The sequence below is a fragment of the Aedes aegypti genome, chromosome 2, assembly GCF_002204515.2.
Source record: "Aedes aegypti strain LVP_AGWG chromosome 2, AaegL5.0 Primary Assembly, whole genome shotgun sequence".
In the NCBI taxonomy this organism is placed as follows: Eukaryota; Metazoa; Arthropoda; class Insecta; order Diptera; family Culicidae; genus Aedes; species Aedes aegypti.
The window spans coordinates 85,894,285-85,966,373 of NC_035108.1; the positions used below are offsets into that span (position 1 = coordinate 85,894,285).

At 38.1% G+C, this 72,089-nt stretch overlaps 1 protein-coding gene across 1 annotated transcript in view; it reads right to left on the reverse strand.

Annotated features, from left to right (window-relative positions):
* Window positions 1–71,762: 71,762 nt before the first annotated feature.
* Window positions 71,763–72,089, reverse strand: part of LOC5571812 (cuticle protein) — an 810-nt gene continuing 483 nt past the window's right edge. The window contains exon 1 of the mRNA XM_001659894.2: window positions 71,763–72,089. This exon is cut by the window's right edge and continues 483 nt beyond it. Within this exon, the coding sequence (XP_001659944.1) occupies window positions 71,903–72,089 (187 nt within the window). The 3' untranslated portion in view covers window positions 71,763–71,902.

Sequence of the window (72,089 nt, forward strand, 5' to 3'; positions counted from 1 at the left end):
GACTTTCTGAGCAACTTTTCCGAAGATTCGAACCTTCTATCTCATATGAATCACGAGATAGAACATTTTGAAACCGCTCAATTTTAAATGCTCACTAGCGCCACCGAACGGCTAAATTTTGAACCAACATGTTTGCCTTCTGGGTGTCCTTGATCCGCTGAACATCCGCTGAGGATCATTTCTTTGCAAATCATAAATATCTCGAGATATATCAATGTAAATTTACCTGTTTCAAGATGAAGCTAAACATTTTCGGGGGTGATTTAATATTCAACTGAGTGTTGTAATACTTATTTTAGTGAGTCCGTATTTATGACGGGTAATGAACTTAAGAAATTCTTCCAGGGATCACTACGGGAATGCTTCAAGGAACAACTCCGGTGATTTATCTAGGAATTTCTTTAAGAATTTCTCCAGAGATGACTTAAAATATTGCTCTGATATTTCTTCCAAGACTTCCTCTAATATAGGATTCTTTTTTCAAAAACTCCTTCGAGTATTCTCTCAATAATTTCTGTATCTGGATCAATTGGGATTTTTTTTTAATATTCTCGAGCAACAGTTTTGGAGTTCCTACTGAAATATCCCACGATTTTTTCTGTGCATTTCTTTAGAAACTAGCCTGAGAATTCCTTAAGCATTTTCTTCAGATTTTTACTCCAAGAGGTCTTCATGACTTGAATATTTTTTGAATTTGTGAAAAAGTAGAGGATATTTTGCATGAAATTCTTCAGGGAACTGTAGATATGTTGTACGACGACCATTGCTCATAATTTGGAGCCACCAGACAAAAAAGCCATTATTTCTAATCCTTGAAAAGATGTAATAAACATTGAAACGTCGGATCTTGAAGCAATAAGGGCTTTTGAATCGTTATTGTACTGCATCGCCGAAAACAGCACTCCACAAACTTTTCCAGTCAAGAAAATTCAACCAAAAATCTTCAGGAAGAATTTTAAGGGTAACTTCTGGAGGATATTCTGGAGTAAATCCTGGAAAAACTTGCGGTGGAGCTCTTAAGAAAACTTTCAGAAGTACCTTCAGAGGAATTTTAGAAGAAATATTAAATAAACTTTCGGATGAATTACATGATGAGTATCGACAGTTCATACTTCTGCAGAAACTTCCAAAGCAACTCTTACGTGAACTTCTAGATCAATTCGCTGTGGAACTCAAAGGCATTTCCGAAGGAACTTCTATAAAAACTCCTGGATGGTTTCCTAACTCTTAAAGGAGTTTGTGGAGGAGCTTTTGAAGAAATTTCTATAGAAGCTTTAAGAGGAACTTTCACAAGAAACATAGAGGAATCTCCGGAAGAACTATTAAAAAACTTTCCGAGAGACCTTCAAGAGGAACTTCCGGAAGATTCCGGAAGATTCCGAAGATAAACTTTTGGGATCAAATTTATTGGAACTTCAAGAAGAACTCTGCGGAAAAAACTCCTAGTGGATCTTCCAGAAAAATTCTGGATGATCTTTCGGAAGAGCTCCTAGGGAAACCTAAAGATGAATTGCTATATGAACTTCTAAGGGAACTGTTGCAGTTACCTCCGGAAGAACTACTAGAAGGAACCCCTAAAAAAACTGACGGAGGAACTCCAACAGAAAATTCTGGAGGAACTCATACGGGAAATTACTGAAGAACTCATTTCTGGAGGAAGTCATACAGGAAATCCTGGTAAAGTTTCCAAATGAACTTCTGTAATTCCGGAGGAAATATCAGTTAAATTCTCTCAGGTACTTCAAGAAAAATTTAAACGAGAATTTCCAGAAGAGCTCATACTGGAACTTTTGTAAAATCTACAACAGGAACTTCCCAAAGAACTCCTACATGAAATTTCGGAGGAAGTCCTATGGAACTACCAGAGGAACTCCTATGAAAACATCCGGAAGATCTACTAGAGAATATTTCGGAGGAACTCCTACAGAAACTTCCGGAGAATCTCCAAAAAGAACTTCTGGAGTAACTCATACAGGTACTTACTGAGGAACTCTTTTAGAAACTTTCGAAGGAACTCCCATTCAAATTTCTGGAGGAAGTTATACAGTAAATTCTGGTTGAAATTCAGGAGGAACTCTCAAGAATCTCTTGGAACTTCCAGAGGAACTACTTCAACTACTTTCGGAGAAATATCTACAGGAACTCGAATAAGAATTTCCAGAGGATCTTCTACAGGAACTTTCAGAGGAACTTTAACAAAAACTTCCATTTGAAGTCTTACAGGAACTTCCGGAGGAACTTCTACATGAACTTCCGACGGAACTCCTACAGGAACTTACAGACAATCGCCTACAAGAATTTCCGAAGGAACTCCTACATGATCTTCCAAAGGAACTATGTACATCAGGAATTTCATGAGCAACTCCTACAGGCACTTCCAAAGAAGTCCCTGTATAAACTTCCAGAGGAACTCCTACAAGAACTTTCAGAGGAACTCCTACAGGAACTTCCAGTTGAACTTCCTGAAGAACTCCTTCATGAAATTTCAAAGGAACTCGTACAAGAAATTCCATGAGAACTACGTACAACAGGAGTTTAATTAGGAACTCCTAAAAGAAGTTCCGGAGAAACTACTACAAGAACTTCCAGAGGAACTCCTACAGGAACTTACAAACAATCTCCTGCAAGAATTCCCGAAGGATCTTCCGAAGGAACTATGTACATCAGGAATTTCATAAGGAACTCCTACAGGAACTTCCAAAGGACATTCCATAGGAAATTCCAGAGGAACTCTTACAGGAACTTCAAATAGAACTCCTACAGGAACTTCATGAGGAACTTCTACATCAGGAATTTCCAAAGCTTCCAAAGAAACTCCTACAGGAACTTCCAGAGGAACTCTAACAGGAACTTCCAGATGAACACCTGCAGGAACAACCAGAGGAACTCCTACATGAACTTCCGAAAGAGCTTCTACAGGAACTTACAGACAATCTCCTACAAGAATTTCCGAAGGAACTCCTACAGAATCTTCCAAAGGAACTATGTACATCAGGAATTTCGTAAGTAACTCCTACAGGAACTTCCGAAGAAACTCCTTTAGAAACTTCCAGAGGAACTCTTACAGTAACTTCCAGTTGAATTCCTACAGGAACTTTTTGAATAAATCCTACTTGAACTTCCGAAGGTACTTGTACAGGAAATTCCATAGGAACTATGTACAACAGGAGGAACTCCTACAAGAAGTTCCGGAGAAACTCTTACATAAACTTCCAGAGGAGCTGCTACAGGAGCTTCCGGAAGAACTCCTACATAAACTTACAGACAATCTCCTACAAGAATTTCTGAAGGAACTCCTACATGATCTTCCGTAGGAACAATGTACATCAGGAATTTCATAAGGAACTCCTGTAGGAGCTTCCGGAGAAACTCCAATAGAAACTTCCAGAGGAACTCCTACAAGAACATTGAGAGGAACTCCTACAGGAACTTCTAGTGGAATTCTTACAGGAACTTCCAGTTGACCTCCTACAGGAACTTCCTGAGGAACTCCTACTTGAACTTCCGAAGGAACTCGTACAGAAAATTCCATAGGAACTATGTACAACAGGCATTTCATGAGGAACTCCTACAAGAAGAAACTTCTATTGAAATTTTCAGAGGAGCTCCTAAGGAAACTTTCAGAGAAACTCTTACAGGAACTTACAGATGGACTCCTTCAGGAACTTCCAAAGGAAATATGTACATCAGGAATTTCACGAGGAACTGCTACAGAAACATCCGAAGGAATATCTACAAGAACTTCCAGAGGCACTCCTACATCAGGAATTCTTACAGGAACTTCCGGATGAACTTCAACAGGAACTTCCGAAGTAACTCCTAGAGGAATTTCCATGTTACCTTACGAATAAAATTCCAATGACAATCCCAGAGGTGCCTACGGAAGTACTCATACGAGAACTTCTAGTGGAACTACTAAAGGAACTTCTGAAGTTATTCTAATTAGATTTTTTAGAGTAGCTTCTACGGAAATATTCAGATGGACACCTACGGAAACTTTAGAATGAACTGCTACAGGAACTTTCGTAGAAATTTATATACAAGCTTCCGGATGATTTACTAAAGGAGCTTCTGGACAAACTCCTTAGGCAGCTTTTGGATGAAATTCTATAGGATCTGTCGAAAAACTTCCTCAAGCAAGAAACTTACGAAAGAGCTACCAGAGGAACTTCCGGAGCAATTCGTGAAGCAACGTCCAGATAAATTAAATTCAACTTAACGAAGCGAAAGAAACTGCTTAAAAAATACATTCCACGGAATTTAATTTTTTGTGGTACATATGCGGAATAATTCGAAATATCGCATACCCTTAACCACCAACCACCAGCACCAGGTCGGTCACGCTGCAAGTCGCGCCATTGTCGTTTAACCGGTTCGTTTCTTGTGCTATCGACCGGGTTTGTTTTGGTTTGCAGAAACATGGTTGAGTTTTGCGTTGGCCGCTCAGTGCTGCACATGGGCTCGAAGATCGAGTACTACCAAGATATCTTACTATGGAAAGTAGGAGTAATATGCGCCCCTAAGGGAAAACTGAATTTTATCAGTGAATTTCGTCTAAAATTTTTTTCTTATTGGGTTTACAAAAAAGTCGCATAAACAAGCTCGCAATTATTTAACACAATTTTGAGGCATACATGCAGAATAACAAAAAAAATGAAAGAAAACCATAGTTATGATTTTTTTTTAATATTTTTGATATGGAAATTGGGATATGATTTTCCTTGAGATGTGTTAAAATTGATAGAGATGTCGTATGAAGCTATCGAATTAAACTAAAATACCTTTCATCTTGAAGGTGTTCGGTGGCGTTTTTACCCCGAAGGCGCACTTTACACCTTGTATCCCTACATGCACAAAGAATAGGTCTGCGCGGGGGTTTCCCCGGCAAAGTTGTGACGTGTACACGTTATGTAACCGCTTCTTGATGGGGTTCATTCATCATTGGCTCTCATGCAGCTCGGTTTCTTGACGTCGAGAACTAAAATCTCAGCTGAGAAACAAACCAGACAGCTCATGAGTCACCACCAGCTCATCGCTATGCTTTCTTGGAACACTGCTCAACCGCGGCTATGGCGAAACGTTTGGAGGTCAATCACTCGTATTTTACGCGTTGGTACCATTATTATTCGGACGGTAGATCCGTGTTCGATCGTTTGGGTAAGTTGTCTATGCACGGTTAATATGCGGAGTGCGCTGTGAATTTCCCGAAGGACATCGGTGAAGAATAGATCGAGAAGAAATTCAGAGAAGTTCTTCCTTGAGCGATTGGGGTTTTCCAAGCGGAATTGGTACCATGGTCTTGGTGAATCCGGTCCATATGCTTCCTCTAGTGGTATATTAGATCTGTGTGAAACATCATGTTGGGGCATGAAAGACATGGTATACGAATCTATCTCTATTTGGAGTAGTAGCTTTTAAATAATTTGTTACCTTAATTACAGTTACCGATGAAACTTTTACTTCACTAATGATGTGACACAATATTTTAAAATGATACATGCACTTATTGAAGGCCTTCCTTAGCCATGTGGTTAGAGTCCTCGGCTGAAAAGCAAAGCCATGTTGAAGGTGTCTGTGTTCGATTCCCGGTCGGTCCAGGATCTTATTGTAATGGTAATTTCCTTGACTTCCCTGGGCATAGAGTATCATCGTACCTGCCACACGATATACAAATGCGAACATGGCAACTTTGACAAAGAAAGCTCTCAGAACTGTAGAAGTGCTAATAAGAACACTTAGCTGAGAAGCAGGCTCTGTCCCAGTGAGGACGTAATTCCAAAAAGAAGAAGTGTATCTAGCAGAATACCTCATCATAAGTAATGAATGTAACCATTGAAATGATATTTAGGACGGAATTAATAAATTAATAATACATTGATGATAAACTTGCTTTCTTTATACGACAAGACGTGATACGTAGACGGCCGATCGACTGTATTGCAAATCCTTCAAACATGTCTTGAATATGAGGTCCAAATGTCTTGAACATTTGGTGCTTTAGTATAAATGTCTTGAATACAAGTTCTTTTCCATCGTTTTCAATACCACTAGCGCATGACGGCTCACCATAGTAGCATGTCCGAAAGAACTTGACACTATTGAGAACCAGAGCTACAGGTCCAAAGCCTTGATAAAGGTGGATGGTTGTGATGGCTATGACCGTGGTCATCATGTAAAGAACAAACGGACATTGATGTATCGTGTCAGCACCGAGGAGGCAGCCCCTCTAACACGATATAGGTAGTGCAACCATGGTTAGGTAGCCTATCGAAGACTCTTCACCAACCAGGAAAGCAAAAAGTAGAGCAAACGGATTGATTTTACGACAACAGATCCTGCAACGAATAAAGGACTACGATTGGAAAGCTGGATCTTGACACGTGAGAACTTTGAATGAATCCACGCATGTTGGGCTCCTGGCTTGTGAACTGCGGAATGTCGGCGTGAACGTGGCAGCTATCCAGGGAATACGCTGGTCGAGAACTGAAGAACGCGAATTCCGAGCGGTGGACCCCATCGCCAACACTTCATTCAAGTACCACATCTATTACATTGGTGGCGACATAACGTGGAGTTGGCTTCATAGTGATTGGGAAGCAGATGAAGCGAATTATTCGGTGGAAACCGGTAAGCGACCGAATCTGTGTGTTGAGAATGAAGGGCAAGTTCTTCAACTACAGCCTGATCAGCATATATGCGCCAATGAACGATAAGCCCGATGACTCGAAGGATGAGTTCTATGAGAGCCTGGATAAGGCCTACGGAGAGTGCCCAAAACAAGACGTCAAGATAGTCATCGGCGATGCAAATGCGCAGATCGGAAAAGAAGATTTCTTCCGACCCGTCATTGGAACGGAAAGCCTTCATTCCGTTACCAATGATTATGGCCTGCGGCTAGTAACCTTCGCTGCTGCTAGAGGGATGGCAATCAGTACCTACTTCGCACGCAAGAATATCCGCAAACACACCAGGCGACACCCGAGTGGCGATGCCTGCTCCCAAATAGACCACGTGATGGTTGATGGGCGACATTTCTAAGATGTCATGGATGTCAGGACCTTCCGAGGCCCTAATATCGACTCCCCAGTGAACCATGTATCGTATAAGAATGTGCATCCAAAATCACATATTCATGCGTCCAAAATCAGAATTGCACAAGATGCCATATTAAGCGTTATCAATGTCAATACAAGTTGTATATAAATCCCCAATACGATTCATAAACAACAATCTGTGTTGACAACAAAACATGTCGTAAACAGTGCAACATAGAATCACGTTATGTTATATAAACTGACAGATCAAATATCAATCCAGTAAGCATCGTATGAAATCGCAATAACTTAGCAAAAATTGCCACCCAAACTTTGTATGTCTGCTGACAATGGGCCTCAAAGAACAACAAAGTATGTGTCGCTGTACATGAAACATGTATTAACATTCAATCAACTTCGGACAAGTAACCCTTGGTGGTACAGTGTTAAGGTGCACGATTGCTGATCCAGAGGTCCCGTGTTTCGAGACTCGCTGGAAACTTTTTTTTTATTTTCATCCAAATTTTGTGGCATCGTATATCTGATAGCAGAAAGTCCGAAAAAGTCGTGCCAAGTACGCATATAGCCTCCAATTTGGTAGGTATATAGCCTTTTCGTGCATTCTATACGATTGAATTGATTCGTATAGAATGATGTATAGCAAAAGTTATACCAACCAAAATGTTGACTGGGTCGGATCATTATCTCGTTGAAGCGAAACTTTGAACGCCATGAGTCCACAACAGACAGAACGCTGCGCTTCAATATACAACGCTTGTCAACTGATGGGGTAGCTGCACAGTACCCTCAGCAACTAGACGAGCAGTTGGGAAGAATCAACGTTGCTGGAGACGTTGACAGCCTGTGGGACCCTGTCCACGAAGCTGTCACAACAACGGCGCGGGAAGTGATTGGCACTGGTCAACGACGAAGACGAAACGACTGGTTCGATGAAGAGTGCCAGAGAGTGACAGACATGAAGAATGTCGCCAGAAGCCGTATGCTTGTGGCCGGTACCCCACAGAACAGAGAGCGGTACATGGCAGAGAGAGCCAAAGAAAAGCGAATCCACCGCAGAAAGAAAAGGCAGCACGAAGAAAGTGTGGTTGCTGAAGCTCAAGAAAGCATGAACCGGAATGATATGCGGAGATTCTATGCAACGGTCAATGGTGCGCGGCACAATACCGTACCAGTGCCCGCCATGTGCAATGATCGAGAAGGGAATTTGCTGACCGATAAAATGGCGGTGGCGGCCAAATGGAAGGAGCACTTTCAGCAATTGTTGAACGGTGGAAATGGAAATATAGCGAGGAACAGGATGCACATTGATGATGACGATCAAGCTGTGGAATGCAAGGCTGCTGCAAAGGATGAGATCCCGGTCGAGCTTCTCAAGCACGAAAGTGAGCAGCTTTATCAGTCGATCCACCGAATACTTCTGAAGGTATGGAAAAACGAAGAATTGCTCACCTCATACGCCTAATCTACAAGAAAGGGCCCAGACTGGAGTGTGCCAATTACAGAGGAATTACCCTGCTGAATTCGGCGTACAAAATTCTGTCGCGCATCCTGTTTAATAGACTGAGACCGCTCGAGGAGTCCTTCGTCGGCGAATACTAAGCTAGTTTTCGTGAGGGCCGTTCAACAACGGACCAGATGTTTAACTTGCGAATGATCCTAGATAAATTCCGGGCAGACTCAACATCTGTTTATTTATTTCAAGGCGGCGTACGACTCAGTAGAAAGAAATGGGCTTTGGCAGATAATGTCTGAACATGGTTTTCCGGCGAAACTAATTAGGCTGATTCTGTAGGGTACGCTGGATGGTTCAAAATCAAGTGTTCGGATCGCAGACGAGGTGTCAACCTCGTCCGTGACGTTAGACGGATTGGAGCAGGGAGACGCACTTTCGAATTTATTTCAACATTGCACTCGAGGGTGCTTTTAGGAGATCTGGCGTGCAGAGAAATGGCACTATTACCACAAGGTGGCACATGCTCCTTGGCTTTGCGGACGATATAGACCTAATTGGAATCGATCGCAGGTCAGTGGAAGAGGCATTCGTGCCTCTGAAGAGGGAGACAGCGAGGATAGGCCTGACCATTAAATCTACCAAAACGAAGTACATGGTAGCAGGTAGAGATAGAGTCAGGCATGGTGGTGAAGGTGCTGAGGTAGTGTTCGATGGGGATGTTTTTTAAGTTGTTGAAGAATTAGTTTACCTTGGAACACTTGTGATATGTGACAACGATGTTTCAGGCGAAGTGAAAAGACGTATTGCGGCTGCGAATAGGGTCTTTTATGGACTACGTAACCAGCTTAGGTCCCGCAACTTGCAAACGGAAACAAAATTCGCCATTGATTCTTCCGTTGGCTCTCTACGGGTACGAAGCGTCAACTTTGAAAGAGTCAGACCGGAAAGCTCTCGGTGTTTTCGAGCGTAAAGTGCTGCGGATAATACTCGGTGGGAAATTCGAAAACGGTATGTGGTGCAGACGCATGAGTCACGAGTTGTATCAAGTGTACAAAGATGAGAATATTATCAAGCGTGTAAAATACGGCAGACTTCAGTGGGCTGGTCACTTAGTGCGAATGTCGGAAGAAAGAATTACGAAAATAATATTCAGCAGGGAACCTGGTAGAGATCGGTGGCTTCGGGGAAGACCACGAATACGCTGGCTGTACGCAGTGGAAGAGGACCTGGTGACCCTAAACGTTCGGGGCAAGTTTCGCCCAAGATCGACGAAGATGGAGCTCTACAATACGTCCATCGTTTTCAAAATGGCGTAGGGTAGATGTACCAATAGTGGAGATACTAAGCACTATTGAACTTCATTTAACCGCCTAAATTCAAGAAGCGCAATTAATGTACATTTTTATGTTGTAACGGGAAGTAACGACCATTGACTTAATGAGAAAAATGATTTCATCGCAGTACCGTGATGCATCAATACCCGGACGCTTAAGACGACATGAATGTTCAAACGCCGATTTATGTATCTTCAGAGCAAATTTTCTCAAAGTGTTATTATTTAACACATTCTTATACTTCAGATCTTTATGAAAGTGATAGAATTTTCAATATTTTTAATGCTTATTACAAGTAAATCAAAGAAATAGTAGAGTCTATCTTGTCTTTAAATCCGGACACCTTATACAAATGATGTTTTTAAATCCGGACACTTTTGGATCGAAATGCGGACACCTATAATATAATGTGTAATATTTTTATTTATTTCAAGGAAAACTTCACAAACTCGTTCAAATATGGTTCTTGTATCAATTCGATGTACGTCTTCTTCCTATAATTCCACAACTAAAAAATAACTTCACTGTTATAAGTGTGATTAAACCTGAACTGAAGTGCGTGTAGTTCGAGATCATTTACGTGCGGCTTGGTTCTGATCACGAAAGATTTACACAATTTATCTCACATTGACCCTTCTTCTGATGAATCTCATCGCTGTTCATGCATATTTTACAAGTTTGCTCTTATTTTATCTTAGAAAAAATCATTTACACTAGTAGGTTTTACATATGCTGTCCGGATTTGAAATCACTGGCTCGTAATTCCGGACAGTCACTTTTTACATAATTAAATACACATTTGCATCATTTTTCGCACCAGAAATGTCATCGAACATTATCAGTATCTCTCTGGATCTAATTTGTTTCAACATAATACACAAAAAACACATCACACTCTTTTAATTCCACTAAACGTTATTCGTGCCTTGGCTTATGCGTTCAAACACCGTTAAACTTGAATCAAAATGGACCGCGAAGGAATGACGTCCATCGGAAACAACTAACTTATTTTTATTTTTAGTTATTTTTTGGCAATGCCAACTAGATTAAAAGTGCTAGTATGTAATCTTCAATTTTTAAATTAAAGAGTATGAATAAAATCAAAACATATTAACATTCAAATTAGCTAAAATAATTGAATATTATCGGAGTGTCCGGATATTGGTACCGTCCGGATTTTGATTCACCACGGTAATCCACGGCATGTCAGTGAAAAATAACCCAATTGGTACACTGTTCCTTAGTTGCGGTATATTTTCATCAGTTTCAAAGCAATTTGAACGCTCTTTTCAACTATTCCGTGTATCAACAAGCCAAGACATTGATTGCTAGTGTCGGTTCTATGGCTAATGTAATAAAATCAGTGAAAACGGCACTACCCCAACTATAGGAACACTCACAACTAAGGGAACTCTTACCCTACCACAGATCCGACTGCGTGGAAGCTATGGATAATTATGGAAGAGAACAATTTTCTCAAGGAGCTCACGAGGTTGATAAGAGCGACGATAAAAAGTGTTGAAAACTGTGAAGATGATGTGTGAAGATTTCTGGCGAACATTCGTTTGAAGCCAACTGAGGATTACGAAAAAGCTTTTATCTGTTATTTAATATTGCGCTAGACGGTTTTATGCGGAGAACAGTTGAAGTACGAAGATCCAGTCATTTGTTTGCTTTGCCGATGAAAGGGTCAACCGATGCAGATATAATAAATAAAGCCTTTCCACATATAAGCTATGCGAAACAATAATTTAGTTGTACGTTTGTTCTGCTTGTTTTGGAACTTACAGCACTCTTTTACCGAAGCAGCCGTGAACTACGAGCATCCTATCTTACCTATAACACTGCGGAACACGTTTTTGTCTCCAGCACCAAAATACCGCTATTCACTCAATTAAGGGTTGGTGAATCCATTGCCGTTTTCAAAAATATCATAGCACGTCCAGTTTTTGGGATATTGGCTGTTGAAAATGCAAAAAATGACTATTTTAGCCAACTTGCATGCATTAATTTGCCACTGAACTCAAAATTTATGTGTATAAGTATTGTTATCGGCAAAGTTTATAATACTTTCGATGCGGAAATTATTTTTTTTTAATGGTTTAAAAAAGTATTGTATTTCTCCATATAAGAGAAACGAAGAATTTTTTTATGGAGACAGCAGGCATGTCAAAAAAATCGGTTCAATCTTAATTTTATTGCGCAAATTCATCCAAATTCAATCCAAAATGAAAGTTTAAGTGCAAAATAGCGTGCTTAGTGGATTAGATCACAAGAAAGTTTGATAAATTATGCTTTAAATTTTATGTAAACATCAATAAAATCAGTGTTTTATACAACTTTGGTGACCTGTAGCTTAAAATTGTGACGTGCTGGAACATTTCTGAAGTTACATCAAATTCAGCAACCACAAATCTTTTCGAGACACATAATTTGATCCTTCAGACACGCAAAAATGTCATTTTTGTTACGCTGTGTAATTGAATGCTAATACATTTTCTTATGACAAACAATCAACGTAAAGGATACGGAACACCCATTGTTAAAAAAAATGGAATTTAGTTCTTCGCGCTGGTAACATGGAAATTAATTCAATTAATATTATTAAACATTTAACATTACGGTGTGCTTGATTCGAGAAAATTAGATATACCTGCACTAACAGAGAAGATCAAGCAAACTGGGTGGAAAACTTGAGTAAGAAAAGGCCCTACACAGCATACGGCACATGTTGCATATTGATGAGATAACTGCTATTCATCGTTTTGGAAGTGTGCCCACTTCGATATGGTGAGGAAGAGCGGGCCTACAGTCCAGTTAGTCGGTTAGTTGGTCATCGATTAAATAATCAATTCGATGAATTTCGTATGTTTACATTTTCTCGCGATGGGTGCTCCAGTTGCTTAACGAAGGTACTGAACTCTGAATGACGAATTGATTCATGTGGAAAAACTTTGTTGTAAGTTATAAAATCACAATACGTTAAAAGTTTCAATAATAACATACGTTGATTTTGTTTCAAATAGATAAAATCTCTAACAGCGTTAACTTGGTAGATATCATTTTTCTTGTATTGGCTTATTAGTAATAACTAAACATAGCATTGGCCCTTTTCAAATGTCGGTCGAGAATTTTTTTTAGAAAAATGTGTTTTTTAATATCTTAAACCATATAAAAATTAAAACTACAAAATTCTATTATAATCTTTTTGTTTAAACAAGTTAAAGTGGCATATATCGTGTGATTTCTATCATATAAACTTCAAAAGGGCGTAACTCAAAATTCTGACAAAGGATTTTTTTTTAAATCGGCCCAGAGGTGCAGAACAACGTCAGGAATCAACTGCTGACTGCCGTTTGAATGGTATATTTTATTTGATAATAACGGTAATTGGAGCACCGTGGATAAAGCTTGATTCTTAATTGAGTGCTCTAAGTGAACTTTCAAAATTAGCTAAGGCTTCCATAGCAAAAGTTGCCCTTTCAATAAATGTGTTACAGGCATTACGTTGCTTTATTGCCTATACCAAGGAAAAGGTCCCTTATTTGTCATGAAAACATAATAAATAACAAATATGACCAATCGCAAATATTCACTACGTGACTGCGTTCACCATCTGTTATATTTTTACTGTCATTGCGACAACTCATTTTCAAAGGTCATTCTCACAAAGCATCAACCTAAAAAATTAACAGCATGTATCAATCATCGGAGTCGGTCCTCCTACTTCGCAAGAAAGCAAAAAGCTGGCTTTAGACGCCGGACTTGATCGTGTATAACAGCCTTCAAGCATAAAAAGAACATCTTGAACATGAATTAATCATTCAGTACAGACAAAACTTGCATCAAGTTTAAGTTAAAATCAGAATAATTCATATTCTTGATAAATTTCATATCTATACACAGCATAAAATTAAGTCGCAGCCCATTCAAGGTCGTCGTCCTGCTCGCGTCCAAGTCTTGGTCGTCGTCATATTCGCTGTCTGTGCTCACACTCCAGCAAAGAGTCACGCCCCGTTCAAGGTCTTATGGGTGTCCAACTTTATTTGCATTCCATGGTTCGTGGCTTCGAACCGTTCGATCCTATGATTTGTTTTTCGGTGACCGTCAAGCCGGTCCGTGCCAAGCCGACACTAATCGATGACCAAATTTGGAATACAGAGCTCATCGTCGATGAAGCGCTGAGTCATCAGATGATTAACCACTCCCGCAGCATGACACTTGCATTTTTTTAACGGACGCTCAAAGACGAGTAACGGAAAGTGAGAATAGCAGCTCTGAACTATCTATCCAATCTTGGTTTGTTGATCTTGACTATTGACTGTTCTAGGAACCGGTTTTGCGTTGGCTTCGCTTTTAAAAAGCCTTATGGGGGGCAAAGACCGCGGAAAAAGTCATTATGTTCATATTTGATTAATCTCAGTAAGATAGAACCGTTAATAAAGGGTGTTTATAGCTTCTAGGCCATTCGCTTCATCAGAATCATTTGTAATTGATTCAAAATTTAAATTTTGTAGCATTTAAAACATCGTGAAATCATCATACACCATCCTGAGTCAAGTAGTTTGACTGTTGGCGACAAAAGTGTACATTTAAAAACTCAGGTCTTCTTAGCAAATCGAAACATGATTTTTTTGATAAGGTACCGCGGGGCAAGTGGGAACGAAAAAAACGATAGTTCAAACAAATTGTTCAATCAAATTTTCAAATGTCAATATTTTTCAAATCCAACAACACAATCACGTTTTTGCAACATATTTGCTGGTGTTTGCATGAAACTAATCGAATAATTTCGAAATTGTGAAAACCTTGGAAGAAAGTTTTAGAATGAGCCAATGGACGCAGTTACCTCGCTAAGCGGGGCAAGTGGGACACATCCAGTTTCATGCGTCAATCCACATCATTAAGTCAATCATTACAATAATAGGATTGATAAGTCATAGATTTTTAATTTTAAGTACATATTTGATGTACATAAGGGATCAACCATAAAATACGTTACGTTTTAGGAAGAAACCCTTTATTTAGTAGTATGTCACCTCACATTTAATATTAACTGAAAATTCCTCAATAAAAGCGTAAAGAGGAATTAAACATGTTCAAAATATATCATTTATAAGTTGTTAATTAAAATGTACCACATAAACAATCAATAATTGACGAAATTATAAATATGTTTTGTTATTATTTATATGCATGGCAGAAAACCACCTTATGGGGTGGAGTTGTTTTCCATCTCTACTTAATTTGATAGAAATAACAAATAAAGTTCAAATAAAATAGAAAAGTAATCGTTCTCATGATGCATTTCAAATTTCAGCTGTGTGTTTGTTCAATTTTGAAGTCGTATTTCAAAAATAAAAAATAAATTTAAAAATAAAGAATAATAACACTTTTTTCTCCCTCCTATGCAATTACGTAATTTGAGGTTGATCTTTTTTGATAAAAATCATTTGTTTGAATGTTTTAGTGCTACTCTTTAAGAGAATGTATGAAACGTGTACGAAAACTTTTGATTCTGGTTTTTGTTTTGATAGGTCCCACTTACCCCAGGTACAAATATATTCTGGGTAAGATAGACCATCGAAAATTTCATATGAAATGAAAACAAAATACTGGTTTATCGTTAGCAGCTTGTAATAATACTCAAAATTATAGCATACTGATGGAAATTCGATTTAAAACACATTTATTTTTTGCGAGTCAATGCAAGACGTGGAACGTGTCACAATTTGTCATGCAAGTTGAAAATGGCGCTGAACTGACAACTGTTACATGAACCACATGGTAATAAAAATAACAATATGTTTAGTACTAAATACATTCGTTGTCATTGTATCTTCAACTTTCTAGAAGAATACCCCCATGAAAAACTTTTCCTAGTTGAGCTATGACGAAACGCCCCACTTACCCCGTATTCTCACTTGCCCCGCGGTACCTTAATAAATCTTCGAGCTATTTAGTAGACTTCCTATGAGTAGATGAAAAAACCGAATTTAGTACTATACCATTTAATTCCACTAGAGTTTGTACCCTTTGACAGATACGCGTAGTTCGACCTCAACTGTAAGTCGAGCCTAGTACAGACACTGAAGACGGCCTTACAGTTGAGGTCGAAATACGCGTATCTGTCAAAGGATACAAACTCGAGTGGAACTAAATGGTATAGTACTAAATTCGGTTTTTTCATCTACTTATGATTTTTTTTGATTCTTGTCATTTACACGCTTTTACCACCAAAATGTTCACTTATATCATTTTACCACCAAACACATGGACGATATGAATAAAATGTAGTAAAGTAAGGTTTCTATAGTAAACGCTGTATGTGGAACAAGTTCTGGATTTTACTTAATCACTTTGGAAAAAAATGGAATTTTTATGTGAGTTGAAGATTCTGAAAAGTCCTGTGTGATTCTTATAGATAATTCTCGGTTTTCGGGGAGAATGCAAAAATTTCCATAGTTCCATGAAATTTTCGTAAAAATTTTGACATTACATAAAATATTTTGTGATTTTTTTTAACTCTTACATATCGTAAGAAATATTGAGATTTTTTTTGTAATTCCCTATTAGAATTATGGGATTCCGATTTCCATTATTAAATTTCCGTTGCGTTCTTGGGCAAATCAGTGATTCTTCTTAGATTATTGTTGGAATTTAAAAACTGGTAAAATTACTGCGATTTTGAGGAATTTTTTTGGGCTCCCGGTTATGAATCATTTGTAATTCTTGATGGTATTTGAAGCTACGATTTTGTTTTGTACTTAATTAAAAACCTTCTTGTTTCCAAGGGATCTCTATCATCTGTTGTGAATCTATGTAATTTCTATGAAAATCTTGTTATGTAGGAAATAATCTATTTAATTTCAATATATTAGGAGGGAAATTAGAGATTTAGGTAAAAGCTTTTAGAATATCGACAGGAGTCTTCGAGATTTCGATGGGAATTTTTGGTATATCAGTAAGAATATTTAGCGTTTCAGTAGGAATTTTTTTAATTTTTTTTTTTTGATTTCTTTATTAGTATCATTCCTAACATTACATTCATTTCTTATATCTAGGTGTTCTGTGTTATTAACCAACACTATCATCCTAATTTGGTAAAACATATTTAAGATTTAATTAACATTTTGTAAACAACATATAACATTTCATTTGCCGTAGCAGTTCAGATTTTTTACAGGTGAGTTGATTTCACCTGCTTATAGGAAAAAATAAACGCTTTAAATATACTTAACCTAACTTAACCTAAACATATAACGCATTAATCGTGGCAATAGAAGATTGTAACGATTTTTGCCTGAAATTATTTATTATTTTATTTGACATTTGTTCCAATGTTTCAATATTGGATATTCTATGTAACTCATTGGTACTATACCAGGGAGGAAGCCTCAGAATCATTTTCAAAATTTTATTTGGAATTCTCTGCAGAGCTTTCTTCCTGGTATTACAACAGCTAGTCCATATTGGTACAGCATACAACATGGCTGGCCTGAAAATTTGTTTGAATATCAAAAGCTTGTTCTTAAGACAAAGTTTTGATTTTATATTAATAAGGGGATAGAGACATTTTACATATTTGTTACATTTGGCTTGAATGCCCTCAATGTGATTTTTGAAAGTTAAATTCTTATCAAGCATGAGCCCTAGATACTTAACTTCATCTGACCAATTTATTGGAACCCCTCTCATCGTGACAACATGTCTATTTGAAGATGTCAAATAAAGAGCTTTTGGTTTATGTGGGAATATTATTAGTTGAGTTTTGGAAGCATTAGGAGAAATCTTCCATTTTTGCAAGTATGAAGAAAAAATATCCAAACTTTTTTGCAATCGACTACAGATGACACACAGGCTTCGACCTTTGGCGGAGACGCCTGTGTCATCCGCAAACAAAGATTTTTGACATCCCTGAGGTAACTCAGGTAAGTCAGATGTGAAAATATTGTATAATATTGGTCCCAAAATGCTGCCTTGGGGAACACCAGCTCTTACAGGAAGTCTTTCAGATCTGGAGTTCTGATAATTAACCTGAAGTGTACGATTTGACAGATAACTTTGAATTATTCTAACAATGTATGTTGGAAAATTAAAGTTTTTTAATTTTACAATCAAACCTTCATGCCAAACACTGTCGAATGCGCTTTCTATGTCTAGAAGAGCAAGACCAGTAGAATAGCCTTCAGATTTGTTGGAACGGATCAAATTTGATACACGTAAAAGTTGATGAGTGGTCGAATGTCCATGGCGGAATCCGAACTGTTCATTGGCAAAAATTGAATTTTCGTTGATGTGGGCCATCATTCTATTCAAAATAACCTTTTCAAAAAGTTTACTGATGGAGGAAAGCAAACTGATTGGACGATAGCTAGAAGCTTCTGCAGGATTTTTGTCTGGTTTTAAAATTGGAACAACCTTAGCATTTTTCCATTTGTCAGGAAAATATGCTAATTGAAAACATTTGTTAAATATATCAACTAGAAATGATAAGCTACTTTCTGGAAGTTTCTTGATGAGGATGTAGAAAATTCCATCATCGCCATGAGCTTTCATATTTTTGATTTTTTTAATAATAGTTCTCACTTCTTCCAAATCAGTCTCCCAGGCATTTTCGAAAACGTTCTCTTGATTGAGAATATTTTCGAACTCATGAGTAACTTCATTTTCAATTGGACTAGTAAGTCCTAAATTGAAATTGTGCGTACTTTCAAACTGCATAGCAAGTTTTTGAGCTTTTTCGCAATTAGTTAGTAATAATTTGTTTTCTTCTTTCAATGCCGGTATTGGCTTCTGAGCCAGGGTCCAATTGAGAAATTTTATTTTCAAAATTTTTGTTTCTTAAATCTGCAAAACGTTTCTTGATTTCTTTCTGCAAATCCTGCCATATAATTTTCATAGCAGGATCGCGAGTGCGTTGAAATTGCCTTCTCCTCACGTTTTTAAGACGGATCAAGAGTTTAAGATCATCGTCTATAATCACGGATTCAAATTTTACTTCACATTTTGGAATTGCAATGCTCCGGGCTTCAATAATGGAATTTGTAAAAGTTTCAAGAGCATTGTCAATATCAAGTTAAGTTTGTAAAGAAATGTTAACATCAAGATTAGAGTCAACATACGTTTCATATATATTCCAGTCGGCTCGTAAATAATTGAAAGTGGAGCTGATAGGATTGAGAATCGCTTCTTGGGATATTTGAAATGTAACAGGGACATGATCAGAATCAAAATCAGCATGAGTAATCAGTTGGCTACAAAGATGACTAGAGTCGGTTAAGACCAAATCAATCGTAGATGGATTTCTAGAAGAGGAAAAACATGTGGGGCTATCAGGGTATTGAATTGAGAAATATCCTGAAGAGCACTCATCAAATAAAATTCTGCCGTTGGAATTACTTTGAGAATTATTCCATGACCGATGTTTGGCATTAAAGTCACCAATGACAAAAAATTTTGACTTATTGCGAGTCAATTTACGCAAGTCAGTTTGGAGCAAATTAACTTGCTGCCCAGAGCATTGAAAAGGCAAATAGGCAGCTATGAAAGTATATTTACCAAACTGTGTTTCAACAGAAACACCTAAAGTTTCAAAAACTTTAGTTTCAAATGATGAAAACAGTTGATGTTTTATACGCCTATGAATGATGATTGCAACTCCCCCACATGCCCCATCAAGTCGATCATTACGATAAACAAAAAAGTTAGGATCTCTCTTGAGTTTAGATCTTCTTCTTCTGGCGTTACGTCCCCACTGGGACAGAGCCTGCTTCTCAGCTTAGTGTTCTTATGAGCACTTCCACAGTTATTAACTGAGAGCTTACTATGCCAATAACCATTTTTGCATGTGTATATCGTGTGGCAGATACGAAGATACTCTATGCCCTGGGAAGTCGAGAAAATTTCCAACCCGGAAAGATCCTCGACCGGTGGGATTCGAACCCACGACCCTCAGCTTGGTCATGCTGAATAGCTGCGCGTTTACCGCTACGGCTATCTGGGCCCCAGTTTAGATCCAGGCTTGAGTTTAGATCCAGGTTTTAAATACGTTTCGGTAATAACTGCTATATGCACGTTATTAACCGTAAGAAAATTAAACAGTTCGTCCTCTTTACCATTCAGAGAACGAGCATTCCAATTTAAAATATTTAAATTATTATTTGGATCCATTAGAAAAACGTAATCCAATAACAATTTGATTTGTAAATTTTACACCTACTTGGACTGCTTCAGTCTTAGTGGTGGCTTTGAACATTGCATCAATCATTAGATTCAATTGTTCAGTTAGAAAATTAAAATCAGAGGCAGACATGTCATGTGATTTCCCATTGGAATTTCCGGTAGACGAAGAAGCGGAGTTACCTGTGGCAGTAGGGTTTTTTTCCATTTGATTTGAAACAAGCAGAATGGGTACCCATGGATCGAACAGGGGAGGAGTTCGAATTTCCTGCTACGATATCGGCAAAGGATTTACCGTGGGTAGATACATTTGAAATTGAAAGATTCGAACGGCTACCCGACGGATTAAAATTAGTTTGTGAATGAGCATGATTATGATCTTCCTGATGGGTATGATTCATGATCAAGCGATCGTTAACTGAAAAATGAGCATTGTTCGATACTCTACCAGGCAAATTCCGGAAACGACCGTTATCGTAACGGATATTATCTTTCATCTGCTTGGCACGAGCCTCAATGACCCTTTTGCGTGAAGGACAATTCCAAAAATTGGACTTATGGTTAGCCCCGCAATTACAGCATATGAATTTGGTGGTATCTTCCTTCACTGGACAGACGTCTTTGGCGTGAACCTCCGCAAATCATGCATTTAGCATCCATGCGACAATTTTTTGTACCATGACCCCACTTTTGGCACTGACGGCACTGAGTGGGGTTCTGGTAATTTCCTCCAGGTTTCTGGAAATGTTCCCATGTCACACGGACATCAAACAAAAGTTTTGCTTTTTCTAAAGCTTTAATATTATTTAGTTCTTTTTTGTTAAAGTGAATTAAATAAAATTCTTGAGAAAGCCCTTTCCGAACAATGCCAGATTGGGTTCTCTTTTTCATAATGATTACTTGGACTGGGGAAAATCCAAGTATATCATTTATTCCATTTTTGATCTCTTCAGGTGATTTATAGTCACTTGAGAGACCTTTCAAGACAACTTTGAACAAACGTTCAGTTTTGTCGTCATAAGTAAAAAATGCGTGCTTCTTCTCTTCAAGATATTTGAGAAGAAGTTCGCGATCTTTAAGAGTTTCCGGCAAAACGCGACAGTCTCCTTTCTTTGCGATTTGGAAGGAAACCTTGATTCCCCTAATGGAGTTCAAGATCTCCTGCCTAAATCCCCCAAATTCGGAACAACTGACCACGATAGGCGGCACTCTTTGCTTCCTCACTTGAATCAAAGAGCCTGGGCTAGAGGCTGCTTCGATTTGGTGGTGGAAAATTCGTCTAGAGCATCGAACTGATTGCTCATTTCGATACAATTATTCATTTCACCCTTGGAAGAAAGTTCGCATTCCGGGGAAACGTCCTTTCTTCCATTCTTGCCACGTGTAGTGACAGTTTTAAAACCCACTTTTTTGGAAGGAAGTAGTGAATTCAGAGATTCACCCTTCCTTTTGTTAGTTGTTGATACCATGTTTAGTTAATAAACGAAAGAAGACGTGACTTTCGAGAGGTTTTTTCCCAAGACGGTGTCCAAGAAGGATTACCACCGCTAGCTTTCGCCAACGGGTCCAACGAAAAATCGAAGGCACGGGTCCAAACAAGGATCGTAAAGGGATCAATAGTAGAAAAAATAGTACTGAAAAGTACTGTTTTAGTAGCACTGAAAAGTACCGTTTTTAATTTTAGCACTGAAAAGTACTGTTTTTGTAGCACTGAAAAGTACTGTTTTATTGCTTTATGTAGTTTTTAAGAAGAATTTGTGTACGCACAGCACGAAGGAACGATGCGCACTGAACCAACATATTTCATTTTTTCAAACACTTGATCTCTTTTCGAGATATGCTAGAAAAAAAACATTTTTTCAATCACAAATTTTCCCTTCTAGTCGGTGTTTTTGATGTACACTTCCAAAATTAAAATTTATATGGAGTCGTTGAAAAGTTTCGCCACAAATATTTCCTTTTTAAAATGTGTTTTTCATTTGAGGCGAAAAATAATGTGCTTTCATTAAAAGGCTATTTTTGCATTATGCCGCATCAATAGATCATTGGATTAGAGCTTTTAATATTTTCCAAATAAATTTTCCCTTCTTTTATGAAGTAATTTTCATCAAGTAAGTAAACTGGGACAGAGCTGGATCTGCAGTAAAATATTCTGTGTACGTTCCCTTTATTTATATCTGCGAACATTCTTTGCCAATTTACTATTTTCAAATATGTATTGTATATCGCAACAAGCTCAAAGATGTAGAGATGTAGAGAAAATTATTTTTTCCGAAAAGATCTTCCACCAGACCCATCACAAGTAATCATTATGCCAAACGGCCATTATGCCAAATGACTATTATGCCAAACGACTTTATGCCAAACAGCTTTATGCCAAACAGCTTTATGCCAAACGAACTTATGCCAAATGACTTTATGCCAAACGGGGTATAATCAAGCCGAGCAGCGATAACACGTGAAACAATTGATGAATACATGGCTAATCTAAAGGTATCGCTCGACGGATTCCTGCTTCCAATATTTGCAACTACGATGAGACAAATCTGTCTGATGACCCCAGAAAGAAGTTAGCTATTTGCAAGCGCGGATTACAATACTTTGAAAACGTGAGGAACTTCAGTAAACCCGCAACTTCCGTAATGTACTGTGGAAGTACCACCGGACAGTTGTTGCCACCATACGTGGTGTTTAAGGCAGAACACTTAGGGGTCATGCACAAATTATGTCACGCTCTAAGGGGGGGAGTTCGCCGATCCAAGCGTGACAAGCCTTACAAAATTTTCGGAGCGCTCGTTCACGTTGAATATATGAACGAATTAAAAAAATCCATCCACTCTTACAGGAGTTATGATTTCTCAAAGTTTGAAAATTCAAAATAAGTGTCTTAAGAAGCCCCCCTTGAAGGTACTTAAAAAGTTGTTGAACAAAGGAAGGAACCAATCAAACCTTAATTCGGCAATTGTTTGTTCAGACCAGAGCATATGATTATCATCTGCAAAAACCAGGGCACAGTCAACTGGCTGACGGCTAAAATCTCCAATGTCAAACCATAGGAAAATGCAAGCCTTATTGCAGTTTAAGAAAAAGACATACCCGGGCTTAAATAGTGGTAGGGTTATTTCCAAAAAGAGAACAGGATTCTTACGAAGAAATTCAAGCTATTGTAGAAACTCATAATGAAGGATTAAAAGTCGATGCTTGGAGGATTCTTAAGAGATATACGGCGAAACAGCATGACGGGAACTCTTACACTGTTGATGCCATTTCCATTAAGTCTCTGAAAAACTACAAGTTTGTAATAAAGTACAAATTCGGAGTGGCCTATATAAGGAAAAGAAATACGAACGCAGAAGTTATTGAAGATAACGATGCAAAAGCTAGTAGACGAATTCCATGCCAAATCAGTCAATCACAGAACTCGACCATCTTCGATTTGCAGTAAATTTTGCACATGTTTTTGGAATTGTATAATACGTGTTTTCCATAGAAAAGACGATCATTTTGTCTCAAGAATAACTTTTTAAAATGGTCTATAAATGTTTGCATGCAACTTATTGAAAAATTTAAATTCCGAAACAGTTGATTTTAGATAAAAATGTTCTATGCAGAAGTTGTAGTGAACCGTTTGGGCTACAAGAAAAAAATGTACACTGAAAAAATATTTTGTGTTTTCGTGAAAAATGTGTGGGACAAATTTTCATGATGTTGAAATTTTCCATACAAAAGTTTTTCTAAGAACAACTTTTGGCCGATTTTGTTTTTTTTTGTCAAAATAAATACGTTTCGATGATACAATAATAATCTTGAAATGATTCTAAACCATTATGGTTATCTGGATGACTCCTCTAGAAGTAGCCATTTTCAAATCATATCAAGTTTAATGCAAAACAATATTGTTTAAATATTAAAATAGGCCATTTTCATTAGTTATTCGCGATTCTCTATCAATAATAATACGTTTTAAAGAATTATGACCATATTTCTTTCCACTTACTTATTTTCCACGATGAAAAATCGCGAATTACTAATCAAAATTACCTATTTTATTATTAAATTTATTTTTTTTGTATTAAATTTTAAATAGTTCGGAAATGGCTTCTTCTAGAGAAGTGATCAAGATATTATGGTTCATAATAATTTCAAGATTCCTATTGTATCATCAAAATGTTTTTATTTCGACGAAAAATCAAAGTTTTGAAAATCAGCCTAAAGTAGTTTTCAGAATAACTTTTTTATTAAAAATTTCCCCGTCATGAAACTCTGTCCCATTCATTTGTCTACATTCAAGATACTATGATGAAAATTAAAAAAAATGGGGTTTTTGTGTAAATTAAAATTTAAATTTTATTTTTGAATTTTTTATGAAAACACATAATGTATTTTTTCAGCGTTTATTTTTTTATTGTCCAAACGATTCACTACAACTTCTTTATAGAACATTTTTCTCTAAATTCAACAGTTTCGGAGTTCGACTTTTTCATATAAGTTGCATGGAAAAAATTATAGGCCATTTTCAAAAGTTATTCTGGAGTCAAAATGATCAATTTTTCTATGATAACACTTATTCTACCATACCAACTTGTTCTGGATGGAATTTGTCAGTAAGGATGAAAGGCCTTCCTTAGCCGAGCGGTTAGAGTCCGCGGCTACAAAGCAAAGCCATGCTGAAGGTGTCCGGGTTCAATTCCCGGTCGGTCCAGGATCTTTTCGTAAAGGAAATTTCCTTGACTTCCCTGGGCATAGAGTATAATCGTACCTGCCACACGATATACGAATGCGAAAATGGCAACTTTGGCAAAGAAAGCTCTCAGTTAATAACTGTGGAAGTGCTCATAAAGAACACTACGCTGAGAAGCAGGCTTTGTCCCAGTGAGGACGTTAATGCCAAGAAGAAGAAGAAGATGAAACAGAAAAATCCAGACAAAATTTCGAGACAATGCTTCCAACTATGTATGAGTACTAAGATGACTATCGTCTATCGATGGTCTCCACATTCCAAGGAGAAAAAGAGTGATAGAAGCACTGTGTTGCCCTCTATTTCTCATACATAGAAAAGGAACTCGTTCCTAGAGCTGCAGTTCTACTTAAAACTGTAACGTGATATTCATATCAATATCAGAATTCATCGAAAGAGAAATTGCTGCTATTTCCCTAGAGATGCCAACCGCAAAAGGAAAAACGATTGTAAATGTCACATCCGATTATTTTCCTGGAGATGTTGATGAAATACCTCCTCCGGAAGTTGCAGCTATTGTGTCTCACTGCAGAAAAAAATAAAGCATTCATCGTCAGATGAGACACAAATGTACATCACACTATATGAAGCAGTACAGGAATTAACAGTATAGGTTGTTATTGTTATACGAGAAGAAGTGATGGATTATTGGTTAACTCTCTGTAGCTCAACATTTTTTCAGATAATATAAATAATTGGCAGGTATCTGACGAAATATCAGGCCATAAGCTAATTTTATTTGTATTCTGAGCAAAAGATATACTAAGAAAAACTTTCAGAAACCCTCGGAAAACTAGCTGGGAGTTATTTTGTTCTCGGCTAAAAGATCAAAAGGAATCCATATCTGTCACGATAAATTCATCTTTGGAACTAGGAAAGGCTGCTGACCGCTTAACGTAGCATTTTAATCGTCAATCAAAGTAGACGTGTTTTTTATTCGCTGAAACCCGCGCGCGACTCGATTTTGTTTTAATTATTCTATTTTTTGCGTACGTCATGAACTGCGAAATTTGTGCTTTGGACGCTTCTGCCGACTCGGTATTGTGGACATGTGCGGGGTGTCCACGTAAATTCCACGCCGCGTGTATCGGTGTTACTGTGCAGCGGAGTTCATTGAGGAGGAAAGATAGAAAATTGATTGACTTCACCTCATATGTTTTGCCTTGCTGTGAGTCTTGCCAAGAACTCGTACAAGCAAAATTGGACATAAAAAAGCTGAATGAAGAGCATAAACTTCTAACAGAGCAGCTCCATGCTAATACAGAAGTGTTGCATCGCTTCAATTTAAGTAATGAAAAACCAAGCATCATCAACGAAGCTTTTGAAGGATTTGAGATTCTGATGTCTTCAATAAAAAATGAGCTGGCTATTATTAACAAGTCAAGTAGCTTGGCTGGAAGCGTTGCAACTATAAAAAAATCACATAACGACGGTTCTTGACATAGTTGCCCAGAAAAACAATGATTATTTGACAAATACGTAAAAATTTCCGATGTATCCACTGAGCTGCGGAACATAAATGACGATCTATGTCAAATAAATCAGCTGCAATTGGACATGGCCGCCACAACGTCTGCAAGTATGAACCCAAATTTATTTGTGGATATTGTCGACGAGCTGAAAGCATGGTCAGCAAACATATTGTCTACAAAAAGCATTGAACCGTTGACACATGAGGCGTATCCTAGTTTAGAAGTTGAAATGGAAAAATCCGAAGATACTTCAGGATGGCGTTTATTAGGTGACAAAAAAATATGGAAGGCCGATTGGACTTCATATGATGCGCGAAAAATGCATCGCGAGCGGCAGCAAAAACTGGCTGAAAAGGCCAAGCAAAAACGTAAAAGGCGAAACAGATTGCCACAAAACACACAACAACCCACAAGGAGTAAATATATGAATAAAAGTCACCCGCGTCCAACCACCGTTAATGAAAGAAATTACAATGAGCCGAGCTACAACAGATGTTCCATCATCCATCAGAAAAATACCAGTAGGAACTGTTACAACCGTAGCAATACTAATGCCGCAGGAGATATTGACTTCAGAACAGATACTCCTCTTCTAGACAGAGAATTACTAGCAGCAGCGAAGGAAAGATTTTCGAGACCACCTCCCACTTCGTATCGTCCAACCATAGCATTCCAGAGAGGAGAAGTGCTGAACCCGTACCCTAGCGACAGACAACCGAATACGCCACACCGAACAAATGCCGCACCAGCACGTTTGAATGGAAGGTGCTCCTGCCAGTGTTTTTGCCAGAATTGAGGCACCTCACAGAGGAAAGTAATATTAGTATCTTAACACGCAATGAATGTATTGCTAATAATTTAGGCTATGACGAAGGCTCAAATGACTGCGGCAACCATTCGAGTTGTGATAGGAATTGTATAAATTTAAATGATGAACACTTAAATGAATCTGATAATGCAAGGCATGATGTAGACCTTCCAAAAGCTTCCGAGGCTCTTGTTTATTGTCAGAATTTCAATCGTATGAGAGGATCTTCAAAAATCAAGCAAATCCATAAAAACATATTAGCGTCATCTTTTTCGATCATATTAGGCACAGAAACAAGTTGGGACGAATCTATAAAAAGCGAAGAAGTTTCCGGATGTGATTATAATGTTTTTAGAGACGATCGTGATTTTCTTATGTCACAAAGAAAATCAGGAGGAGGGGTCCTCATTGCAGTCTCTTCAAAATTTAATTCTGAAATTATTTGTTCTTCGAAATTTAAAGAGTTTGAACATGTTTGGGTGAAAGTAAATATAGAAAACAAAAAACATGTATTTGCATCAGTGTACTTTCCACCTGATCATGCCAACAAACATGCTTACGACTCCTTTTTCAAAAATGCTGAAGATATCATATCTGGCCTTCCCCCTGAGGTGAAAGTACACATATATGGTGACTTCCACCAACGCAATGCTGACTTCATCCCTGATTTTGAAAATGAGGGCATCATGCTTCCAGTGGTCGGGGAAAATGAAACGTTACAATTAATTTTCGACAAAATTGCAATTTTGGGCTTGAACCAAATTAATCATGTAAAAAATCGGCAAAATTGTTACCTTGACTTTCTATTGACAAACATCCAAGAAGATTTCTACGTTAATGAAAGTATTGCACCCTTGTGGAAAAATGAAGCATTTCATACAGCACTGAAATACTCATTATTTATTCATAATAACTGCAGACCCACAGTGTGCGAATATGAGGATATCTATGAATACGATAATGCAAATTATGAAAACATAAAAAATAGAATAAACTTAATTAACTGGCAATCACTGATCAGAGAAGAAAATAATAGCATAGCATAGCATAGCATAGACTGACTGTACATGTCAATGGTTGCTACTCCGTGATTGATCGGAACTGGTAATAATTGCACTGCGATCCAAATGAATAAGGGATGGGAGTTTCCGCTTACTCTCGGAGTGCAATTTTAGCAGATCTAATATTATTGATCAATAACGGCGCCGGCCAAGTCCTTACAGTCAGTTGGGATAGGGAAGGAATGTTAGGGTGTAATGATTGTTGCTTCTAGAGACCGAGAATGCCTCTGCATCTCCACAATCACCACGGGAAGGGTGTTTATTAGTGGAGAAGGAAAAGATCTGGGAGTCACCTTTGGTCGGTGATGCGATCCATGGATAAGGAGGAAAAATACGATTTATACTTTAAGCTAGTTTTTAGTTTTGTCTCAAAAAGTTTTTGGTAGAAGATTTAAAATAAACGTCAACATCTATAATATCGAACCATTCAAAAGAAGTTTTTATTCATGGCGAAAAGAGAAAAATATATGCGTTTATTTTAAATTACATGAAACAGGAATAATGCCGACACTTGTAGTGACGAACCATACATAGTTTGTTTGAAAATTACATAAAAGTATTATTGAACATTTATGCCTCAAGAAGAAAAGTCTTTGGTAGAAGCTTTAAAATAAACGTCGACATTCATAATGTCGAACAATTCAAAAAATATTTTAAGTAATGTCAAACATTTTATTTGTTTATTAGAATCGTATAAAACAGGCATAATGCCGACGCTCGTAGTGACGAATCATATAAAGTTTAATTGAATATTACAAAAAAAGTAACGCTTTCATGAAACATGTGTTATCATAAGCATGAAACGAGCTCACCAGTTGGTAATCCATCCTCGACTGAACACGAATATCTTTTCGCACTCACACAGCGCGGACAGCAAAACTTCTCGGCGCCCCGAAAACAAACCGTCTTGCTTGGGCTTTCCAAAACACTGCCCAGCAAAACCCGCGAAACGAAAACCAAACTCCCGGCGTCCCGAAAACGAAGCGTCTTGTTTGGGCTTTCCAAAACACTGCCCAGCAAAACCCGCGAAACGAAAACCAAACTCCCGGCGTCCCGAAAACGAAGCGTCTTGTTTGGGCTTTCCAAAACACTGCCCAGCAAAACCCGCGAAACGAAAACCAAACTCCCGGCGTCCCGAAAACGAAGCGTCTTGTTTGGGCTTTCCAAAACACTGCCCAGCAAAACCAGCGAAACGAAAACCAAACTCCCGGCGTCCCGAAAACGAAGCGTCTTGTTCGGGCTTTCCAAAACACTGCCCAGCAAAACCCGCGAAACGAAAACCAAACTCCTGGCGTCCCGAAAACGAAGCGTCTTGTTTGGGCTTTCCAAAACACTGCCCAGCAAAACCCGCGAAACGAAAACCAAACTCCCGGCGTCCCGAAAACGAAGCGTCTTGTTTGGGCTTTCCAAAACACTGCCCAGCAAAACCCGCGAAACGAAAACCAAACTCTGGCAATCACTGATCAGAGAAGAAAATAATGTCGAAAAAGCTGTTGATATATTTTTTTTGGTAATTCAAAAAATCCCATCTGGCTCAATAGAAATATCAGGAATTTAAAAAATCGAAAGCAAAAGGCTCACAAAATTTATAAAAACATGGAAGTGATGATAATATGCAGAAATACCTGGACTTATGTGAACAGTTGAACATTGCTATAAATTCTGCACTTGAAGAGTATGATAGAAAAATTGAGAGCGATATAAAGTCATGCCCAAGAAGTTTCTTTAATTATACTAAAACAAAATTAAAATCATACAATTTACCATCAAAAATGCAACTTGACGATAAAGACGCTAACAACCCGGAAGAAATTTGCCACCTCTTTTCAACGTTTTTCCAAGAAATCTATACGACATTTTCAGAAGAGGATCGGGACCTAAATTATTTTTCATTCTTCCCTGCCCCCTCAAATGACATTAGTGTGCACCAGATAAGTGTACAAGACATCTTATCAGGCTTGAAAGGATTGGATGCCACAAAAAGTGCAGGACCTGATGAAATCCCTCCAGTATTTATGAAGAAGCTTGCTGTTGAATTAACATCTCCTTTGTTTTGGCTGTTCAATATGTCACTAAAATCCGGCAAATATCCTAAAATCTGGAAGAAATCATTCTTAGTACCTATTTACAAATCAGGGAAGAAAACTGATATTCGTAATTATCGTGGAATTGCTATAATTTCCTGTATTCCGAAGCTCTTTGAATCCATTGATAATAGAAAATTGTTTGGGCAATTAAGGAACATAATTACAAATGCACAACATGGATTTTTTAAAGGCCGTTCCACTTCTACAAATTTACTAAAATTCACCAATTATACTTTGAATGCTATGGACAATGGTAACTATGTAGAGGCTCAGTATACTGATTTCAGCAAAGCATTTGACCGCATTGACATCTCTATGTTACTCTTCAAGTTAGAAAAAAATAGGATTTGATAAACCATCTTTGAACTGGATACAATCATATTTAACAAATCGGCAACAAATAGTGAGATATAATGGTAAAAAATCGAATCCTATCCATGTTACATCAGGAGTTCCTCAAGGCTCACATCTAGGACCTCTTCTTTTCATATTATATGTAAATGATATTTCCTACATTCTTAAGCATATAAATATTCTTATCTATGCCGATGATATGAAGTTATTTATGGAAATCAAGTATGCTAACGACATTGACATCTATCTGAGTGAAATATCTATTTTCGATGAATGGTGTAGTAAAAGCCTACTTCAGTTAAATGTTAAAAAATGTTATTTAATTACTTTTAGCAGAAAGCGAAACACAGAAGAAACAACTGTAGTTTTAGGAAATCAAATCGTTGAAAAATGCGATAGGGTCAGAGATTTAGGCGGACACCATTATACATAAAGCAACAAATATGCTCGGTTTTATCAAACGCTTTGGTTCTAACTTTAATGATCCATACACTATTAAAACTTTGTACGTCGCTTACGTGAGGTCTATATTAGAGTATTGTAGTATTGTATGGTCTCCTTTTATGAAGACGCATGAAGAACGTCTTGAATCAGTTCAAAAGCAATTTCTGTTATATGCTCTTCGTAAATTGGGCTGGACATCCTTCCCTCTTCCATCTTATGAATCAAGATGCATGCTCATTGATATTCAGACATTGAAAAAGCGCCGCGATTTCGCTATGGTTTCATTCGTGAACGATGTTGTTTCGCATCGTATTGATTCTCCTAACCTATTAAACAGTTTAAATTTTTATACTCCTTCCCGGCAATTGAGGAATCGTAACTTGTTTTTGATTAATCACCGTCGTACTAATTATGCAAAATTTTCTCCTCTAAACCGAATGATGAGTTTATAAAATCAACATTGCGAGACAATAGACTTAACAATGCCGCGTAGTAGCCTAAGAACATACTTTAACTCTGTAAGATATAGCAGTATATAGCAGTACACTCCAACCTCTTTTTACGACCGTTTTATTTACCGATGGTTCTTTTTACGACCGAAATTCAGATTAACGACCGTTTTTATAAATGATCATTATCTTAAAAAGTATTCAAAATAGAGGATCATGATCTTCAGCAAAATTGTTCAGTAGTTCAAGGGCTAACATATGATCGTCATTCAATTGCGGAATTCTGCCAATAGGCGGCGCTAGTGAGCATAGAACTTTTGTTTTGCGGATAGCTCACGATCCTGACCACTTTGAGAGATGGCGTCTTCGACAAAGTTTGTTCAGTAGCTCAAGGGCTATCATTATAAACGCTATAAAGTTCAAAATGTTGCCACCAGGCGGCGCTAGTGAGTATGAAACTTTTGTTTTGCGGATATATCAGGATCCTGGCCACATAGAAAGATGGCGCCTTCGGCAAAGTTTTTCAGTAGCTCAAGGGCTATCATTATAAGAGTTATGAGATTCGAAATTTTGCCACCAGGCGGCGCTAGTGAGCATATAATTTTTGTTTTGCGGATATCTCAGGATCCTGGCCACCTAAAAATATGGCGTCTTCGGCAAAGTTGTTTAGTAGCTCAAGGACTATCATTATTCTAGCCAAGAGATTCAAGATTTTGCCACCAGGCGGCGCTAGTGAGCATAGAATTTTTGTTTTCCCGATAGCTCAGGATCCTGACCACTTAGAGAGATGGTGTCTTCGGCAAAGTTGTTCAGTAACTCAAAGACTATCATTATTCTAGCCAAGAGATTAAAAATTTTGCCACCAGACGGCGCTAGTGAGCATGAAACTTTTGTTTTGCGGATAGCTCAGGATCCTGGCCACTTAGAAAGATGGCGCCTTCGACAAAGTTGTTCAGTAGCTCAAGGACTATCATTATTCTAGCCAAGAGATTCGAGATTTTGCCACCAGGCGGCGCTAGTGAGCATAGAATTTTTGTTTTCCGGATAACTCAGGATCCTGGCCACTTAGAAAGATGGCGTCTTCGGCAAAGTTGTTCAGTCGCTCAAGGATTATCATTATAAAAGTTATGAAATTCAAAATTCTGCCACCAGGCAGTGAGAGTGAGCATGAAACATTTTTTTTTGTTATCTTAGGATCCTAGCCACTTAGAAAGATGTCGCCTTCGGCAGAGTTATTCAGTAGCTCAAGGACTATCATTATAAAAGCTATGAGATTGGAAGTTCCGCCATCAGGCGGCGCTAGTGAGCATATAACTTTTGTTTTGCGGATAGCTCTGGATTGTGACTATTCAGAGAGATGGCGTCTTCGGCAAAGTTGTTCATCAGCTCAAGGACTACCATTTTAAAAGCTATGAGATTCAAAATTTTGCCACCAGGCGGCGTTAGTGAGCATAACACTTTTATTTTGCGGATATATCAGAATCCTGACTACATAGACATGGCATCTTGAGCAAAGTTGAGCTACTCAACAAGTTTACCGAAGACTCCACCTTTTTTAGTGGTCAGGATCCTGAGATATCCGCAAAACAAAAATTTCATACTCATTAGCGCCACCTGATGGCAATATTTTGAATCTCATAGCTCTTATAATGATAGTCCTTGAGCTACTGAGCAACTTTGCCGAAGACGCCATCTTTCTAAGTGGCCAGGATCCTGAGCTATCCGCAAAACAAAAGTTTCATGCTCACTAGCGCCGCCTGGTGGCAAAATTTTGAACTTTATAGCGTTTATAATGATAGTCCTTGTGCTACTGAACAACTTTGCCGAAGGCGCCATCTCTCTAAGTGGTCAGGGTCCTGAGCTATCCGAAAAAAAAATCTATGCTTACTAGCGCTGCCTGGTGGCAAAATCTCGAATCTCTTGGCTAGAATAATGATAGTCCTTGAGCTACTGAACAACTTTGCCGAAGACGCCATCTTTCTAAGTGGTCAGGATCCTGATATATACGCAAAACAATAGTTGCATGCACACTTGTACTGCCTGGTGGCACAATTTCACTTAAGCAGTGTTGCCAGCTACGAAAAAAATTGACCCTTTCTGTAAAACTGGATTACAGTTGAAGAGTATTGCTATGTTGCTAAGCATTATATTTTTCTGTTCCGCTCAAGTTTGATGGTTTTGATTTTTACTTTATTCTCCTTGAACAGTGTTGCCAGCCACATGAACATTTGTGATTCGGCCAACTGTATGGCACGCAACACTTCCTTCAACTTTGGTGAATATTCGGTATCGTTATCTTTAAATTTTTTTTTGGTATTTGCATATCACACCCCCATAAAATTGGCTCTCTTGATAACAATCGAGCAGTGTTGCCATCTATTACCAAAATATGGAAACTTGAACGGCCATTTTGGAAAGTTATCAACCCATGCTTCAACTTTGCCGAATATGTCGAATCAGTATTTCCGCATCTAGACGTTGCATTTTTCAAAAACATAATTATAACCCTGATTTATTTTACGACCGATTTTTTTTACGACCCCCCGATAACGGTCGTAAAAAGAGGTTGGGGTGTATATAGATTTAAGTGTTAACATGTAGTCTACTTTGATTGACGATAATAAATAAATAAATAAATAAATAACTGCTTCCATCATTAATGCTTACAATGAAAGCTGTTTAGCAAATGAGCGATCTACTTTCAGAGATGTCTCTTGATGGAACCACAGGTTAGGAAAACTTAGAAAAAAATGCTCGAAAACATTTCAATCGGGCGAAATTGACACGTGATTGGTCTCTGTTCAAAGAGGCTTTAAACAATTATAATAGAGAAATCAAAACGCAAAATTAGAGATGGATGTGCGAAGGCATAGAGAGTTCTCATGAAGCTGCAAGACTTCGGAAAGTTCTCTCTAAGGATCATCATAATGATCTAGGTACGTTAAAAAAGGACGATGTAGATACACAAGACAGATTGGAATTAATGGTGAAAGCTTATTTTCCAGGACCCCTCCCCATAACAAATGACGATCAAGAAAGCAAGATATCAGTAATTCTTTAAATAGATCTGATAGATCGGGCTTTCCTAAGCCGAGTGGTTTAGAGTCCGCGGCTACAAAGCAAAGCCATGCTGAAAGCGTCTGGGTTCGATTCCCGGTCGGTCCAGGATGTTTTCGTAAAGAAAATTTCCTTGAATTCCCTAGGCGTACCTGTCACACGATATACGAATGTGAAAATGGAAACTTTGGCATAGAAAGCTCTCAGTTAACAACTGTGGAAGTGCTCATAAAAACACTAAGCTGAAAAGCAGGCTCTGGCCCATTGAGGACGTCAATGCCAAGAAGAAGAAGAAAAATGTGGACTACGATTTTGAGTAGATTTATAGTGAAGTTATCTGTTTCTATCCAAACCATCCATTAGAATTGGGCATCAATATTTCACTATATTTTAAAATTATATTATATATAATTTTATTATTATATTTTTATATTAATTATAAGAATCATCATTTTAAACATTTTATCTAAAAGGGGTCATGCACAAATTACGTCACGCTCCAAGGGGTAGGGGGGTAGGGGGTCAAGCCAAGCGTGACAAGCCTTACAAAATTTTCGAAGGACTCATACAAAAAACGTGACAAAGGGGGGGGGGATCCAAAAAGTCGAAATTTAGCGTGACATAATTTGTGTACCATCCCAAAGCTCGATAAAGAATTTTATCATATCGTAATCAATAGAAGGAAAACCGTTTGGAATCTTGCAATAACACCGTTCATTACGAAGTGATTTGAGAATTTCCACAATTATTCAGATTATCCTGCATTAGTGTTGTAACATTGATCAGGTATCGGACTAAAATTTTAAGGGTCATATCTAAGTAAAGGTATTCGAAAGCAGTTTACTGTTTTTTCATAAGCATTATCTAACTCAATGACGAGCTAGTGAGATATAGAGGAAAACGTACATCATCATGATAATTTGATCATTGCTATTTTAAAATAGCAAGCAAATTCGATGTTTGATCGTGATATATTCAACTCGATTTTCGATTTTAAATCAATACACCACTTCACTTCTAATCGCCTCAATTATCTCTAAACATTAAGCCAATCGACATTTCCCAGCGAGAGCCACCCTTAAAATCGAAACTTGGAAAACCCCAAAACCATTCAAGCGATCTTAGTTCTATCCTACCGCAACCGATCACGCCGCCGGATTCAATGCAAGCGAAAACTGGAAAACCCCATCGCCAACCGACAGTCGTCGATTCGCACTGATCTAGGTCAAAGAACTGCCAGACAGTTGCTCGGCGGCTATCTTCTAGCACGAGAGAACCGCGAGCAGCACGTGAGGTGTGCGAATGTAAACAAAAGCTGCTTACTTAATATAGTAAGGTGGGGAAGAAGTTCGATCTTAGGGGAATAATTGATGTTTTCAGAAAATTGATAACAGTTGCAACGAAATAACTTTATAAACCAAACATTGTTTTCAAACATTTATGCAAAAACTAATACACCCCAAAGCACCCTTAATCTGAGCGTAACTACGCCTTTATTAAATAAAAAATCGAATAAGATTTTTTCATGTGTGCTATGCATTGTTAATTAGACTTAAATTAACATTTTTTGCGTCTCAAAATAACAAATAGCAATTACTTTTCCAAATGTCAATAGATTCATTTATCGATAGGAAAGTAAAAGTATCTTACTTGAATAGCTTTTGAACCGCCATGACAAAAATAACATTCGTTTTGAATTTAGCTGGAAATCTTAAAAAGAAAATTTTGCCCCAATTTACTCTATCCTCTCGTCGTCGACAACGAAACCGCCCCCACATCAGCCACTCAGTGTAGTATCTGAATTCTTGATGGTTCTGATTACGGTAGACAAGCTTATACCGTGTCAGCAAACAACACTGAATGCCGGCAGCAAATAAGTAATTGCACATCGAAAGTGAAGGCGAACTCATATCGGAGGGAATTCCCAACTGTGAAACGTTGCTGTGATTAATAGATTCACAGTTTGTCAATATCAGTGTGAATATTTGGCAATGTACGAGCCTAATGTGATTTCCTAGATGCGTGATAATGGAACATTCATCGTGAAAATTATATGATTCTTTTTCTTTTTTCTTATGCTACGGGCCAACTGGGATAGAGCCTGCTTCTCAGCTTAGTGCTCAATTAGTAGTTCCACAGTTATTAACTGAGAGCTTTTATTGCCAAAGTTGCCATTTTCGCATTCGTATATCGTGTGGCAAGTAGGATGATACTCTATGCACAGGGAAGTCAAGGATATTTCCATTACGAAAAGATCCGGGAATCGAACCCAAACACCTTCAGTATGACTGCTTTGTAGCCGCCAACTTCACGCACTCGGTCAAGGAAGGCACCGCAATATTCGAATGCAAAAATGGCAACTTTGACTAATTTAATAACTGTGGAAGTGTTAATAAGAACACTAAGCTGAGAAGCAGACTATGTCCCACTGGGGACGTAATATCAAAGTTGTGGTGTGGCAATGCCGCTATGGGTCACTGCACAAAAATCTTCCCCTCTCTTCCACTCTTACATGAAATATGTAATCAATAAGGCCAGTAAACGTCAAAATCCCATACAGAATCAAAACAGTGCAGAGCCCTATTGCCTTTAAACAGATTCGCTGGTCTGCAACAACTACGGCATTCACCCTAACTTTTCTTAGCTTATTGTACGAAGTCAGAGTTTTCGACACTTGAATGCTTTGTAGCTTGTGTTCAATAGTGTTGCTAGTGCAGTTTCCAATGATCGAGCGAAAAGCTCGATTCAACTTGATTGAAATGCGAAAAGCAGACATTGAGGAGCCATAGCGAAACGATATTTTCGTTGAGTCACTTTCGGGATAAATGTGAGCTTATAAAGCTTTTTGTAGCTGTGTGAATGACTGCGAGCTTTTAAGTGGTTAAATATAAACAATTTTGCAGTAATGAACTTTTCGAATATTTTTATTTAAATATTGACAATTTGAGTTGAGAATTATTGAAAAATATTTAACAGTTTTCCTAGAAAATGTTATATATTTTTATTTTCAACTTCTGTTTGAAATTAAGAATTGAAGATGATTATAATGTATTAGAGTAGTGCTATCTTTCAGTGAACTTTCTTGTAACTGCTGAATAAGTGCTTAATTATTTCATACAATATTAAAAATAAAATAAAATTATCGCTGATAGCACGACACTAAAATCGTCAATAAGTTAAGTCTTCAACATTTACATTTTTTCCATCAGGTTATCAACAATTAAGAGTAATGACGTACTTAATGTGACGAATTCCATCCAGAATGAGTCGGAATAAAATAAAAATCGTGCTCGATAGTCTTCGAATTAGATTAAATTTTGCACATGTTTTTGGTATGGTAGAATACGTGTTTTCCATAGAAAAATTGATCATTTTGACTCAATTATAACTTTTGAAAATGGCCTATAAATTTTTATATGCAACTTATTTGAAAAATTCAAAACTTTGAAACTGTTTATTTCAGAGAAAAATGTTCTATGAAAAAGTTGTATTGAGTCGTTTGAACTATAAGAAGAAAATATACAATTCAATTGATGGTGCCATTACAGAGCACTTTCGATCAAAACGCAAGCAAATCGGATAAAAGTAAAAAACAAAACATCACAAAACCTCTTCAGATATAATCTCCGATAAAAAAACACATCTATCACTTCGAAAAACATGTTTCCACAGAATATTGGCACGTGCACCGCCGAATCTAATTTTCGTGGAATTGAAAAAAAAAGAACGCGGACGAGGTAAACGCGACACAAAATTCTTCATGAAAAAATCAAAAATAAACATAAATTTTTAAAAACACAGAAACCCCATTTTTTATATTTTTCAAATTTTTACCATAGAATCTTGATAGTAAACAGATGTTTGGAACAAAGTTTCATGATGGAGAAATTTTTATTATTTTTTTTACCTAAGAACAATTTTTGGCCGATTTTCAAAATTTTGATTTTTTCTTAAAATAAATACGTTTTGATGATACAATAACAATCTTGAAATAATTATGAAGCATAATGATTATATGAATAATTTCTCCAGAAGTAGCATTTTTTTTTAATTATATAGAGTTTAATGCAAAAATATTATTTAAATATTAAAGAAAACCATTTTCATTAGTTATTCGTGTTTTTACATCAAGGAAAATGAGTTAGTGTTAAGAAATATGGTATTTACACTCAAAAACGTATAAACATTGATGGAGAAACACTAATAACTAATGAAAATGGCCTATTTTATTATTGAAATAATATTTTTTGGATTAAACTCGATATTATTCGAAAATGGCTACTTGTAGAGAAATTATTCATATAATCATTATGATTCATAATTATTTCAAGATTGTTATTGTATTATCAGAACGTATTTATTTTGAGAAAAAAATCAATATTTTGAAATTTGGCCAAAAGTTGTACTTAGGATTTTTTTTTTAATTTCTCCATCATGAAATATTGTTCCAAGCATCTGTTTACCATCAAAATTCTCTTGTAAAGATTTAAATAATATTAAAAATGGGATTTTTGTGTAAATTTAAATTGAGGATTTTTTTTGAATTTTTCATGAAAAAACATAAAATATTTTTTCAGTGTGTATTTTATCTTGTAGGCCAAAAGTTTCACTACAACCTCTTCATAGAATATTTTATTCTAACAAACCAACAGTTTCGGAGTTAGAATTTTTCTAATAAGTTGCATGCAAACATAAATATGCCATTTCAAAAGTTATTCTCGAGTCAAAATGATGGATTTTTCAATGGAAAACACTTATTGTATCATACCAAAAACATTTGCAAAATTTGCTGGAAATTGAAGATGGTCGAGTTCTGTGACTGACCGATTTGACATGGAATTCGTTATGCGTTTTCTTCGTCAAATGAGCAAATTATTCCTTCTCAGCTTCTCAAATATAGTTAGTTAGTTAGTTAGTTATTTGGCTTTACATCAATTATCTTGATAAAGCCTCGCCAACAATATTTCGCCAATTCCCTCGGTTCATGGCCGCTTCTCTCCATCCTCGACTGTGACCCACGCTCTCCAGGTCCTGGTGTACCTGGTCAATCCACCTAGCTCGCTGCGCCCCACGCCTTCTTGTTCCGACCGGATTCGTGGCGAACACCATCTTTACAGGGTTGTTGTCCGGCATTCTTGCAACATGCCCTGCCCAGCGTATCCTTCCAGCTTTAGCTACCTTCACGATACTGGGTTCGCCGTAGAGTTGAGCGAGCTCGTGGTTCATCCTTCGCCGCCACACGCCGTTCTCCTGCACGCCGCCGAAGATCGTCCTTAGCACTCGGCGTTCGAAAACCCCAAGAGCTTGCAAGTCCTCCTCGAGCATAGTCCACGCCTCATGCCCATAGAGGACTACCGGTCTTATGAGCGTTTTGTACATCGTGCATTTGGTGCGGGGGTGAATCTTTCTTGACCGCAGTTTCTTCTGGAGCCCATAGTAGGCACGACTTCCGCTGATGATGCGCCTTCGTATTTCCCGACTAACATTGTTGTCAGCCGTCAACAAGGATCCGAGGTAGACGAACTCGTCCACCACCTCGAAGGTATCCCCGTCTATCGTAACACTGCTTCCTAGGCGGGCCCTGTCGCGCTCAGTTCCGCCAACCAGCATGTACTTTGTTTTCGACGCATTCACCATTAGCCCGACTCTTGTTGCTTCGCGTTTCAGGCGGGTGAACAAATCTGCCACCGTTTCAAATTTTCTCCCAATAATATCCATGTCGTCCGCGAAGCAAACAAATTGTCCGGATCTCGTGAAAATCGTGCCTCGACTGTTAAGTCCGGCTCTCCGCATGACACCTTCAAGCGCAATATTGAACAACAGGCACGAAAGTCCGTCGCCCTGTCGTAGTCCCCGCCGAGACTCGAACGAACTGGAGTGTTCGCCAGAGATCTTCACGCAGTTTTGCACACCGTCCATCGTTGCTCTGATCAATCTTGTGAGCTTCCCGGGGAAGCTGTTCTCGTCCATGATTTTCCATAGCTCTATGCGGTCGATACTATCGTATGCCGCCTTGAAATCGATGAACAAATGGTGCGTAGGGACCTGGTACTCACGGCATTTCTGGAGGATTTGCCGCACGGAAAAGATCTGGTCCGTTGTCGAGCGGCCGTCGATGAAACCTGCTTGATAACTTCCCACGAACTCGTTTGCTATAGGTGATAGACGACGGAAGAGAATCTGGGATAGCACTTTATAGGCGGCGTTTAGGATGGTGATTGCACGATAATTTTCACACTCCAATTTGTCGCCCTTTTTGTAAATAGGGCATATAACGCCTTGCTTCCACTCCTCCGGTAGCTGTTCCGTTTCCCAGATTCTGACTATCAGCCGATGCAGACAAGCGGCCAACCTGTCCGGGCCCATCTTGATGAGTTCGGCTCCGATACCATCCTTGCCAGCGGCTTTGTTGTTCTTGAGCTGTTGAATGGCATCCTTAACATCCCCCATCGTGGGAGCTGGTTGATTTCCGCTGTCCGCTGTGCTGACGTAGCCATCGCCATCGCTGTCCTGACCTTCTGTGCCTGTGTTCTCTGCGCCATTCAGGTGTTCATCGTAGTGCTGCTTCCACCTTTCGATCACCTCGCGTCCGTCCGTCAAGATGCTCCCATCCTTATCCCGGCACATCTCAGCTCGCGGCACGAAGCCTTTGCGGGATGTGTGGAGCTTCTGATAGAACTTCCGCGTTTCTTGAGAACGGTACAACAACTCCATCTCTTGGCATTCCACCTCTTCCAGGCGGCGCTTTTTGTCCCGGAATAGGCAGGTTTGCTGTTCCGCTTCAGTCTGTATCGTTCCACGTTTTGCCGCGTACCATGCTGCAGCACTGCAGCCCGCGCTGCATTCTTCTCCTCTAAAACCTCCTGGCACTCCTCGTCGAACCAATCGTTTCTTGAGCTCCGTTCCACATATCCGACAACGATTTCGGCAGCGTCGTTAATGGCTGCTTTGACTGTCCTCCAGCAGTCCTCAAGAGGGGCCCTATCGAGCTCGCCCTCATCCGGCAACGCTGCCTCAAGATGCTGCGCGTACGCATTGGCGACATCCGGTTGTTTCAGCCGCTCGAGATTGTACCGGGGCGGGCGTCGGTACCGTACATTGTTGATGACGGATAGTTTTGGGCGCAGTTTCACCATCACCAGGTAGTGGTCGGAGTCAATGTTGGCGCCACGATAGGTTCTGACGTCGGTTATGTCGGAGGAGTGCCGTCCATCGATCAAAACGTGGTCGATTTGCGATTCTGTCTGCTGAGGTGATCTCCAGGTGTACCGATACGGGAGGCTGTGCTGGAAATAGGTGCTACGAATGGCCATGTTCTTGGAGGCGGCAAAATCTATCAGTCGTAGGCCGTTCTCGTTCGTCAGCCGGTGGGCGCTGAACTTTCCAATCGTCGGTCTGAACTCCTCCTCCTGGCCAACCTGAGCGTTCAAATCTCCTATGATGATCTTGACGTCGTGGCTTGGGCAGCGGTCGTACTCGCGTTCGAGCTGCGCGTAAAATGCATCCTTGTCATCATCAGTGCTTCCGGAGTGTGGGCTATGCACGTTGATTATGCTGAAGTTAAAGAATCGGCCTTTGATTCTTAACTTGCACATTCGTTCATTGATCGGCCACCACCCGATCACGCGCCTTTGCATATCACCCATCACTATGAAAGCTGTTCCCAGCTCGCGTGTGTTGCCGCAGCTCTGGTAGATGGTATGATTACCTCTAAACGTTCGCACCAATGCTCCTGTCCAGCACACCTCCTGCAGCGCTACGATGTCGAAACCGCGGGTCTTCAGTACATCGGAGAGTATGCGAGTACTTCCAATGAAGTTGAGAGATTTGCAGTTCCACGTACCGAGTTTCCAATCGCTAGTCCATTTTCGTCGCTGTGGTCTTTGCCGATTGTTCCGGTCCGTATTCTCTCGTTGACGTTCCTGTGCTGATGTGTTTTTACGGTTGGCTTGCAGGGCCTGACACCAACCCCCTAGATTTCCGGAGGACCATTCCCCCTAAATGTTCGGAGGGCCATAGTGCGCAGTTTAGCTTAGAGTCCTTCTCTGGCACTCGGACGATGATCAGCCGCCCCTGACATGGGGAACAGACGCTGTTGTGAGCCGCTCCTAACGTGGAGTACAGACGCTCCAGGTTTGCAGAAGCAAAAGCAAACCCCCCCTTCCCTGTCAGCATACGACCAAAGTTCCCACCGGGGGTTGGTTACCCGATCTTCCCCAAGGTTACTCGTACCCCGGCCAGTACCACGAGGAGGTAGGGATAGGAGTTGCTGGGCAAGAGGCTAAGGACCGCACAAAGGGGTCTATTTTATTCCTGCAGGTACGCGAGGTACCAATGGTACGCCATGCCCAGCCATTTACCGCGCCAGCTTCTCAAATATATGTTGTGTGAATTACAATAAAGCAGTCTAGACAATTACTGACATATATGTTTTGGAAAAAATCTTCGACAAAATTGTAGTTGATTCTCATGTGGAATGCTGAATCGTGCGCGAATTATTTATCCCACAAGTTCGTACAACCAAATCTCATAATTAAACTCCTTTCGGAGCATTGACGTCTCCTCGTCATTCCCATGTGATCAGTAATCAAAATTCCTCGGCAAAATCCGGGCACGGAATTCGCACATTTGCCATTTCCGGGCTCCCATCTGAACCGGCCGGTTCAAGAAATTGGCATAACCAATGTTGAACATCTTAATCCGTTTTAAATTCCTACCTATGCATAGCTATAGCAAATCGCTTATTCACCATTAGGGACCCGATCGAAATCCAATCAATCAGTGGCTTGCAAGAGTAGATCGGTAGCTCGGTAGCAGTAAACTAATGGTTATTATTAACTCAGCGCATTTCATCACGGATATCCAGTAAGTATCATTTTGTTATGTTCCTTTTAAGGTATGCTGGTATGATGACATTGATTATTTAAAAACACAAGCGTTTGAGATATACGCTAGTATGTGTATTCTAAATTGAAAGTATAAAATAAAAAAATAATGGTTTTAAACTTTGATTTAAGAGTTTCAAGTATTGGAATAATAATATTCGCGAAAATAATCTGATTTGGCTTTGAACATGTTTGTTTCTTCAGACATGTTCAATCTTTAACATATGAATATATGTAACTGGGCTTCGTGGCCGTGCGGTTAGTGTTACCAAGCAATTAGTCGCATCGAGTCAAGAGGTGTGGGTTCGATTCCCGCTTCAGTCCGGAAATCTTTTCGTCAGGAAGGTTTTTCGACTGTGCCACTGGGCGTTGCCTGCTAGTCCGTTGTCTAGTGTGGTGCTTCCTTCAAAGGGCAAATTGTCCACTGGAAGCATTTACGTGTCGGTGTCTTAAAAAAACTCCAGAGAGCCTTAGAATATATGTAAGTGAATGAAAACCGTTTTATTATTATAACATTTAATTCCGCTAGAGTTTGTATCCTTTTACAAGTACGCGTTTTTCAACAATAACGAAACATTATTTTGGAATTAATAATGTTGGTTTCATTTGACGTCATGCACGTCAGCGTAAAAGCCGTGAATCAGGCTAGACTAATTCAAATCTGGGTTGATCTGTTAAATTATCAAAACAACAGATTTATATGGCATTCAATGATCAAACAAACCATCATGTTGCCCAACTGCTTAATTGTGATCTACTGCGTGTCAGTTGTGATAGATTTATCCCCAGAGCGATGGATTAACGTCGGCCATCGACCACAACCGCAGTGTTATGTCATACTAAAATCATCTCGCAAATCAACACTCGACTACTCGAGTGACATATGTAGCAGCCCTATATCGCTGAGGAGCAGTGACGATGAACCGAGTAGAACGGGCGTTACTTTTACTTTCAACCCAGACCGCAGACCGCCGACGTATACTTGCACTTGAACTTTAAGGCTTAAGTCACACTTAGTGGCATCGGACCGACGACACGAACGGGCAAAGGCAGCCAGCAGCCGCTGCCAACAGCCAAGTGATGGAGATGTGATTAATATGGTTGCTACACATGGCAGCAACCGGAGCACGTCATACCCACTGTTTCACACATAGTTTGCAAAAGGTTTTTGCGACTATGAGAAAATGAAAATGTTTCATAAAAAATCGAAAACAGCTCCTTGATAAATGAAGCTATATAATATTTTAACCATATTCTATAAATAAATGATACAGCTCCTTAAATTACATAAGTTTCATCGAAAACACCACAAAAAGAGAAGTTGTAGTGACTGGAAAAATTCATAATTTTATTATGAAAAATCCCGAAATAAAAAAAAAAAATTTACACAAAACTCTAATTTTTCTAGCTTTCATAATAGAATTATAATAGAAAACAAACAATTTTTGGTCAATTTTCAAAGTTTTTGGTTTTTGTTTAAATAGATACATTTTGGTGATAAAATAAGAATCTTAAAAATTTTCTGAACCTTAGTGATACAGTCGACTCTCTACATCTCTATATCAAAGAGGCCATCGAGACAGGGAGAAATCGAGACATTGGATGATGTGCTAGTATCCATCGTATTGCAGTGAATGATGAGGCTTATACAAACCGAGGCCAAAAAATTCTTTATCAAAACTTGATCTCTTTTTGGAAATAATGCAAAGAAAATGCATCTTGCCGTATTCTCAATCCATCGTATCGTTTTCATTTCTGTTGCAATCAGTTTCCAGATTCGTCTCACAACTTACGGCTCATTGTGATATCGTGAGTGGTCAAAACACAACGTATCAACGCTATAATAAAATGTTTTACAAGAATATATAGATCTACGGGCATCTCCCCCCATTCCATCAGCATGATGGAATATACTAATTTTCTTTAAAACTCATTGATCGCCATCAAAATTCAGCCCAAACGTTTGAACACAACTTCTTTTGACCGTACAATTGTGGCAATTGCTCACGGTGCAGCGAAAACAACACAATCAAAGGAACCGTATTTTAACGTCGAGCATCGCGCACACATTGGTGCGCACAAGCTTTTTTTTTCTCAGTGAGCGGTTCCACGCGAAATCGTCCATAGCATGCTGAAATCTGACATGTACCATTCCGATTTGGATGAAACTGCGAAGATGTATTAAGTATATGAGACGAAAATTATCTCATATAATTGGGGATCGTTTAGAATCGAGAGTAACTTCTGATAAGGGCGTATGTATTTTTGGCACCACCATTTAAAAAAAAATTGTACCTCGGACACCGTTTGTTATAAAGAAAACAGTGTCTGAGGAGGGATGGTAGATCAAGTAGGCTTTATAAAAAAAATATACACTGAAAAAAATACTTTTATTTTAATGAAAAAATCGAAATTAAACCTTAAAACACAAATTGCAAAAAATAGGTATCTTCGATTTTTTTCAAATTTTTTCTGTAAAATTTCAATGTAAAACCAGATGTTTTAAGTACAGTTTCAACATGGTGCAATCTAAAATAAAAAAGTTTTTCTAAGAGCAACTTTTGGTGCATTTCTGAAAATTCAATTTCTGGCCGTAGAAAAGACGTTTTGATGCTGTAATATGATTCTTCATCCAAAAACAATTCAAAATGCTAATAACAATGATCTTCCTAAAACTAGCCGTTTTCTAATTATTTAGGATTCAATTATATTACTATCATAAAACTTAAGAAAATACGCCCGTTTCATAAGTTATCTGAAGTAACGCTCCACCAACAATGTTACGTTTATCTCTTTCCACATTAATATCCCATGTTTTAAGGGCAGTTTCAACATGGTGCAATTTAAAATATTTTTTTTTTTCTAAGGGCAACTTTTGGTGTATTTCTGAAAATTCAATTTCTGGTTATAGAAAAGGCGTTTTGATGCTGCAATATGATTTTTTATCCAAAAACAATTCAAAATTCTAATATCAATGATCTTCCTATAAGTTACCGCTTCAAGATATTTGGGATTGAATTATATTAATATCACAAAACTTAAGAAAATACGCCCGTTTCTTACATTATTCCAGATGCTCCATCAACAATGTTACGTTAATCTCTTCCCACATTAATATCCCATCTACTTTTTCTTTGACATTTAGACGGTTGGATGAACTGTTCGAAAGATACAGGATGATTGTTGGAATATTGTTGAAAATTAATATAAGTATTACCACAGACAAACAGACGTAACACTGGATGAATTTCGATCGCCCACGAATTTAACGATCAGTTTAAAATACAACAGTTGTCAAGTTCACAACCAGAGGCGCGCGCGTCGCTTTCCTTCGTGTTTGACATTTCACACTACCGCCACCTGTTGGACATGTGCTTAGCTTAGCTTAGCTTAGACTGACTACACATATCAATGGTTGCTATTCTGTGATTGACCGAAGTCAGTGAAAATGCACAAAGAATCAACTAGAAGATCAGCTGGCATTGGCTTTAATCTTCTTCAGTGTGCATAATTCAGTGCCTCTATATATACATGGTCAATAACGGCGCCGGCCACGTCCTTGCAGTCAGGTGGGATTGGGGGAAGGAATGTTAGTGTGTAACCTTTGCTATTTGGAGACCGTGTTTGCCTCTGCATCTCCACAAAGGTTACTGGGAGGGATGTTCGTTAATGGGAAGGATCGTTGGGTCACAGGATTCACTTTGATAAGCAATTAGACCATGATAAATAATTATTTGTGAGATAGTAGTAATAATATTTTCATTTGATATGAACAATATCTATGTAGAGAAAATTATTGCCGACACTTGAGGTGACGAACCTTTCAAAGTTTGTTGAATAAAGTGAACCTTTTGGAAGTCTACACTTGAAGTGTCGAACCATTCAAAGTTTTTTTAAATTATAAAAATAAAGGTAAAAAGAAGAAGGTGTTTCGAATAATAAAAAATTAGACATAAATAATTTATGAATCTGAGTTTATGTCGACACTAACAGTGACGAACCATTCATATTAAAAAAAAATCATATTTACGTCTCACCGTTGTAACGATTAAAGGTGCAGTCAGACATATTTTATAGATTAGAAACAGTAGCATGAAATGAGCTCACCAATTGATCCGTCAACCTTGAGCAGCAACAATCCTCCTTCAGCTTCACTCGTTTGCTCGGCTATATAAAAGCACTCAGAGAAAATAGGCGCGAACCCGTAAGGGAAAACAACTGACGACTGCTCGGGCTTTCTTGACGCACTGCCCAGGAACAAGCGTCAACGTCGGAAGATCAAAAAGAACTAATCGAAAGCGGCACTTTTTCACTTTACTCGATCAACGCGCGACATGTTTGATCCTGCCCTCATCGCCGGCCCCCGCTGGATAGGCTGACCATACGTACCGTATTTAACGGGACAGTACCGTTTTCATCCCCTCGACGGGCTGTCCCGTCGTTTTATGGAAAATGCTCGAATTGTCCCGTATTTTGGGAAATGGAGAACTGGCACATAATTTTCAACATCATTAAAAATATAAAAATAACAACATAACAAACAGTTTTTAGAAATATTTCAGAGTTTATTGTCTTACTCATCTATTTTCCAAGCAATTATTAGTTTCACAAACACAGTTAAACTTTATCCGTAGATGATTCTGCTTAACTTTTTGCGTTTCTTTACTTATATATATGCCAAATTTTGGTGGATTTTCAAAATACAGATCTTCATAAGATAATTATTCATATAATACCTAAAATGAGAAAGAACAACTATGTGTTTACTTCTGATACGCAATTGATTGGATTAACTGTTTAAAAAGTGGATATTTCAAAAGTGGATATTTAAAAAAAGCTGCTTTTCGGAAATCAATAAATGCGCTTCAAGGTTCTTGAGTGATTTCTATTGAATCATACAGACATGTAGCTTGGGATTGCATATTCTGGTTCTGATACTTTCGTTCGAATGGCGGTTTCCCGAATGTCTTTCTCCCAACGCCAGTTCTCAGAATGCTAGTTCCCCGAAAACCCCGTTTATCCGAATAGCTCAGTTCTCTGAAAAGTTCTAACACTCATAATTGTCGTAACCTTTCGCATTACAAGGTGGTGAACAATATGTATTTTTGGCAATATGTTTCTAGTCGAGAATGATCAAATATCTCCTTCTTTGGTAGCTTATCGATCTTTCTATCTTAACACTATCTCACTTCCCGAGCAGAAGCAAAGTTCTGACCATTAAATTGACATAAGAGATAAAAGATCTGAAGATAATATCAAAATTTTATTCCTGGAACTTCTGAGTAATAGCTAAATTTGATTTTGGAAGATCTAAGGAATAACTAGCTGATATTGGTGAGGTCTTATAAAAGCTAAATATGATATGCTAATAGTATTCCAGGAGTAAATTTTAGATATTATTTTTGGAATATCACTTTTGTATGTCCGTATCCAAAATTGCTATTACTTAGCTTTTTTCGCCTGCTTGGATAAAGACTATTATTGTATTTTTTTGAGCTGCATTGCTTTACAAAGGAAAGGGTCATTCGGGGAAATGGATTTGGAGAAACGGGCCATTCGGGAAACTGGAATTCGAGGAAAAGTAGCACAATCGTTTAATGTATGTCTTTTAAAATTGTCCCGTTTTTATTTTTTTATTTGTCCCGTTTTTTATCTGGTTGGCTTATGGTCACCCGAGCAGAAGAAAATAACTACTGAATACCAAATTGAGGTATTCCATACCAGATAATTTCCAATACTTAATACCTAAATGAGGTATGAATTAGCCCTGCATAAGAGGTAAAATACCTCAAATAATATCTCAATCATATTCTACGAACACCAAACTGATAACTAGATCAGGTATTGTAATACCTCAATAATTCTTGATGGATTTTCATATAAAAATGAAATTTTTCAATTGTAGTTCAATACCTCCAGCAAACCTCAATAGCTGTTTAATACCTCAATGAAGTATTTTTAATTGTTTTAAAGATTTTTTTCAATACCATTATAATACCAAATTGAGGTATTGACAACTGAAAAATACCTAACTTGTACACTTTTGTGAGATCCATTTTGCTCTAATATTGAACGTTAACTGGCAGGGAACGATCAGGCTCTGGGCATTCTTGTGTAGATTGTGGTCGAGATGTGACGTACGGTCACGACACCTAGATAGGAAAGGCATATAAAAAATCTAGTTCAAGCACTAAGAGAACAAAGAATTCGTTGAAGTATGTATGTATCGCTATGTACCCTCTAGTGTTTCGAGCGAAACAGAGAATGTGCCCCGAGCGAGCCGAGCGCTTGATCAACTATTGTTTTCATTGCCTCCGTATTTGTCTTGGTTTGTTTGACAGATCATTTTGGAGGGATTGGTGGCGGCTAATAATATTGTTACATATTGTTATTGTTACTTCTCAACAATTCGTTTATTTGTGTAAGTGTCAAAGATAAAGTTGATGGGATATTATTGCGCAATTCAGTCACCACTGGACTCCGCAGTTAGTTTTTATAAGTGAGGGAAGGAAAATAAAAGTGCGATTCTGATCCAATCTTGTTGATGTCTTCAGCGCACTCATTCATTATAAATCGTAGAATAAGTGCGCTGAAGACACCAACAAGATTTGATGAAGGATCGCACTTTTATTTACATTCTCGCACTTATGAAAACTGACTGCGCAGTCTAGTGGTGAACGAAATACCCAATAATGTGGGAAGAGATTAACGTAACATTGTTGATAGAGCATCTGGAATAATGCAAGAAACGGGTGTATTTTCTTAAGTTTTGTGATATTAATATAATTCAATCCTAAATATCTTGAAGCGGTTACTTATAGGAAGATCATTGATATTAGAATTTTGAATTGTTTTTGGATAAAGAATCATATTGCAGCATCAAAACGCCTTTTCTATAACCAGAAATTGAATTTTCAGAAATACACCAAAAGTTGCCCTTAGAAAAAAAAAATATTTTAAATTGCACCATGTTGAAACTGCCCTTAAAACATGGGATATTAAAGTGGAAAGAGATAAACGTAACATTGTTGGTGGAGCATCTGGAGTAACTTATGAAACGGGCGTATTTTCTTAAGTTTTATGATATTAATATAATTGAATCCTAAATATTTAGAAAACGGCTAGTTTTTGGAAGATCATTGTTATTAGCATTTTGAATTGTTTTTGGGTGAAGAATCATATTACAGCATCAAAACGTCTTTTCTACGGCCAGAAATTGAATTTTCAGAAATGCACCAAAAGTTGCTCTTAGGAAAACTTTTTTATTTTGATTGCACCATGTTGAAACTGTGCTTAAAACATCTGGTTTTACATTGAAATTTTATAGAAAAAATTTGAAAAAAATCGAAGATACCTATTTTTTGCAATTTGTGTTTTAAAGTTTAATTTTGATTTTTTCATGAAAATAAAAGTATTTTTTTTTCAGTGTATATTTTTTTTACAAAGTCTATTTGATTGTCTACCATCCCTCCTCAGACACTGTTTTCTTTATAACAAACGGTTTCCGAGGTACATTTTTTTTTAAATGGTGATGCTAAAAATACTTACGCCCTTATCAGAAGTTACTCTTGAATTTAAATGGTCTCTCCACCAGTGGAAAAAACTTATTCTATTATATCGAAACTATGTGCAAAATTCCATTTGAATCCAAGGTAGTCGAGTTTCATCGTTTACCGATTCGGCGTGGAACCGCTCCAGTACGACGTATTAAACTTGGTTTACATTCTCAATTTTACGGTCGTTGAGGAAATTTCACAAAATTTCGTGAATTATAGAACTTTTACGGCGTGTCATTGGAATAGAAGTACGAAGGTTTTCCACAGTGAAAATAAGTGCCCAGTGAAGTAAGTTATTCAGGAGGGCGGTATCATAAAGTGGTGTGACTGGTGTCGATCGCTCCCCGACTATGGATATATAACAAAATTATATAAGCTTATGTTATTATGATATGAAGATTTTATCGAACATAGGTTGTAACTACCAGAGATGTATGTGCTGTCACAATCGATGTTTCTGTTGGTGACCTCAACAGGAAATACGTCTATTGTTCGGTATATTTACCACATGATGAACCATCCCCAACGGATGACTTCAAACGAGTTGTCGTACACTGCGTAACAAAAGGCCTTCCGCTGATTGTGGGCAGTGATGCCAATGCTCATCACATCATCTGGGGCAGCTCGGATATCAATTTGAGAGGCTCCAGTCTGATGGAATACTTAAGTAGTACAGACCTTGGATTACTTAACATAGGCAATCGCCCAACCTTCATGGTTTCTAATAGAGAAGAAGTGTTAGACATAACGCTCTGCTCGAATAGAATCAGTCACGAGTTGACGAATTGGCATGTATCAGATGAGGAATCATTATCTGATCATCGCTACATCTTCTTTGAACATTCAAATGTAACTGCGCAGACTTTGCGTTTTAGGAATCCCCGGTCAACAAACTGGGAACTCTACATTGAATTGGTTGCGACCAAATTTCATGGATATTCTCCGTCCATTGAAAATCCAAGTGATCTGGATGATGCCGTTGATACTACAACATCCTACATTATGGAAGCTTTTGAAGAAGCATGTCCTCTGCGGTCTGTAAAGACTACAAGAGGGACCCCATGGTGGAATTCCGATCTGACTAGACTCAGGAAACAATGTAGAAGGAGTTGGAACAGACGCCGTTCAGCTGGATCAGAGTCGTTCAAGTCAGCTCGCAAGGCTTACAAGAAGGCTCTTCGTTCTGCTGAACGATCCGGCTGGAAAAACCTTTGTACAAATGTTTCCAGTTTGAGTGAAGTCAGTCGGTTGAACAAAATTCTTGCAAAATCTAAGGATTTCCAAGTGAACGAAATTCGCTTACCTAATGGTGACTTTACTTCTTCCGATGAAGAAGTTTTAGAATGTTTATTCAATACACACTTCCCCGGATGTGTGGACATAGCATCTACGGATGAACCAAATGTCTTTTCATGTAGTTACGAGTCTCTGGCCTCGGCTCGCAGTATCGTAACTACTGAATCGATTCAATGGGCACTTAATAGTTTTGCTCCTTTCAAATCTCCAGGAGCGGATGGGATTTATCCTGTTCTGCTCCAAAAGGGATTTGAGTTTATCAAACATGTTTTGAAAAAGCTACTTGTAAGCAGTTTTGCTACCGGGTACATTCCCAAATCCTGGCGTGATATTACTGTAAAGTTTATCCCAAAAGGAGGACGTGCGTCGTATGAGGAAGCGAAGAGTTTTAGACCAATCAGTCTGACCTCTTTTCTTCTGAAATGTCTGGAACGGATTATCGATCATCACATCCGTGATGTTTATTTGGCAAACATGCCTCTTCATGTGAATCAACATGCTTACCAATCTGGAAAGTCCACTGTGACTCTTTTACACAAAGTTGTATACGATATCGAGAAAGCATTCGCTCAGAAGCAATCGTGCTTGGGTGTTTTCTTGGATATTGAGGGTGCCTTTGATAACGTGTCTTTCGATGCCATATTGGAAGCCGCACGAAACCATGGGCTACCTACAATGATTACCAATTGGATTCATCAAATGCTCAAAAACCGACATCTCTTCTCGACATTGCGTCAAGCAGCGATTCGAAAATTGAGTGTTTGCGGATGCCCCCAAGGGGGAGTCTTGTCACCACTTTTGTGGAATCTCGAAGCAGATACGCTATTGAGGCAACTCAATAATTGCGGTTTTCCAACTTATGGATTTGCCGACGACTATCTAGCTCTGATTGTTGGTATGTGCATAAGCACCCTATTCGACCTGATGCAAAGTGCTCTTCAGGTAGTCGAGAGTTGGTGTCGCCAATATGGCCTTTCGGTTAACCCGAATAAAACATCTATTGTTCTTTTTACGGAAAGACGAAACCGCGATGGAATTCGACCTTTACGTCTTTTTGGCACTGAGATTAATGTGACTGATCAAGTAAAGTATGTCGGAGTCATTCTAGATTCCAAACTTTCATGGACACCTCACATTGATTTCAGAGTCAAAAAAGCTTGCATGGCCTTCGGTCAATGCCGGCGAACCTTTGGTAAAACTTGGGGCCTCAAACCCAAATATATCAAATGGATTTACACAACAGTTGTTCGACCAATATTGGCATATGGATGTCTTGTGTGGTGGCAAAAGGGCGAAGTGAGAACAATCCAATCAAAATTGGGCCATCTCCAAAGGATGTGCTTGATGGCGATGTCTGGTGCGTTCTCTACAACTCCCACAGCAGCGCTCGAGGCCCTTTTCGACGTTGCGCCACTACACATATATCTTAAACAAGAAGCACTTTCTTGCTCTTACCGTTTATGGGTACTGGATCTACTGGAGAAAAATTCAGTGAATCGTAGATCTACACACACTTCGTTGTTTCCACTTTTGGTGAATTGGGACAAAATTGTCCTTGCTCCAAGTGATCTCACAATTGCTTGTAACTTTCCTTACAGGACATTTATCACACAATTCCCTTCACGGGAAGAGTGGACGTCTGGCTATTTGGAAAGAAGTATATCAAACAATATAATATGTTACACTGATGGCTCCCTTCTTGAAGGTAGAGCTGGTGCAGGAGTATATTCTCGTGAGCTAAGGCTGAATCAGTTTTACTCACTTGGTAGAAACTGCACCGTTTTTCAGGCGGAAATATTTGCTCTTATGTGTGGAGTGCAATCAGCACTTCAACAGCGCGTAATGGGTAAAGTCATATACTTCTGTTCAGATAGTCAGGCTGCTATGAAAGCTCTCGCTTCGGCCAACTCAAGGTCGAAGCTTGTTATCGCATGTCGAACTCAAATTGAGGAACTGAATTCAGTCAACTCTGTAAACCTTGTATGGGTACCTGGCCATTCTTCCATCGCTGGAAATGAATTGGCTGATGAGCTAGCTCGCGATGGAGCATCGCATGACTTCATTGGCCCTGAGCCGGCTATTCCAATTTCGAAGTGCTGGGTAAAGCTTCAGATAAACTCTTGGGCGGCAATTCAGCACAAGCAATATTGGAATAGTTTGGAGTCGTGTCGTCAAACAAAATTGTATATTACTGAGCCATCTCCAAAGGTGGCGAAGTATTTAACAAATCTGTCAAAGCAGAATTGCAGTCTCTTGGTCAGAGCGTTGACAGGCCACTGCCGACTCAACTATCACATGGCAAATATTCAGCGTGCTGACTCATGTGTGTGTGATAGTTGTGACTCCGATTATGGAACTTCGTATCACCTGATATGTAACTGTCCAGTTTTTGCGCAAATGCGATTCCAATTACTTGGTAAACACTTATTAAGTGAAACTGAATACAGAAGCCTGAATCTTCAGGACATCCTGTTATTCTTAACCCGCTGTGGTAATGAGCTATAGGCTCTCTTTACGCTCATGCGTTTTGCAGTGCCCTTTTTAGGGCGCTGTTCGAACCCATTGTGGTATGGAGCTACATGCTCTCATTTCGCTTATGCGATCTTCCCTCTTCAAGGGACCCACTCCTATTTCCTCCCATCTTTCCCTTCCCTTTCCTCTCCCATCGGGTAGATGATGAAATAGGCTCAAATATGGCGATGGCACAAATCTCCCAACTGGTGAGGAACGTGCCTTTGGAGCCGGCCTTCTGATACCTGATACGACGTATTAAACTTGGTTTACATTCTCAATTTTACGGTCGTTGAGGAAATTTCACAAAATTTCGTGAATTATAGAACTTTTACGGCGTGTCATTGGAATAGAAGTACGAAGGTTTTCCACAGTGAAAATAAGTGCCCAGTGAAGTAAGTTATTCAGGAGGGCGGTATCATAAAGTGGTGTGACTGGTGTCGATCGCTCCCCGACTATGGATATATAACAAAATTATATAAGCTTATGTTATTATGATATGAAGATTTTATCGAACATAGGTTGTAACAATTGCATGCATCAAGGATGTTGTTAAAATAACTAAATTCATAACAAAAAATTCTATGAATTGTAACATAAATACAGGTCAGACTCGATTATCCGGAGTATCGATTTTTTTTTTCACTCCGGATAATCGAATCCTCCGGATAATCGAATCACTAAGAAAAAAAAATAAAATATTCGATAAAAGAACTTAAATATTATCTTTTTTCGTTGTTATATTTATGTGATGCGGTGGCGTAGCCAGGAATTATTTCTAGGAACAGTAGGGGTCTTTACAAGAAAAATAAAATTTTGAATAGCATACACAGAAAACCACTTTTTCAAACCACCCTTTTCTCAAATACGTTCAAAACCGCAAAACCATTCATATTGTATATTGATATACCAAATTATCTCAGATTTATGCATAAAAATTGAAAAACAAGTACATCAAAAAACAAATTCCGGATAATCGAGTCTAAAATTCCGGATAATCGAATCCCGGATAATCGAGTCACCGGATAATTGAGTCTTCGGATAATCGAGTCTGACCTGTATAAAAAAATGTGTTTCTAATCAATCAAAAACATATCAAGTTCAGTTATAATTTTTGAAATAAAGTATCAAAATTATATTACTGTATTATATACGGGTTAACTCATTTAATTACGAGTTTTCTGATCAGTTATATGAAAATTCTCACAAAACATGATATTGCGTGCAATAGACAGAAACATATATGGTTATAATCAGTTTTTTTTTTTATCAATTACATATATAAAAATTCACTTCACACAATGACACTTCATATTCGGTGCAATAGACATAACAATGTATGTTTTGATATAAAACAAGGAATTTAACTTTAAGAAATAACACTTTTTAGTCACTTGCAATTAGTCGATAATTAAATTAAAATCTTAAAATTTTGTTACCGCTTGGCTGGTTTTACAAACCCAAGAGATTTTCATTTTTCTTTCAAGATTATTTTTTTTTTTCAAATTAAAAATTATATATTTCGCTTGATTCAATAACTCAAGTTGATTAAACTGCACAGATGTGTATTTAACTTTATTATAAAATTGTTAAAAATAATCAAAAAGAAATATATTTAAAAAAAAGTGCAAAGTGGATAATTGAACTAAATTTATTTAACGAAACACATGACATTTATTCAACAAAACCATGACAGCTTTCACAAAAATAACTTCGAAAAAGAATGTTGCAGGTAAGTTGGAATATCCACCGTAGTGGAACATTTTAAGTTTGATACGACGAATAATAGCGCTTACGACGAAGTAGAGCGAAACCTTATTTTTTTTAATTGATTTTTAAAATTCAAGTTACATTGTTTCGTTTGTCTACATGTTTAAAGGAAGTATGTTTAATTAGTTCATTTCAAAATGTCCACCCCGAACTGAAGTACATGCCTTTAAACGTTTCGGGATAACATGAATAACGATGACGATAAATTGAAGGGTCATTCCTCTTTTATCATTGAACATGGCAAAATACGTTCTGCACATGAGCAGGCGCCTATTCTTGTTGGAAAATCCAGTCTTCATACTGAAATGCTATTATGCCTAGGGAGCTACTGGGTCAATAAGGAGCCTCTGATGCACTGCTTGATCAATTTTAAACCCCTTGTTGAAGAAATTTACAGGATTTTTACCAATGTGAATTATTGCAGCCCAAACCATGTTTGAAGCAGGATAATGACTCCTCAAAACACTTCTTCGCAGTTAAGAAGTTGCTGGTAGCAGTTGCCGATTGTTCTGATGGTTGTGATGCTGCTCAACAGTGGATTTTTTTTCATCAGTAAACAGCACCGACCGATGGCGACCCTCAGACAATCGTTTCAAACAATCATCGGCCTTTTTGAGCCAATTTGCTTTAAATGTTTCATTAAAGTGTGTATGATTAAAGCTTTGGATAATTAACAGTACCAGCAACGAAAGTTTTAGAAATTTCACAGCAGAGCCCAATTTACGACGTATACTAACAATAGGTCAAGGTATCAAAAAGGTGAAGGAATGCTGTCGAAGTTTGTAGGGATAATATGCTGACGCACTTTAAAATGTGACCAAAACATTTTTTCTATGCCATGTTGTGGACTTGCTGTTTATACGTATTTAAATATTAGTTTAGGGTTGTTTACATATCTGAATACTGTTTCATTTATTTTATTTTGTTGATTAAAGACTGGATTCGAAAAAAAATGAGACACACAAAAATGATCACCAACATTTTATTTTAAATCGGATACTTCTCATATTTTCAGGGATTAAATAACTATATATTAGCTATGTTTTGACATAATTTATTTATTGAATTTCCTCCCTCATGCTGAATACTCGTGCATTTCTCTTAATACTGCCCATGAGATCTTGGGCGAGGCTTTGTCCATCTTGCTTAGACAACTTCTCCCAGTTTTTCTTCAAAGCTTCAGCGGTTCTAAATGTTTTTCCGCTTTTCTTCAACTTCTTCTTAATTATCGTCTAAAAACTATTCGATCGGACGATTCGGAAACTTTCGAACGCACCGACAAAAAACTCGGGGCCAGGGATTTGTTCGGTGTCTGCCTTGATGTATGTCTTGTCTTCCATGACGAGATAGCCTGGCTTGACCAGCCACTCACGGTACAGGTTCGGCGCACGCAATTTGGCCACCGTGTTTTGCTTGTCAGTCCGTTTTGGCGCCTTCCTGATCTTAAAAACAAGTAGCCCAGTCCCCTTCATGGGGACCGTCGAACCACTTCGACGAATTGACCTTTTTGGCCACATGTCTAGTTGTTAGGTTCGGGTTATTCTTGAAGTACTGCCTTATCTTCCGCGCCTTCTCTGGGTATTACGTTCTCAGTCTTCGTCTCCTGGAACATCTTCACAACGTGGGACACGGTGGAATGGTGGATTCCAAGCCTTTTGCCGATCCATCTGTGTGACTGACCAGGATTATCGATCATAGCGCCCAAGATTTGCTGGCGTAACTCTTCTTGTTTCGAATGCATCATGGAAACTACTTGACAGATCGCGATAAAATTTTGCACACATAAACATAACACTCTAAACTAGTATTACCCAAAATTTAATTAACTTTTACCTACGCGATAAAAAATTACATCCAATACAAAGTGTTGCATTTTTTCTGAGTCCAATCTTTATAAACACCAAAACTTTATCATGCAGTACAAAAAATAAATAATAAAACATACTTTCTGGTGCTGTTTTTGAAAAATAGTGTCTATAGCGGGTGTAAGTCGGTTTATTCTGCATGCGTTTTGCTGGGCACAAACAAACTTGGAACTAAGTTTTTGGAAGAAATTATCGCATAAAAAGTTATCAAGAAAAGAACTGATTGTTCAATATCACCCTAAGTTTGTTTAAAAAAAATCAGAATTCGTGAACTTATGAAGAAATTTGGGTTCTTCAGCAAAGTTGCTCCAAATCGGTTGTTTTAAAACATTGTAGAACATTGTGTACGCCTAAATGCGTCAGCAGCAAAAAAGTTTATATTCTAATCTCGTAAACCATGCGGGCCCCCCTAATTTCACATCACTGAAAAGTATGGAGAAACTTTGTCGGAGACACCATACATCTTAAATTGACGATTTGGGCGCAATCATTTTTGTCTTCCTAGATATGACGTTGGGACCAATGTGCAGTGGTTCGTTAAAGCTCAAGCAGCAGATGAAGAAGCATCGACGCCGGACCTCAAATTTTCAGGAGCGTGGGTCTGGAGAGCCGGACAACGGATGAGGCTGAGGACTAAGTCGATCGGTCACTCGCTGGTGGTGACCAATTGATCAAGTTTTCAGCTTGAACCACTGTCTGGTTCTCTAAATTTGTGCTCTTGAGAGTTTGACTTTTGGCTTCGTTTCATCTTCACCAGAATAACAACAGAAGAATAGTTTTTTTTTGTTTCATCGCCGAAGTTTTTTTTTTCTCGTTTAAGTTTTCACGCGTCCTGTTTCGAAGCGCCGGAATAATATTTTCCTTAGTGAAATGATTACACAGCGCAACAAAAATGACATTTTTGCGTGTCTCAAGGATCAAATTATGTGTCTCTAGTAGATTTGAGTTTGCTGAATCTGATGCCGTTCTCAGAAATTTCCCAGCACGTCACAATTTTTAGCTACAGGTCGCCAAAGTTGTGTAAAACATTAGTTTTTATTGATGGTTACCTCAGATTTGAAGTATATTTAAAAAAAAAAAAATTGTCATCTTATCCATCGAGCATGCAAAAGAGGACTTAAACTTTCGTTTTAGATATATTTTGGTTGAAATTTCACGATTAAATTTAAATTGAATCGATCTTTTTCAACATACTTGCAGTCTTCATACAAAATTCTTCGTTTCTCTTATATGACAAAATACAATACTTTTCTAAACCATCAAAAAATAACTTTTCCGCATCAAAAGTATTATAAACTTTGATGATAAGTATTGTTATACACGTAAAGTTTGAATTCTGTGGCAAATTAAGCAAATAAATTGCCTTACAAGCTGGTAAACTTGCATGCAAGTTGGATGAAATAATCAATTTTTGCATTTTCAACAACCAATATCTCAAAAACTAGACGTGCTATGATATTTATGTAAACGGCTATGGATTCAGCAACCCTCAATTGAGTAAATAGAGGTATTTCGATGCTGGAGACAAAAACGTGTTCCGCAGTGTTACAGTAGCTTGCTGCTGTTCAATTTAGGTTGGATGATCAATATGGCGAGCTCATTTCATGCTTTTGTTTTGAAATGTGCAATATATAATGAAACGTATTTTCATCATGATAACAGTGGGACTGTAAGTGTCGACATAGACTCTTGTACATTAACATTAGAGGTATGGGGTTTATCTCTCCTTTCACCTGATTTTTTATCATTTAAAAAAAAACCTTTGAATGGTTCGATGCAAAATCACATCACTTACCAAGGTGAATCCTGATCATGCAGCTATGATCCCTCCTTACTAACAAAATTCCTTCTCCCATGACAACCATGGAGATGCTGAGGTGATCTCGGTCTCTAATAACAAAGGATGTCATACTAACATTCCTTCCTTGATGACCGTAAGGACGTGGCAGGCGCCGTTATAGACTTTTCAACGTTTGAAGTTCCTGAAAGTGTATAATGAAGATGGAAAGCTACTCGCAAGCTACATGTCTTGATTCCTTGTGCAACTAAGATTATTCTGGTCAATCACGGATTAGCAGCTACGAATTGTACGGTCATCAATGCTTATGCTTATGATACATAAAAGTGACTCAAATATATATGCTGCAAATGAATCCGAAACATAAGTGCTCAAGGTAGCCGTCTTACGAAACCAGTGTTGTTTTATTACGGAGCAACTTCTAATTGTCTATGGCGCATTTTCAATGTTTTATTCGTGCATTAAGTTGACTATCAATGGTTCGTGTGTAGGAAGGCTTGAAACCAGTACTGATCGCGCAAAGAATTCCGCGTCGCATGCCTTTCGCGTTGGTTGGCTGACGACCATCATCCGGGCACAGTCCAAGTGGTCATTTATTCGCGAGTAATAAGGGGGCAGTGAGGTTGCGATTTTTCAACGAGCTTTGTCTCCTAAACTTTATTGGCAGGTGTTGCACATTGGTTAAGCTCGGTTAGGTTGCCAGAGGGGGGTACTTTTTAATGGTTATTAGCGTAACAATGTTCCTTAGAAGTATCTTAGGTTTACGATATTGTCAATGTTTATGTGGCTAAAATAGATAATCCGGTATGCAGAGCATGGGATTACCAATGCTTAAGAGAACCGTAAACAATCTTCATTTATGGTTTACTACATAAACTTTTCATTGATCTCTTGATTCGCAATGCTTTGACCCGTAGGATATGGAGCAGACATGAAAAATTCAAATAGCTCGTATTTGAGCATAAATATGTTTTTTGTTATATTTTCAGGATTTCTTCATCAGTAGTATAATATTTGTAATTGATAAGGAATCACTTGGTAATTTATCCACTCAGGTGCCGTAGGGAAATCATGAAATAATTTAATCGGATACTGTGTGAACAACTGACTGCAAAAAATGAGAGCATTGGCAAAGAAAGCTCTCAGTTAATAACTGCGGAAGTGCTCAACAGTAAACTGGGAACCAAGATCTGTCCCAGTAAGGACGTAACGCTGAAAAAGAGAAAAATAAGCAGAACTGTCATCTTTTATCTTTTTCTTGTTGTTTTTTATTTTTAAACTCTTATCTGGAAGAAAATTTCAATCAAATCGTTACGTTAGATGCACAACTTTAAGGCCACTGAAATTCTATTTATCGGATTCAAATCATCTCGATTTTCAGTGTGAAACTATTCTCCCACCGTCGAACCGAGATTCTCGCCCAGACTCCTTGATCTTTGTGTGCATTGAACCCTGCTTCAGGCATAACCCGCTATTTTTAAACTGTACCGGAAAAAATCTTTTGCCACCCAACCGCGAGCACCTATCGCTTGGCGGGGATTTGCACTTCACGAACAGCGTACTAAACCGTATTAGTATCGCTATGATCGGCCGTCATTAGTGTGTTCAATATATTTCATTTTTTCTTACCCATTGTCAGCGGGTCCAATTTGAAACTCATTCATGCACGCTGCGGGCACAGGTCAAGTAACCCAAATGGGGAAAAAATGGATAATCCACATTAGTGGTGTTGCTGTTTTTCCTGTGAACCATTCTCATTCAAAAACCAATGAGAATTGAACTGAGACTGTACAGCATAATTTGAAGAGTTCAATTAAGTGACAGATATAATCCAATCTTCATAGACGAATGTTCTTATTTCATATTCCTTTTTTTTATTCTTTTTTAGTATAATTTCAAACATTGCATTCATTTCTTATATCTAGGTGTTCTGTATTAGAAAACACTATCATCCTAATTTGGTGAAACAAATTTAAGATTTTATTAACATTTTGATAACAACATATTACATTTAATTTGCCGTAGCAGTTCAAATTTTTTACAGGTGAGTTGATTTCACCTGCTTATAAGAGAAAAAATACACGTTTTCAATTTACTTAACCTTACTTAACCTAAATATATAACGCATTGATCGTGGCAATAGAAGATTGTAACGATTTTTACCTGAAATCATTAACTATTTTATTTGACATGTTTTTCAATGTTTCGAGATTGGATATCACTGCGGAACACGTTTTTGTCTCCAGCATCAAAATACCTCTATTTATTTAATTAAAAGTTGCTGAATCCATTGCCGTTTACGAAAATATCATAGCACGTCTAGTTTTTGAGATATTGGTTGTTGAAAAGGCAAAAATTGACTATTCCAGCCAACTTGCATGCCAGTTTGCCAGCTTGTAAGGCAATTTATTTGCTTAATTTGCCACAGAATTCAAACTTTATGTGTATAATAATACTTATCATCAAAGTTTATAATATTTTTGAAGCGGAAAAGTTATTTTTTGTAGTTTAGAAAAGTATTGTGTTGTGCCATATAAGAGAAACTAAGAATTTTGTATGGAGACTGCAAGCATGTTGAAAAAGATCGGTTTAATCTAAATTTAATCGTGAAATTTTAACCAAAATATATCTAAAACGAAAGTTTAAGTCCTCTTTTGCATGCTTGGTGGAAAAGATCACAAAAAAGTTGGATAAAATATACTTCAAATTTTTGGTAAACATCAATAAAACCAATGTTTTATACAACTTTGGCGACCTGTAGCTAAAAATTGTGACGTGCTGGGAAATTTCTGAGAACGGCATCAGATTCAGCAACCCCAAATCTACTAGAGACACATGATTTGATCCTTGAGACACGCAAAAATGTCATTTTTGTTGCGCTGTGTATTCTATGTAACTCACTAGTAAATCGGAGTCCTATACAGAGCTTTTTTCTTGTTACACAAAATGGCTTGCTCTTTGAAGATCAAAAGCTTGTTCTAAAGACACAGTTTTGATTTTCTGTTGATAAGTGGATAAAGACATTTTTATGTTTAGTACATTTAACCATATTGTCCTCAATGAGATATTTGAAAGTTGAATTTTATCTAGCCCTAGATACTCAACTACATAAGACCTCATTATTGGAACGCCTCTCATCGTGACAACATGTTTACTTGAAGGTTCCAAATAAAGTGCTTTTGGTACAAAATCAATCGTAGAAAACTACGTTAATAAACATGGTAATTGATGAGCAACCTTCTATGGTCCTTTCCGCAGAGATTTTACGTACAACAATTCATTCATTTTATAAGTCAATGTAAGATAATCGAAAAAGTAAAGCGAAGTTATTTAACTTTGACTTCCAGAACTATGTTAAGTGAATAGGATTTCCGAGTGACTTTTGATCTTTTTATTACAGTTTTGTGTCTTCAAAAATGCCAAAACAACCAAAAAGAGAAGGGGTGCGTTCAGTTATGTGCTGTTGTGGATGGCCCAAAAATAATCAACTAGAAGGCGCTTTCATGAGTGCTCAGATAAGGAAATAAACACTCGCAAGCTACATAGCCTAGGGCACAGGTAGTGCTCACCGCTGGAGCAAAAACTAAGCTGCGTTAAATTTGACATTAAATTTCTGGTTTGCGGCGGGTTGTTTTTTTTTTATTATCGCCGAATTCCTTAGGATGCCAATTGAAATGTGACGATAGGGTCCCTCGCATGGCAGAGCACAGAGGAGAGGTGTTTGCGTGGCGAAAAGCAAGACGAAATGCGTGAAAACAAATGCCCGGAGAGGTGAAGCGTAGCGACGCGGATTTTTGCGGAGTTCCTTGTGCTGTAATTTGCGCTTTGTGTGTAGGTTTGGGGGTGTGTGAGCATATTCGTGGTCAATGTTTCAAGGTCGAGTTTGTGCAGAAAAACAAAACCTGATTGAATGAACTTTTAGTTTGTAACAGGAAGACGTCTTGCGGTGGCTACTAATTAAATATAAGTAAAGATATTTTTAGTACAAAGAATGTTGTTCATCATGAATAATATATGATATAATCTAGCTTAATATGAGACGCAATAACATTTGCTCATCATGAAGACGCATTACTTATTCATTAAATTTTACGGTTTAGATTTTTTCCTTTTGTCTCATATGAAGTTATTCCATGAGCAGCTGTTTGCTATTCATGTGATCCAATTTCGAATCATGCCAGCATTTGTTTCAGACTTCCTCCAGAGTTGAGAAACCTATATAAGTCTCTTGAAAAAAAAAATCTATAATATCGAATAACATATTTTCAGAAAACCTTCCTATGATCTAACAAGAGAGAAATTTTTGAAGTGAATATCTTCAGAAATCCATCAATAGTTTATTATGAAAAGAATAAGGAGTTCAGCTGGCTTTTTATATGGATTCTACATACTTAGCATATTCGAAAATATTAACCAATGTATTCACTCAGAAGTGACCAAAAAGATGAGTAGAAATCCATTGAAATAGGGATTTAAATGAGTAGGGTATGAGGCTTTCCACTTACTTTCGAAGTGCATATTTTAGCAGATCAAATATTATTGGACAAAAACGGCGCCGGCCAATTCCTTACAGTTAGGTGGAATATGAAAGGAATGTTAAAGTGTAATGATTATTGCTTCTAGAGATCCAGAATACCTCTGCATCTCCATAATCACCACAGGAAGAGTAATTATTGTGAGGGAGTTAAAAAGGATCTGGGAGCCACCTTTGCTCGGTGATGCGATCCATGGAAAAGGAGGAAAAATACGACTCTTACTTAAAACTAGTTTTGCATTTTTGTCAAGTTCGTTTTTTTTTTGAGGCCCAATCGCGTTTAACGCTTTACGGAGATCAAATTCTTTTGTTTTGTATTTTTAGTGTTTATCGTAAAGATTTTTAAAGTACAAAATTAATATGGGTAGAGCTAGGATACTTGTGGCAATTCAAGGTAAGAGGTCACGATTTTTGAAAGATGTATATGGTAGGGTTTGAGATCAGGGTTCTCAGCAGCTCACCCGGAAGATATATCGTTGTATCTCAATTATTTTGTCTTTCCGTAGGTGACTTCCTATGGTTGTCTTCGACTGCCCGAAGTTCAACATAGAACGAAAAACGGTGGCGGCTGCTTTTAATGAGTACTTCAGCGTAGATGCTGTGGTACACTGAAGTATAAGTGATCTCGATCTTTGGAACATGATGACCAGCATGGTGGTGTAAATAATGTCTGGCTTACAGCGCAATTGGCGAGAAAAGCAGCGAAACGAAACGCAGAGAGCAGCGCTTGACGTCGGGAAGCCAATCTCCCATCGGAATTGTCGGACCGACCTCGGCAATCGATAAGTCAGTCTGTTGATGAGAGGAGACCATCGAGCGCGATAGGAGTAGGCTAGATCCTCCGTTTGGGACTAGACCGAGTAGAACGAGCGTAACATAGTATCGGTAATAAGTCGTTGAGGCGTCTGTGAACCGGAAGTCACACTCCAACCGGAATTGCCGAACCGATCCTGATACTTGGCCGACCACCATCGAGTCGGAGTAGGCTAGATCCTTTGCCGGGGACTATAGCTGAGTAGATCGCGGAACAGTACCAGCGAATGATCGTCGGGGCGTCTGTGAACCGGAAGTTTCCTTCCACCGGAATCGCAGGATCGACCTCGGCATCTGCCCGGATAGCATCGGTTCGGAAGATCTTCCGACGCCGGGGAAATCTTCGTCGGAGTAGGCTAAATCCACCGTCTGGGGGCTATCCTGAGTAGTGCGAGCGTATCACCGGCTTGAGTCGTCGGAGCGCCAGTGAACCGGAAGCCAGGTACTCTCCATCGGAGCAGGCTAGCTTCACCGTCGGGAACTAAGCCGAGTAGTATCGATCACGACGAACCACCGGCTTTGGGTAGTGGGGGCGTTTGCGAACTGGAAGTCACCCCTCAACCGGAATTGCAAGACCGACCTCGGCATCCAACCGGTCCACCCATAAAGCATGACGAGCAGAAACAATGGAGTCAAGCGCACCAATCAATCACAGTAGCATCCATCGAAAGAGTCTCACATGGTCCAGGCGTGTGGTCGGCCCCAAAATGTGAGTAACGTTGAAGAGACGAACTACAGCTAGATCGGATAGAGCAAGAGGTGACGAAAAGGCGTAGATGCATCAACAAGCCCTCCGAAGTAATACCATGAGGTAGTTCCAGGAGGACATCGGACTTGTAGCTCAAGCCAAAGAAGAGTGGCGTGGTACAGAGTTGTTTTCCCCCTTTTTTTCTCTGTTACCGCACTCGAGACGTGCAATTGACGTTAAGAGTAAGTAGTTAAGTGAGGACCACAGAGCCTAAGCCCCATGTGTTTCCCAGATAGCCGGGTTAGGTGAAAGTTTCTAGCTTTGCTAGAAGTGCAAAAACTCTGAAAAAATATAAAAATAATACATGGAAGACTTTTGTCAGATGGCATGTCGTAGAGATAAACTCTCATGAATTTTGACTAGTTTAAGCATTTTTTTTCGAAATGTTCGATAATAAGTATCTTAAGCTAGAGCTCCCAGAATCTTTTATGTAGTGGTGAAACACCTACTAGTACCTCCTTATGTGTCGAGTGCATACACCCATTAACGATTCGCTAACAACGATATTGAATTCGTTCCAACATAATACGGTGACTGTTTGCTGCTGAGAGAAAATACAAAGAGCCGTACTCCAGAACCGAGAGTTGTTGTTTTATAGAGTTTCATGAAGTCTTCCGAGTGAGAACTTCACTATGCTTCGGTTGTTGTTCGCAGAAAACAGATTCTTTTTATTTTCATTTTCCCTTCTAATCTCTAATATGCTCTTTTGAATCAAACCAGACTTCAAGGTATTTTAAAGTCAAATACAGGCCGATATCTTTTCCCGAAAGCAAAGTTGCGCTGGATTCCGATTCCTAGATAGTCCCTTCTTGTCTAGCCCATGTGGATAGATTGTCAAGGGAATTTTACAATGGTCTTTACAATATTTCCGCTTGAGGACCTTTCATAGAGACCACACCATTATCTGAAAGTGGTCCAGGCTTGTATGGTTCTTCCAAAACCGTTGCCAATATCTTTAACACATACATTATAAAGCAAGGGGGCCTTGGGGAAGGTAATAGACAATTCTATATGTTAACTATTTACCGAGGGGGGATCCCCCTGCACCGAACTGCACTCAATAACGGACAAAGTCTACAAATAAAGAAATTATGGCCCAATCGGGATGGTGTATTACAAGAAAAGAAAACTATTATGGAGAGTAACGTTTACATGTATCGTTGGAATATGCATGCATTGTTGAAAAAGGAGATATTTTTGCACGGTGCTCTCCTGACCGTTATTATCAGAAATATCTCTATCAAATCTGTGCTCACCAGTCTTTTTCTATAGCTAAGCTGCATGTCTGGGTAAAATTAAAAAAAAAATCGTAGGGCGCGCATTTAGGTTACGCCCTTTTGTATGTGTAAGTCCACTAATTCAAAGGGAATCTTCAAAGGGAGACATTTAAACGGGGTTTCATTGGCCGTGATTATCAGAAGAAGTTTACCTTCAAAATTTGGTTCAAGTTTGGTTTTGTTTTGGTTATTTGGAACCTCTTGGTGGAGTTTTGAATGAGAAGATTTGGAGATACGTCCTTTTTGAGGTTTTACTATTCAAAACACTAATTTTGATTAGATTAATTAGGCATTCTAATTAGGCCGTTAAACATATTCAAATGTTTGAAATGATACATTGCACTTACATGTCACCATAATATTTCACAATTGATTAATTTTTCAAAGGCTCAAGTGCTGTAAGGCATTACGGAGGCATTTTGGTGTCATTAGTATTTATGAAATACCCCCTCGGCAGTTCCAGCTTATATTATACTTCCCTTAGAACTTAAACTTTCAATGCTGTTTTATGCATTTTCGACCATACTCTAGAACTCTAGACCACTGTAATCATTTACAGCTTACAATACTAGATTTAAATTTCACACAAATCTACAATTTTCCATTTGGGATTCCCGCTGTTTTCGATAACCCAAACACGTACGTGCCCTGGATAAATACAACAGTGGAAGAATTATATAAATCAATCAACACATTCAAAGCTACCTAGTGAAGAGAAAGCCTCAGTACTTGAAATACGCTTAAAAAGAGTAAGAAACAAGCGTTTTCATTGAATTTAATACCATAGCATATGCAGAGCCTATTGTTACATATCTTACTTAGAAATCCAAACTCTCTTGAGAAGATTATACACCCTAACCCTGAACTTCATTTCCCCGAATTGACCTGAGTGTCATCACCCTGAACGCACTATTACGCTGAATGCTGTTGTCCAGAATATATAATTACCTTGGGTGACATTGTCCGGTGATAATGGAATTTGCTTATTCATGATGAAAACAAAGTTGTTCATGGATTCTACGTAAATTTCAGTTTTGATTACCGTCAATTGTTCTGTGGTCCTGTTGATTACCTGCTGGCCTTCCTACAATAATATGGTTCGAATTGAACTGAAGATTTCTATGTAAACTTTTTTTTTCGTTCACAAACTGTGCTTATGAGGTAAAGACTCACCTTCCAAAGTGGGAAAGATAAACATATAAAATTAAATTCTTTACGTTTTATGATTTTGAATTCCACTGAACAAAATAATAACTTCCATTTTGTATCGCTGCCTTCTACGTAAATTATTCCGTGACGTATACTTCACTTCGATATACAACAGATAGCAATCAATTGAATGTAAAATAATCTGAATCGTGAGTACATGAGCACACAAAACTAGCTAGGATATTGGCCTACAAGCACTAATATGGTTACATGACGAAATTAGCTCCTTAATGCCTTAAAGCACTTGAGCCTATGCAAAATCGATTGATTGTGAAATACTTTTGCAACATGTAAGTGACATGTGTCGTTGCAAACATTTGAACATGCTCAACGGTATTAGAATACCTAATTATTCTATTTGAAATTAGTGCTTTTAATTGTTACACTTCCACTAGGGCGTAACACCATTTTTTGTCTTCGCATTTAAACTTATCTCAGATATTACAAATAACTATATTCAAATTTAAATATTATAATTCATTCTGATAATCACGGCCAATAAAACCCGTTTAAATGTTTCAGATTACCGTTGAATTAGTGGACACACATACAAAAATAAACCTTTGTTCTAAACGGACCCTACGGGTTTTTTTTTAAAATTTGGCGCAGACTTGCAGCCTAGCTATAAAAAACGACTGGTGAGCACAGATCTGATGTATATTTTTTCTGATAATAACGGTCAGAGGAGCACCGTGGTTTGAAAGAGTTAAAAAGTTGACGTATCGCCTTAACTTTGAGCCTAATTAGTAATTATTGTGAATATGGTAAAATAGTTTGAATCATGAAAGTGAATATAACCGTTTTTTGACGGTATGGATGAATTTTGTACCATATTTGAACTAAATGTGAAAACACAATTTTGGTCCAGTCCCCAGTATCTTCATCCTTCGCCGTTCTCCTGCACGCCGCCGAAGACCGTTCTTAGCACTCGGCGTTCGAAAACCCCAATAGCTTGCAAGTCCACCTCGAGCATAGTCCACGCCTCATGCCCATAGAGGACTACCGGTCTTATGAGCGTTTTGTACATCGTGCATTTGGTGCAAGGGCGAATCTTTCTTGACCGCAGTTTCTTCTGGAGCCCATTGTAGGCATTCATAAGTTAACTTGAAATGAATAATTTTTATTTTTTTTTTCAAAACACATAAAAAGATATTATTTCGTGAAATTACCGTATGTGGAGAGAAAATCTAGCGATTTTTTAGAATTATAACATTTTGTTAAATGTTTCCTAGCAAAAAAAATAAACAACAATTTTTGTGGAACACCTTAGATACAATGTTCTTGAATATACCACCCTGAAGGATTTTGATAAAACATCCATTACTAGTTAATTTCGAAGAAAACACATAAGTAGGGTCTGTGCTGTCTAAATATGAAATGATTTTCTAAGAAACAAAAGTTCAATGTAAAAGGTTGATTTATCAAATAAAATTTTAACATGCAGCATTTCAAATGCTCTAAGGAAAAATACGAAAATATAAAAATATTTATTTATTTGAAAAAAAAAACAATATTGAGATTCCCTTTATCAAATTAGTGCCCACACTCTCCGGGACACCCTCTGTTAGTTATGACGTTCTATATCTCAAGATACTGAGGATTCAGAGAAATAATTACTTCAACAAAGTTGTAAATAGAATCAACATCCAATAAGCTTCCAAAATGTCAAACTTATATCTTTCAGGGTTGAGTTTTATTAGAAGACTAGTGTCTTTGACAAAGTTTATCATTTGTTCAAAGGCTACAAATTACTTGTTTAGTTGGTTTGGGCCAGTAGGAGAAACATTGAACTTAAAAACTCATATGTTTCAGGATGCAAATCAAATTGCAGGCTATTGTTTTTAGTTAAGTTGCTAGTTAAGCCAAGAGCAATGATTAGAATACCTGATTAGTAAGGAATAGTGCCACTAGGTAGCATGTCTGAGCATCAAATATTTCAATCCCATATGTCTCATTACTAACTTAATCTTGACGACTGGAGCTTTCGGAAAAGTTGTACTTTTGTTCGCCATTATCGAGTCAAATCGAGTTCATGTGAGGTTTCTCCATAATTTGGCATTTCGAAAATATGGGGTAGCAAACGAATAGGTTTCTTGAACTAGAAACTCAAAACTCAATGATTCCCAAATGAGAAGGAACGAACCTTTTTTGTCGATTACAAAATAAAACAAGCCAGTTGCTCCTTGCCTCCAAGTTTGAATATCTGATGAAAGCAACGCTAGACAATTGTTTTTTTCCTCTACTCTTACGAATACCAAATTAAGTTGCTGCATTATTTCAAGCTTTCAAACTCAAACACCGACTTCCTAAGGCATATAGTATTTTTGTACCCGGCACACAGTAAACACGTGCAAAAATGGTTAATTGGCAAAAGCCCATAGTAAATAATTATGGAAGAGTTTTAAGGAATACTACGCTGAGAAGCAGACTCTGTCCGAGACGTAAGATCAGAAAAAAGAAGTTAATTGGTAGATCCATTAAAGGGTCTTAGGCGAATTCTTTACTAGATTTTTTACCAGTTTCTGCTGAGTAACAAGGAAGGTCAGGTGACACTTGTTTTTATAATACCAGTAATATAAACAAGTACAAATCATTACATTTCTGATATAATGCATTTTTTACCCCTATCGTAATCTAAATCGTGATGAGATTAAATATATTAAGGGCTATAGCCTTTGACTTGAGATTTTATTAGCTGTATTGGGATTCCCAATTTGGGAGCTATAAAAACAGATTCAAATTATTGTGCTTCTGTTTGAATATATTTAAAATTTCCGGCACTCCTTTTGAACTTTCAACCTTAAACCAAAACAGTAATAAGTTGGACGAAGCGCCAATAGTTTTAAAAATTTTATTACCAAGAAACCAAAAGATTTTTTAAGCTTGGTTTTTCAATGTTTGTTAAATTTATTGCTATAATTAACAACATTTACCATCTTCACCTGATTGTTTTTTCTTTGGGAATGTCATCATGGCCATAGCCACCCATTAAAAACCAATATCGTGTAAATTAAACTAATTTCAAGTTTTTATTTTTCTCATCTTCCGCGGAAACAATCCTCAAAAAGCGAACAAAAGAAAAATAACTATTCACAGTCGAAAATGAAATCGAAGTCGTTTGGGGGAGGAATTTTGGGACAGTCAACTTAGTACTTGGCGTAGACGGCAGCCGGAGCACTGTACACGGTTGGGTATTCGCTGTAGTAGGCAGCCTTGGCGTATGGGAGATCGTAAGCGGTTCCGTAGGCCAGAGCTGGAGCGGCCTGGACGTAGTGGGTCTTGGCAATTGGAGCAGCATAGGCCAGAGCTGGGGCAGCTTCAACGTAGTGGGTC